General features: G+C 53.1%; 3 protein-coding genes and 2 long non-coding RNA genes across 6 annotated transcripts; 2 read left to right on the top strand and 3 right to left on the bottom strand.

The window, feature by feature from the left end:
- Positions 1 to 17,206: 17,206 nt before the first annotated feature.
- On the top strand, positions 17,207 to 27,861 carry Serpine1 (serpin family E member 1). The gene is made up of 9 exons (XM_005080401.4): positions 17,207 to 17,371; positions 18,379 to 18,650; positions 20,229 to 20,462; positions 22,067 to 22,261; positions 22,976 to 23,174; positions 24,906 to 25,006; positions 25,100 to 25,186; positions 25,954 to 26,037; positions 26,260 to 27,861. Exons 2-9 carry the CDS (start codon positions 18,380 to 18,382, stop codon positions 26,295 to 26,297), a joined length of 1,209 nt encoding a protein of 402 aa, XP_005080458.1. The 5' UTR covers positions 17,207 to 17,371; position 18,379; the 3' UTR covers positions 26,298 to 27,861.
- LOC121133899 lies at positions 17,674 to 26,323 on the bottom strand. Of its 2 annotated transcripts, none has more exons than XR_005870911.1 (5): positions 26,236 to 26,323; positions 22,699 to 22,785; positions 20,221 to 20,522; positions 19,271 to 20,001; positions 17,674 to 19,077 (listed from the first exon to the last, which is right to left on the bottom strand). It is a non-coding gene; the product is annotated as an uncharacterized LOC121133899 (long non-coding RNA). The 2 variants fall into 2 exon arrangements; XR_005870910.1 differs by having other exon boundaries at positions 19,884 to 20,001.
- Positions 27,862 to 33,782: 5,921 nt separating the features above from the next.
- LOC121133898 lies at positions 33,783 to 36,865 on the bottom strand. The gene is made up of 2 exons (XR_005870909.1): positions 35,734 to 36,865; positions 33,783 to 35,228 (listed from the first exon to the last, which is right to left on the bottom strand). It is a non-coding gene; the product is annotated as an uncharacterized LOC121133898 (long non-coding RNA).
- A 6,184-nt stretch (positions 36,866 to 43,049) lies between these two features.
- On the top strand, positions 43,050 to 52,266 carry Ap1s1 (adaptor related protein complex 1 subunit sigma 1). The gene is made up of 5 exons (XM_040731053.1): positions 43,050 to 43,152; positions 45,980 to 46,158; positions 46,725 to 46,833; positions 49,871 to 50,008; positions 51,522 to 52,266. Exons 1-5 carry the CDS (start codon positions 43,150 to 43,152, stop codon positions 51,567 to 51,569), a joined length of 477 nt encoding a protein of 158 aa, XP_040586987.1. The 5' UTR covers positions 43,050 to 43,149; the 3' UTR covers positions 51,570 to 52,266.
- A 1,682-nt stretch (positions 52,267 to 53,948) lies between these two features.
- On the bottom strand, positions 53,949 to 58,872 carry Vgf (VGF nerve growth factor inducible). Its single transcript, XM_040731445.1, is given in 5 exon segments — positions 53,949 to 54,844; positions 54,846 to 56,335; positions 56,836 to 57,733; positions 57,978 to 58,162; positions 58,622 to 58,872. Coding segments are annotated over 2 exon segments (1,854 nt in total). The 5' UTR covers positions 56,316 to 56,335; positions 56,836 to 57,733; positions 57,978 to 58,162; positions 58,622 to 58,872; the 3' UTR covers positions 53,949 to 54,460.
- Positions 58,873 to 69,568: the final 10,696 nt, after the last annotated feature.

The raw sequence follows: 69,568 nt of genomic DNA, 5'->3' as shown, positions 1-69,568 counted from the left end.
TCCTGTTTGGGAGCTGGCAGGCATAGGGAGTGGGGTGGATAGGGAAAACTCAGTAAGATGTGTGAGGGCCTGAGTTCGATTCCCAGTACCAGAGTATATGCGCAGTAGTATATGGAAGCTTGCAACCCCGGCTCTGAGCAGGCAGAGACAAGAGGATCCTGCGACTTGCTAGCCAACACAGCTAAAGCAGTGACTTCAGAGATCATAGCAAAGATTGTGTGTCAAAAAATAAGCTTGGTGACTGGGGAGAGGCCTCAGCCAGTAAAACGGTTTGCTGTACAAATGTGAGGGTTGGGGTTCAGATCCCCGGCACCCACCTGAAGTGTTGGGTGGTTTGGGGACCTGCCCAGAGCTTGGGAGGCAAGGACAGATAATCCCTGGAATGAGCTGGCTAGCTAGATTAGCGAAATTGGCAAGATCTGGGTTCGAATGAGAGCCTCTGTAAGATGGAGAATGATCAAGGGAGACAGCTGATACCAATCTCCAACCTCTAACACACAGGCTTACACACTACACACACACACACACACACACACACACACACACTGAAATTCAGTTTAAAAGCATAAACATACTAAGTATAAATATGCTGAGTAAGGCTAAGGTGTTCCGTGCTAGAGGAAACACCAGGTGTCACCCTCTGGGCTTTACACACTTTTGCACACATGTGCCAAACACACACTAACACAAATATTAAAAAGAAAAAGTAACAAGTTTTAAAAAATAAAAGCAATACATCTAGACGCCCATCCTTTTTCCCTCCACAGATTCAACATTTCTCCATTTTCTCTGGGCCCCAAGGCAAAGGAAGACTTTGCTGATGAAATCGTGTAAATGACCCGTACTGGCCCAGGTCTACTTCCCAGCACGTCTCCAGCTGTGACATTCATTCCGATGAAATAGACTGAATTCTTTCCAGCACCTTGAGGTCTGGACTGAACCTGGCCCCTGGGCCTCCAGTGTGACAGAGGACTCTGACTTCAACACCTGCCTCGGGGCAGCAAGGACCTGGAACATCACACCGTTTGCCGTCATCTCTGTCCTAGGTACGCCTAGACAGCTAGAGAAAAACAAAAACAAAAACCCAAACAACCAGTCCTACAGTTCTGGTGCGAGATGGTTGCTCAGGGCTCCAGATGTCTCCAAAGCTCTTGGAAAAGGTTCTGGGAGACGGCTCAGTCTGTAGAACGCTCACTTGCTATGCACATGAGAAGATCCGTATTTGAGCAGGCGTAGTAGCACCTGAAATCCCACCACTGGGGAGGCAGACAGACAGATCGAAGGCATAAGATGACCGGTCAGCCCAGATGAGTCAGCAAGCTCCAGGTGCAGTGAGACACCTTGCCTCAGGAGCTGGAGGAGGCCGGGGAGATGGTTCAGTGGGTAGGAGGGCTTGCTGTGCAAGCATGAGTGCCCGAGTCTGAATTTCAACCCTCAAGTGGCACAGCCATGTGCACCTGCCAGATCCCGGCAACAGGGGGTGGGGGTCAGCTAGAGAGGTTGTCAAGAAACAGCTATGAATGCCCCAAATAACTCGGCTCTCTGGCTGCAACGTTTTATCTCTTCAAAATCTCCAACTTCCAGTAATTCTGGGGAATCTTTGGGATTCTGGCTTCTCCAGAGAGCTGTGGTCACAGCCAGATATTAACCCCCTGTGTGTCTGTTCCTGTATGCACAGGACAGACAGACAGCCGCACCCGCTTCTGAGCACTGTGAGGAAGAAATAATAATGGGTACGGAGCGGAATTTGCTCAGAGCAGTCGGGCCACATGTTTTAGCCATGGTCGTTATTGAGATGTCGGGGAGGAGACCCCCAAATCTAAAAATGTGTGAGTTTGGAAAATGACCACACTAACCAAGGACTGAACCCCAACACAGATTTTTGGGCACAACTTTCTCACTCTGTGCATCAGTCTTTGCTTCAACCTGCTCTTGCATAGTGGGCCTGATTAATGTTAGACAGGTGCTCTGTCACTGAGTCACACCCTCAGCCCCTCACTGGGGGATTCTAGGCAGGGCTCTACCACTGAGCCACACCCCAGTCCCTCACTTGGGGATTCTAGGCAGGGCTCTACCACTGAGCCACACCCCAGCCCCTCACTGGGGGATTCTAGGCAGGGGCTCTATCACTGAGCCACACCCCAGCCCCTCACTGGGGGATTCTAGGCAGGTGCTCTACCACTGAGCCACACCTCAGTCCCTCACTTGGGGATTCTAGGCAGGGGCTCTACCACTGAGCCACACCCCAGCCCCTCACTGGGGGATTCTAGGCAGGGGCTCTACCACTGAGCCACATCCCAGCCCCTCACTGGGGGATTCTAGGCAGGGGCTCTACTACCGATCCAGGCCCTAAGCTTCTTTTCCAGTCTTGCTGGACAGGGCAAACTGGACACTGTAGGGGACACTGTAGCCTGCAGACCTCTTCTGTTCCTTCCAACATGTGGCTTCTTTAGTTTTGAGGTTTTCCTCCTTCCTGTTCTGCTACACCCTTCCTGAAGGCAAGCTGTGCCTGAACCCCGAAGGAAGAAAGAGTTGGCATGGTGACACACCTGTAACCTTGTAGTGCCATCACCGGGGAGGCTGGGGCGGGACGGTCAGTTCAGGGTCTACCTGGGCTATATGGCTGGGCCCTGACCTACAGAGAGAAGGGGGAGGAGAGGGGAGACGGAGAGTCAGTTGTCCTTTGTAGTTCCCCAACAGGGACTCTGCACTAGCCTCCTCTCTATCTGTCTACCCCCTCTACACATAGAGTTATCTGAATTTCTTTAAAACCTAGAACTGTCTTCCTGGTCCCTAAAAGACACCTGGCCACCGATGTCTATGACTAGCCTGGCTTCCACACTTGGAGCCAGATAGAGGCCCCTTCGGTCTGCCTTGCTCTGATCCTTCCGACCCTAACTCTTTCAAAAAGCATAGTTACTTATTTTATTGTGGGGTGTGGGGGGGATGGGTGCCACAGCATGCATGTAGAACTCACAGAACAGTTTTGGGGAGCTGATTCTCTCCTCATGTGAATTTCAGGGGTCCACCTCAGGTTGGCCGCAAGCTCCTATACCAGCTGAGCCATCTGGTTGGCCTCACTGATCTAAACTCTCCTGCTTAGGACTTCATCTACCGTAATTACAGCCAGAATACAGCGCAAGAGAGAACTTCTCCCCATGGTGTCAAAGCAAAGTCCCCGACCCCCAGCAACCTCCCCGCTGCTCAGACTCCATATGCACACCTGGAGGGTGGCACAGAGCTGCCCCCGCCAGGCTTGTTTATCCTGCCGAGGCAGGAAGGTCCTGCCTGTCTCCTGGCTCTCTACTCCCTGGAAAAATGACTCTCCTCAACTTATTGTTTCCTTTCCGGTGGAATTTCTGCTCTTGAGGACACCGTGTGCCTCCTCATATCTCCATTTCCCCCTGTCCAGACAGGGGCTGGCCACCAGCCAGAGGCTTGACCATCGGCCGGGTAGCCCGGTGCTGAGGACGGTGAAGGATTGAAGCAGGAAATGGGGCTCCCCATCACGGCCTCCTCTTTGCCGTCCACGTTGGGCGGCGTGTTCCCATGGGCAGAAAGCCATCCCCTATGCAGCAGGGAAGTGTGGTGCCGGGGGCGGGCAGGTGAGGAAATGCTCACACACACAAGGCACAGTGGAGGCTTCGTCCTTCCACTGGTTGGGTGGAGAACTCTCCAGCTGAAGGAGATGGCAACATGCTCAGAACCAGCAACCAAGGGCACCATTTGGCAGAAGCTGGACTACCCAACCCCAGCACCAAATTCCCATGGTTTGCCCTGTTCATGCTGTCTCTCTCTCTGTCTCTCTGTCTCTCTCTCTCTCTCTCTCTCTCTGTCTCTCTCTCTCTGTCTCTCTGTCTCTCTCTCCGTCTCTCTGTCTCTCTCTCTCTCTCTCTCTCTCTCTCTCTCTCTCTCTCGATCTTGCTCCCTCCACCCCTCCATCCCTCCTCCTCTTACTTATTTGAGACACAATCTCATGTAGCCCAGGTTGGCCTCTAACTTCCTATGTAGGCAAGGCTGGCCTCTAGCTCCCTACATAACTGACAATGACTTTGAACTCTTTGTCCCCACGCCTCTGCCTCCCAAGCACTAGAATTACAGGCGTCATCACCAAGCGCAGTTTATGTAGTGCTGAAGATCAAATCCAAGGCTTCACCCATGCGGGGCAAGCGTTACCAGCCGGGCTGTATCCCCAGCCTCTTAGCTTCGTGAGACAGGGTCTTGCTTTGTAGCCTAGACTGACCTTGAACTTGAGATCCTGCCTCAGCCCCTGACGTGTTGGGGTTGTGGGTGTAGGCCACCGTGCGGAACCAGCGGGGTCTGTGAAGGTAAGGGATGCCGAGGCCTGGAAGCCCTGTCCTCCCCGTCACTCGCACACTAAACTCGAGTCCCAGTCTGACTCCTGGCACGCAAAACGCACCCCAGATTACCCCACTCCTCCAGCTACTGAGCAGAAGCTGCCTCATAGCTGCCACCTCAGCTCCCCTTGGCCCTGAGGCCCCAGCCCCTCCCCCAGGGCGCCCAGGAAGGCCATGCTTCAAGGTGAACTGATATGAATAACGGTTACTCGCCCTGCCTGCATCAGACCTTACTCATCCTGTCTAGTGGTTCCTGTCCCACATTGGGGAGCACAGCAGGGGTGCAGCAGAGCCACCCCCAGGAAGGGAACACAGTGAGTCTTCACTCTTCAGGAGGTTCTGGGAGTAGGTGAGGCCACAGCGAGTACCAGCCTGAAGGTTCTGCCTCGGGTCCAAGTTCCCTCCATAGTACTGATCTCTCATCTGAGACCTTCTACCAATTGATTAATTAGTGTGTATACATCTTTATTGGTTTGCTTTGGAGACAGTCTCACTATGTAGCCTTACTGTCCCGGGATGGAGCTGGGAGCCAGCTCAGTGGGTAGAGCATCTACTGGGCAAACATGAGGACCAGAGCGGACCCTTGGTGCCCATGTAACAGTCAGGTGCAGTCTGTGTGGATAACGGGGAAGCTGGGGAGGCGGAGACAGGAGGATCCTCAGGCTGGCCAGACGACAGCCAGCCAGCCAGCCAGCCAGACAGACAGACAGACAGCCAGACAGACAGACAGACAGCCAGTGCTCCAAGCTCAAAAAGAGACCATCCATGAGCAGATAGATAGATAGATGATAGATAGGTAGATGATAGATGATAGATAGATAGATAGATAGATAGATAGATAGATGATAGATAGATAGATAGATGATAGATAGATAGATGATAGATAGATGATAGATAGATGATAGATAGATAGATGATAGATGGATGATAGATAGATAGATAGATGGATGATAGATAGATAGATAGATGGATGATAGATAGATGGATAGATGATAGATAGATAGATGATAGATGATAGATAGATAGATGATAGATAGATAGATAGATAGATGATAGATAGATAGATAGATGATAGATAGATGATAGATAGATGATAGATAGATAGATAGATGATAGATGGATGATAGATAGATAGATAGATGGATGATAGATAGATAGATAGATAGATGGATGATAGATAGATGGATAGATGATAGATAGATAGATGATAGATGATAGATAGATGATGGATGAGTAAATAAATAATGAATAAAATAAGGCTGGCAAAATGCCTCAGCGGACAGGGTCTTTGCCACCTGGTGACCTGAGTTCAATCCCTGGGAACCGGCATGGGGAAGGGAGAACTGACCCCTAGGGTTGCCTTCTGACCCCCACACACACTCATGCTGTGAAAGGCACGCACACACAGATGAACACCCCATGCAGCATGGATGACCTTGAACTTCTGACCCTGCCCCCACTCTCAAATGCCGGGGTTACAGGTGTGCACCACCACGCCCAGTTTGGTGACACTGGGGATGGAACCCCGGGTCTCACGTGTGGTAGGCAAAGACTCTACCAACTGAGCTGCATCCCAGCTCTTGGACGCCCTTGTTTCTGAGGCCTGCCTGAGGCCAGGAATCCACTCACCAATGGCAGGACTCTAGTGGGGACGGAGACGGATACAGGACTAGAGATGGGGGTGGAGCCAGGCAAGGAGATAGCAGGAGGGGGGGCTGGGGCGGCCCTTCCTCAGGAGAGGGGCTGGGGCGGCCCTTCCTCAGGAGGGGGGCTGGGACGGCCCTTTCTCAGGAGGGGGGCTGGGGCGGCCCTTCCTCAGGAGGGGGCTGGGGCGGCCCTTCCTCAGGAGGGGGCTGGGGCGGCCCTTCCTCAGGAGAGGGGCTGGGGCGGCCCTTCCTCAGGAGGGGGGGCTGAGGCGGCCCTTCCTCAGGAGGGGGGCTGGGGCGGCCCTTCCTCAGGACGGGGGGGGGGGCTGGGGCGGCCCTTCCTCAGGAGGGGGGCTGGGGCGGCCCTTCCTCAGGACGGGGGGGGGGGCTGGGGCGGCCCTTCCTCAGGAGGGGGGGCTGAGGCGGCCCTTCCTCAGGACGGGGGGGCTGGGACGGCCCTTCCTCAGGAGGGGGGGCTGGGACGGCCCTTCCTCAGGAGGGGGGCTGGGGCAGCCCTTCCACGCCCTCATGCACTGCTCTTCCAGAGGCCCCAAGTCAGTCCCAGCACACGCATGCGGGTGGCTCCCAACTGCCTGTAAGTCCAGCTCTGGAGGATCAGGGTTCCCTACACACCAGACATATTCATTTAATTAAGAGTAAAATGCTCTCTAAATACTGTGTTGGATCCTAAGGACAAGGACCGTACGTGTCATACACATGTGGAGAGGTCACGTAGCCCATTCCATAGAAGGTCATAAGCAGGGGCTGGGGAGATGGCCCATGTGCAAGGGCCTGAGTTCAAGTCCCAGCACCCACGTAAAAAGCCAGCATGGTGAGGCACATCTGTAATCCCGATGCCGGGGCTGCTCTCCAACCAGCATGTCCAAGCAGAGAGCCCCAGTCCCGGTGAGAGACTCTGTTTCCAAAAGCAAAGTGGATAGCTCTGGAAAGATGATCCAAGATTGACCTCTGGCCTTCACATGTAGACGCACACACATACGTAAACTCACAAAAGAGAGCTGGTATTCCCACTCCCCCATCCAGTTGAATGTGTGTGTGAACATGTGTGTGTGAACACATGTGTGTGGACATGCGTGTGGACACACGCGTGAACATTGTGTGAACATGTGTGTGAACACATGTATGTGAACATGTGTGTGAAAACATGTGTGTGTGAACCTGTGGGGGGGGTCGGAAGACAACTTACAGGAGTTGCCTCTCTCCTTCCGTCTGTGGGTCCTGGGGATTGAACTCGGGTCATCAGACTTGACAGCGGGTGCCTTTACCTCCTGAGCCATCTTGTCGACCTCTTTGCTGTGATGGAGGAAGAGGGAGCAACTCAGGGGCTTCCGATGTGGTCCAGGGTCCCCATCCTCTCCCTCTCCTGTCACTGAGCACAGGGCTTTGGGAGGACTTCAGGTGAAGAGCGTGGTAAGCAAAACCATCGCCTGGCTGCTCTGTGGTGGGGACAGCAGAGTCGGTGACTCAGATGAGGACACACACAAGTCTTGATCCCATGCGAAGAAGGGGGGGGGATGGTGACTCGGGGCACCCCGGAGACCCTGTGGTAAATTCCGTTAGAGTTTCATCACCTCGTCTGCTTGGTTTCTGGGACCTCCTCAGCTGCACACAAAACCCCCACCGACCCCAGTCACCATCTCTCTGGGCTTCTGCCCGCTCAGAGGGAATGCAACACAACAGTCAAGCTCAGGGCCTGGGTAGATAGCTCTGTGGCTACAAATCTTGCCTAGCAGCATGAAGCCCTGGGCCCACCCCCAGCGCCACGTAAACCAGGCGCACGCCTGTAATCCCAGGTGGGAGCAGAAGGACCAATTGTCCCGGGTTCTCTCTGGCTGGACCGTGAGTTTGAGGCCAACCTGGGATACAAGAGACTGCCTAAAAACAGAAACAAGACAGTGCGGTGGGAGCCGGAGAGACAGCCCAGTGGTTAAGAGGACCCAGGTTTAATTCCCAGCACCCTATCCAGGGCGTCCCACGCCCTGTTCAGGCCTCTTCGGGCACCTGCCATCCTGTGCACACACACAGACACACAAGGTGCACGTAAGCAAATCATAAAAACAAATCTCTCTTTAAGACTAAATCTCGCCGGGCGTTGGTGGCGCATGCACTCGGGAGGCAGAGGCAGGCGGATCTCTGTGAGTTCGAGGCCAGCCTGGTCTACAGAGTGAGTTCCAGGACAGCCTCCAAAACAATACAGAGAAACCCTGCCTCAAAAACCAAAAAGAAAGAAAGAAAGAAAGAAAGAAAGAAGGAAAGAAAAAGAAAACAATCCAGCCTCATGTTTGCGTGTTTTTTGAGACAGGGTTTCTCTACATAGCCCTAGCTATCCTGAAACTCTCTATGTAGACCAGCCTGGTACAGTCTAGAAATGGCACAGTCTGGGGGTCTTGGTGGGGCTTGTTTTCTCTGTCACTTAAAGAATTAAAAGGCAGGAAAAACACAGAAATGAACCAGTAGCAGCAGAGGCTTCTCAAGTGCCACAGGCAGAACCAGCAGTTACAGAAAGGTGTTTACTGGACATAAAGAAGCGTGCACACGGTGGAACCACAGAGAAAAGGACCCTGTGCATGGCGGGGGTGGGGGGGTGTTGAAGGAGGAGTTTAAAGCCTATGAAGAATCTCCCCCCACTCTAGGATTGGTCAGTTTGAAGACAGGTAGGATAGCTGATTGGTCAGCACCTGCGGTGTGACGTGTCCTGATCAGGCCGTCAGCAGGGGCCCGCTGGTGGGAAACACAAGCTGCCGGGCTTTTGTCTCAAGTGAGGAGGTTGAGGAAGAAGCTGGCAGCCTTGGAAATCTGCCGTCTTAATTACAGTCTGCCGACCAGGGAAGTCCATCCAACTCGTTCTCTTTAAGGCTGGCCGTGAACTCGCAGATACTCACCTGCCTCTGCCCCTGCCTCCCCCCGGTGCACTATCCCTCCCACCATGCCTGTTTCCTTTCTGCCTATTTCAATAGGGCCTTACATAGCCCAGGTTAGCCTTGAACTCACTATGTAGCCGAGGATGACCCTGGACTGATCTGTTTGCTTCTACCTCCTGAGAGCTGGGATTCCAGACATGCAACTACCATGCCTGACTGTATGCAGCGAATTGAAGTCAGGGCTTTGTGCGTGAGGCAAGCGTGCCACACTGCCCACTGAGTCACACTGCCCACTGAGCCACACTGCCCACTGAGCCACACACACTGCCCACTGAGCCACACACACTGCCCACTGAGCCACACACACTGCCCACTGAGCCCCACTGCCCACTGAGCCACACACACGCTCAGGCTCTTAGTGCTGTTCTCTAGTCAGCGGGGCCAGTCTGTCTTTGGCTCCCAGCATGTGTGTGGCATTTCTTCCGGGAAGGGAGCTGCTTCTCTTTCTTGGTGTTATGCCATCGAGCATGAGTGTCGATTAATATTTGGTCATGAGTGTGGATTAGTATTTGGTCGTGCCGGGGAAGCTAAGATTCATCCTTCAGCCAGGGCAGAATGCAAACAGCCTGTGTCCAGAGAAGGAGCTGAAGGGAAATTTAGGAATGTAGAGAATGCAGAAGGAATGTGAGTCAGAGCCAAGCATCCGGACCCTTGGGAAAAGAGAAATGGACAAAGTCTCCTCATTGGCTGACAGAGTCAGTGTGTGTGATCACATCTGCCCAGACACTGTGAGCACCCCCTTCCCGGCCGTCACGCTTCCTCCAGACGGCTCATTCTCCCTCACATGCTTGAGGGTCATTCATGCTTGTTGAACACGGCTCAGGAGAGAGTCTGCAGTAAACACCCCCAGGAAACAGTAGAAACCAGACGTGGCAATTTCTATCTGGGATTCCAGTATTCCACGAGCACAGGCAGGGTTACAAGTTCAAGTTCAAAGAAAGCCATCTTGGGCTAGACCTTATTGGGGGGGGGGTAAAACAGGGTGCTGGGGATGCAGCTCATTTGGTAGAGCCCTCACCTCATCTAGAGGAGGCCCTGGGTTTGATCCCCAGCACCTCATAAAGCAGGGAGCACTCCTGTAATTGCAGTGCTCCAGGGATGGAGGCAGGAGAACCAGAAGAATGTTCAAGGTCAGCCTCAGCTACGGGAAATCTTGGAGGAGCGGATGCCTTTAATCCAGGACTTGGGAGGCAGAGGCAGGCAGGTCCACACAGTGAGACCATGGGGCAGGAGTTGTGGATAGCAAAACTTATGTCCCATAGGGCCCCTGGGAGGAGGGCGCATAGGGAGGCCGGGTGTGATGCTCTAAGGAGGCTGAGACAGGAGGCTTTGGAGCTCAAGGCCAGCTCAAGGTCACAGCTGCATAGCAGGAACCTGTCACAAAACGACAGACATACAAGGATTGTCAGAAGGGTCCAGATAGGATCCCATAGTCCCAAGCAGCAGCAGCAGCCAGTGACGACGGGTCAGGACGGAATGGAAACAAGCCAGAGAGTGGCTGGCAGCTGTGCCCTTGGGAAGCAGCCAGTCCACCATCAAGATATCTGAGGCTAGCTGCTCAACACAGGAAGTCCGAAAGACGGCCTCCAACATTCCTCCTTCAGGGAGCATGCATTCTTTGAGACTTAACAATGTCCGCCTTCTGCCACTCAAAAATAGCTACTACTCACCAGTGTCCAGAGGCACTCAGCACCGAATAAATGCTTGCTCAAACCCTCGTAACAACACCAAACATGGGAGTCCCTACCTCTCTCAGATAAGAGGCTGGGTCAGTGAGATGACTTGAGTTTGGTCCCCAGAACCCACACGGTGAAAGGGGAGAGCTGTCTCTTAATGCTACACACACATACACACACTGACAACCACACACTCAACAAATACATGTAATTTTAACTTTAAAGAGAGAGGGGACAAGGCAGGAGAGATAGCTCAGCAGGTAAAGTGTTTGGCACATAAACATGAGGTCTTGAGTTTGAAACCCCCCACCGGAACCCACATTTTTAAAACCCTGACCGTAGCAGTGCTGTTGACCTACGCTAGAGAGACGGAGGCGGGCATCCCCAGGCTTGCTGGCCAGCTAGTCTGGCGGAATCGTGAGGGCTAGGTTCAGTGGGAGACTCTCTCTAAAGTAAAGAAAGAATGAATGAGTAAATAAATAAGGCAGGGAGCAATCAGGGAATGCACACGTACACGTGCAAGCAGCCCGCCCGCACGCACGCACAATTAATCATTAGGTGGCAAGAGAGTTAACATCTGGCAGAGGGAGTGACTGCCAGGTAAAGCCCTCCGTTCGTTCAGTCCCCCAAAAGCAACAACAACAACAAAGAAACTCACAGGGACCCAGTGAGAGGGCTTAGAAGGTAAACATACAAACATACTTGCCACCAAGTTGTTTGCCCCACACCCAGAAATGAAGAGAAAAGTCACTCCCAATAGGTGTTCTCTGACCTACACACACACACACACACACACACACACACACACACACGCACACACACACACGCACCCACACATGCATGTACACAATCCCCCCATCAATCAATTAATCATTAACCCACGTAAATTAATTTACAAAATTAAAGCTAAGGCTCAAAATGAATAAGTTATTCTGGATGTGGAACCACACATCTGCAATCCCAACACCTGGGAGGCTGAGGAGGGAAGACAGAGAGAGTTCAAGGCCAGCCTGAGCTACCCAGGTCAGCCTGAAGTTCACAGAAAGAGCCTTCCTTAAAACAAATAGACAAACCCAAAAGAACACTGTTAGCTGTTGCCTTCATACACATCCTCATCAAGCCTCAGGTTCCTGCCTGGAGGTCAGGAGTGTCTGGCAGCATTCCCCTTCCCCCTATACATTTATGGACAACAGTTGCTGTGTGACCATAGCTCATCTCTCAACCTCTCAGAATTAAGTAATCCTTATAGCCCTCAGTCAGACAGCGTCAGGTCCCTGCCTAGAGGCAGGCTCTAATTGACCATGACTATCATTCTTCCATTTATAGAACAGTTGCTGTGTGACCAAAATTTGTATCTCAGCCTCTCTGAGTCAATTAACTTATATGGCCCTCAAATTTTGAGACTTCTGTGTGTGTGTGTGTGTCAGAGTTTGCACATGCATACACACGCGCACGCACACACACATGCACACACACACATACACAATTTAAGCATGCACTACAATTTAAGCATGCACTACGTTGCGGGGACCCGGAGCAAGTCTGAAAGTTTAAGGACAATGGCTGGCCATGGGTCAGGGAAGGAAGGAGAGACCGAGGGGCTGGTTCTGTGAAAGTAGGAGACTGAGAACATCAGGTAGGAGCCCCAGATAGGCAGACACCAGAGAGACCATTTCGGGACTGTCCGGAGACATGCTTCCCAATGAACAGAAGCCAAGGCACTGACCACCCTGCCCAGCTCACTCCTAGAAAGGGCAGACACAGCCCAGCCCCAAACACGGGCTATTTTCAGAACTGTGTTGTTTGGAGAGCCACCAGGCCAGAAATAGTGCAGTGAGTTAGAGTCAGTGGGGGCATCTCTTCTCCACCCCCAGCTCTCCCAGTGAAATCACCAGGCATGGGGGGCCGGACCAGCATTCCAGGGAGCCTGTGTAACGGCAGGAGGCAGAACCTGCTTCCCAGAGGGAGAGCCTGGGGTTGACTGTAAAAGGGATTCCAGGAGGCAAAAGAAAAGGAGAGAGGGATTGAGTCAGAGAGGCAGTGGGAGAGAGAGACCGGACGGAGAGGGCAAGAGAGAAACTGGAAGAGGAAGTGAGGGGCAGCTTTGTCCTGAGAGGGAGGGACACGTCTCAGGGGGAGAGCCAGAGATGCAAAGAGGAAGGGCAAAAGGAGAGGGCAAGGGGACAGGAGGGCAGGAGCGGTCCCTGGGAGACAGCTCAGCAAATAAAACCTCGTGCCACCAAGGCCGGCTGACACTGTGAGCTTGATCCCTGTGGGAGAAGAGAACTGACTACTAAGCATTGTCCTGTGACCTGCACACATGCACACACTCTCACACGCACACACGCACACACACACACAAACGCACACACTCTCTCACGCACATGCACGCATACACACTCACACACTCTCTCACATGCACGCATGCACACGCACACACACGCACACACACGCGCACGCACGTTAAAAGCAGGGAGGGGCGGCCGTGGGAGAAGGACCATGACTCCCGAGGCTCCAGTGGGAGCCTCCTGCTCCATGAGAGAGTGCAGGGCAGGAGTAGGGGACAGCCATGGAAAATATGAGTTTGCTCCAGTTACAAACCACCTGCAGAGGGACCAGATGGAGCCATCTCCCTGGCTGGTTGATCCTGGAACTTCCCCAGAAATCCACAGCCCCACGTAATGCACGCTCTTATCTCTGATCCCCAGGAAATCAAGGGCTGAGTGATTTCAACAGCAAGGACTTTTCTCTGTCTATCCATCCCGCCCCTCCCCCACACTGACCAAAGGGTCAAAAGTTAGAGAAGGTGATGAGGTCACAGCGGTTCCGGGGCTCTGGTGGGGAGGGAAAGGGAAAGGACAGCTCAAGCCTGTGACTCGGGTTAGATTCTGAGAAGGCTGTCCCAATAAGACACTGCCCCCTCCTCCAGGAAGTCCTCAGGAAGCTGCATCCTGTGAGTGGAAAACTAGGTCCCCCCTCCATGCCCAAGGATAGACAAGATCATAGGGGATGGAGGGGAGACACAGGGACCATGGCCAAGTCTGGGCTCCAGACCATCCAGGCAGCCCTAATTCATAAAGAAGCAGAGGCCTTCTTCTGCTAGTCTGTGCCTCAGTTTCTACTTTTTTTTTTTTTTTTTTTTTTTGGTTTTACAAGACAGGGTTTCTCTGTATTGTTTTGGAGGCTGTCCTGGAACTCACTCTGTAGACCAGGCTGGCCTCAAACTCACAGAGATCCTCCTGTCTCTGCCTCCCGAGTGCTGGGATTAAAGGTGTGCGCCACCACCGCCCAGCTCAGTTTCTACATTTTTATCTAGTTGTGTGTTTGTGTATCTGTGTGTGTCCGTGTGTAGACACGTGTGTGATGCAGAGTACATGAGAGGCTGGAAGACAGCTTGTTCCTTCCATCATGTGGGCCCCAAGGACTGAACTCATGTAGCCAAACTTACTTCTACCCAGTGAGCCGCCTCACAGGCCCACTGGCTCAGTTGCTAAACCTACCCACCCGACACCCATGGGTCCCCTCTAGTTTAGAGGCTCCTTTAGGATTCTGACCATGGTGGTATGTCTGTCAACATCCCTCATCCCAGCACTTGGAACGCCAAGGCAGGAGGATTGTGAATTCAACGCCAGTCTGGGGATACATAGTAAGATCCTCTCTCTCTCTCTCTCTCTCTCTCTCTCTCTCTCTCTCTCTCTCTCTCTCTCTCTCACACACACACACACACACACACACACACACACACACACACACACGCACGCAGGCAGGCATGCCTATTATTCCAGTACCAGGGAGGCAGAGGCAGGGGGACTGCTGTGAGTTTGTGGCCAGTCTCGTACATACAGTAAGTTCCAGAGAACTAGGGCATAGATAACATGGATCTATCTCTAATGTCTTCCCCACCAAAGAAAAGAAGAGGAAGGGAAAAGAAGGGTCCAAAGCTTTCCATTTCCAAAGAAAAGGGGTGTTCCCCCCATCCTTCCCCACCCCCAGGAAGGATACAGAGCCATTATCCAGCTGCCCTGAGCCCTGGAACAGAGTATCAGACCTCCAAGTCAGGAGGAAACCGCTCGTACCCTGGCAGAGCCAGGCCCTGACACAGAAAAGCGTGGTCTCGGGGTGGGGACCTGGAAAACCCTGAGAATGGCAGTGAGAAGAGGGGGTACCTCAGTCTCCCAGCCAGAGCACCCAAGGAGGCCCACCTCCAGCGGCAATCCCACCCGCCCCTCTTCTGGAACCTTGGGGACACCCCTGGCCACCAAGGATGGCGGGCGTGGCATCTGGAGATGTGTCTACTGGCGAGAGATGAGGATGGGTCTGGGCTGTGTCTTCGTGTTCTGAAATGGCGGAGAACGTCTGCCTTTCCCGCCCAGCCAGGCAGCCTCACTCAGCGCTTCCAAGCCGCGAGGAGAAAAGGGAAGCAGAACAAAAACAAGCAGCCGCCGGGCTGGAGTGCCTCTCTGCGGCCTGTGAGCCCAAGTTTCCAACTGAGGTTTCCCTCCCCCACCTGACTCGGGAGGCAGGGTCGTGGTGAGAAGGCTCTGCAGGGCTGGTTGCCCTGGTATCTGTTTACTGCAAATCCAACACAAACATCCCTGCTTACCACCCACTTAAACTTCCTATGACTCGCCAGCCAGCTGTCGCCATGGATACTGCCAAGCGAACCCCCACCGCCTGTACAAAAGATGACAGCATGTGAACCCTGAGGCCCGGAGTGCCTTCTCCCCAACCCCCACCAGGGACCACCTTGGCTTTTTCTAGCTGTCCCCCCCCTCTCTCTCTCTCTCTCTCTCTCTCTCTCTCTCTCTCTCTCTCTCTCTCTCTCTCTCTCTCTCTCTCTCTCTCTCTCTCTCTCTCTCTCTCTCTCTCTCTCTCTCTCTCTCTCTCTCTCTCTCTCTCTCTCTCTCTCTCTCTCGTCACAGTGTCTAAGGCTACAAAGGGGGCTTGGGCCTGTCCAACCTCGGAAGACCGCAGCCTCGCCCTCTTGTGCGTCGTTAGCGTTCACTCGCTAAAGAGACTGTCAGGCTGGGGGTGAGGTTCTGTTTGCCTAACGAGCCCAAAGTCCCGGGTTCGAGCCCCAGTACCGCACAAACCCTGGTGTGGCGGGCAGGATCATCAGGATCTCCAGGCATCCTCAGCTATATAAAGAGTTTGAGGCCAACCTGGGCTGCATGAGCACGAGGCTGTCATAAACAAATAATCAAACAAATATAATAGTAGATAATAAAGGCTCCTCGGTCATTCCCTCCCCCCATCATGAGGGTTTAAGAACAAAAACCCCACCATAATCTATGCTTTGTTTCTTTCTATCCCTGGTCCTGCGGCTCTAGCTCGACAGTGTGTACACCCAGAGGAGAAGAAAACTCCAAAAACTACTCTCTGGGGTCTGGAGAGATGGCTCAGCCCTGAGGAGCACATAGCGTTCTTGCAGAGGGCCTAAGTGCCGCTCCCAACGCCCACAAGGAACAGTGAACAACTGTCTGTAACTCCCGCTCTGGGAGCCTGACACTCCCCGCCTGTCACACGCACACACGCGCATACACACGCGCGCGCGCACACACACACACGTAACCTAAATGTAACACCCAAACTGGATGCGGTGGAGCACACCTTCAGTGTCAGCTCGAGGGAGGCAGAAGCAGTCTGAGGGCTGTGAGTCGGGAGCCTGACAGAGCTCCAGAATAAATTCCAGCCCAGCCAGGGCTACACAATGAGACTCCATCTCCATAAATAAACAAACAAACGACACGAATAAAATCTTTAGGAAACACCGGCTCCTTTCCCCTCAGTCACCTCAGGGTGCTGCAAGGAGTGAACTTCCATGCTGCTCCCGGCCCCTGGATAAGGCTTTCTGTTGGAAACCCGTTTCCAGCCATGGCAAACCCCAGTCCAATCCAGCCACCAGCGCCCCACCCAGTACACCTCAAAACCCAGCCACACATGGCGACCGACAGTAAGACAGAGCCTGGGGCACCAGGAGAGTCCGGCCCCTGTGCAGAGTCAGCCCTGCTCCAGGGCAGGCCAGGCAGACCCACGGAGGGAGGAAGAAAGGACCTGAAGCTCCCCTTTGGGCTCAAGTCCAAGAGGAACCAGAACCCAGACAACCACAGGGCACATTTCATGCCCTCTGGCCACTGGGCAGAAACCCAAGGGAAGGCCAGGCCGACTTTCCTGGAGGTAGCCCAGGGTGCAATAGGGGCAGACAGCATTGGCAAGGCTCACAGCTTCTGGTGTTGGGTTTCTCCTAACTCGAGTCCTGTTACTGCGGGCTGAGAACCAAGGAACGGAGTCCCTAACACCAGGCATTGCTAAGCTCTGTGGTACCACCGTGGGTCGAGAGGACAGACCAGCCAAAGGCAAACTGGCCGGGAAGTTCCAATCAAGGCAAGCAGTTTGCTCAATTATCCCCATGCCCTCTCACACACGTACACACATGTCCCAGCAAATCCCTGGGAGGGAAGGAGGGAGAGGGGGAGGGGGAGGGCAGGCGGGCAGCCCAGACATTTCCAGAGTTAGAAAGTGGGTGGGGCTGGAACATGAGTTCATCTATTTCCTGCCCACATCTGGTATAAAGGGAGACTGCAGACCCGAGGCAGAGCACAGCTGGATCAGGCTGCTGCAGAGCCCGAGAGCACTGTGAACCGGGAAAGCCGAACACCCGCCTCCCGCAGGACACAGCCAACCACAGCTGAGCAGCAGCCAACAAGCAAGACGAAGAGCCAATCACAAGGCACCTTTGAAAACTCCAGGTATGAGAAAGGCTAGCTCGCCCTGTCACCTAAGGCTTAATTATGGAAGAGAACTTCTCTTCCCAGAAGTCTCTGTCCGTCACCCCCATTTTCCCTCGGTTTTCTTCCACCCTGTTCTGGAACTCTGCAGCCTTGAGTCTGCCCTGGCCCAACCGGGACCACACGTGGTCGAGAAAGATGGACAAACCCCACTTCTAAACCTGGATCCCAGAAGCAAAATATGCTGTCTCTCAGTCCTTCTCCAGCAAGCCTCTCCTTTCTCAAATTTAGCAAACAAACTTTACTTAAAAGAAAGACACACACACTTTAAAATTGCATTTATATGTGCATGCGTGTGTACATATTCATGTGTCACAGTGAGTGTGGAAATCAGAGGACAACTTTAAGGAGTCAGCTTGCTCTCTGCCATGTGGGTCCCAAGACTAGAACTCAGGTCGTCAGGCTTGATGGCAAGTGCCTTTACCCACTGGGCCGTCCTCCTGGCCCCAGAGAAGTTTTTCATACTGCTAACTTGATCGAAGCAGTGGTTGGGGAATTGTGATAAGAGAACAACAAAAAACTTGCAAACCAAAAGCTGTCATTGTCCAAAGGTCCCTCCGCCCCACGGAGGGGAAGAGAGACGCACAGGGTGTTCTTCTAAGATTTCCACAGGTAAAAATTGAGGGTGGTTTATGATAAAAATCAAGCAGGGTCTATGGGCAGTAATGCATGCCTGTGATCCCTGTACTTGGGAGAATTGAAACAGGAGGATCCTGTGTTCAAGACCAACCTGGGTAACATAACAAGACTCTGTCTGGAAAAAATTAAAAGAATTGGTTGGAGGCAGAAGGGATGAGCTCATCATCCAATTGCGTTATGGGATCTGAATGATTGTGAATTTACTGGACTGATCTCTTACAGGCTAAAGGCAAACCCAGGGAGCCTAGTCCTTGCCTGAGGCACCGTGTCCCCCTCCGGGCAGTCTTCCAGAAGCCTCTCCTTATCAGATTCCCTTCCATTTACCGTAGGATGAAGATGGCTTCAGCGCGAGTCTGCCTCACCCTGGGCCTGCTTCTGGTCTTTGGGAAAAGCTCGGCTTTACATCTTCAAGAGTCCCGCACAGCCCATCAGGCCACCGACTTCGGAGTAAAAGTGTTTAAGCATGTGGTCCAGGCCTCCAAGGACCGGAACGTGGTTTTCTCTCCCTATGGGGTGTCCTCGGTGCTGGCCATGCTGCAGCTGACCACGGCAGGGAAAACGCAGCAGCAGATCCAAGATGCTATGGGATTCAAAATCAGCGGTGAGAGCCGGGGGCAGGGTGGGAGGCGGAGAGAGTTAGGAGGTTCTCGAGGACTAGGGGCCAGAGCAAACAGAGGAGGCAGAGAAGGCCAGGCTGCAGCACGGCCAAGTCCAGTCACCTCTAGCTGCAGCCCAGGGACCACCATTCTCTCTCCAGCTTCTGGGTCAGAAGGACTTGACTTGTCCATGATGTACCCAACCAATAGATATAGAACATACAAACTGTGCTTGTATCCCCTTGGCACTGGGGATGCAGCTTGCTTAGCAGGTGCAAAGCCCTGGGTTCTATCCCCAGCACCAAATGAAACTGGAGACGGTGGGGTATAGCTGTAACCACATTCCTAGGGAACTGGAGGCAGGAGGATCAGGAGTTCAGGCTTGTACTTAACTATGTATTAAATTCAGCAACAGCTTGGATTGCATGAGACCTAAAAAAAAAAGAAACAAAAAAAACCTGTGACGTTAACTCCTGTAAACTCTGTTTTATAATCTATAAAATGAGGAACAATTGAAAAATGCCTACCACACAGGGCTGAGTAAATATGGAAAGGATTATGAGCATAAATCACTTGACAACACCATTATTGTACAAACAACCTAGCTAGGTATGGTGGTACATACCTGTAATCCCAGCCCTTGGGAGCCTGAGGGAGGAAGATGATGAATTGGGGCCAGCCTGGGCTACATAGCAAGCGCCACTCCAGGCTGGGATAGAGAGCAAGGCCCTGTCACAAAATCAAACAAAAGAGCAAGCCAAGCAGGGCGGCCATACCTGTAATCCCAGCACTAGTGAAGGGTAAGGGACAGGGGGGGAAGCAAACTAATGTTTACAATTTAAGAATTGAGGGGCTGGAGAGCTCAGTGACTGCTCTTCCAGAGGTCCTGAGTTCAATTCCCAGCACCCACATTGTGGTCCACAACCATCTGTAATGAGATCTGGTGCCCTCTTCTGGCCTGCACTCTAAATAATAAATAAATCTTTAGCTGAGACTCTTTGGGACAGGATGCACAAAAGGGTTAAAATATGAGAGCTGAGTATAGCAGTGTATGCCTCTAATCGCAGCACAGGGGAGGTAAAGGCAGGGGGATTTCTGTTAGCTCCCAAGACATCTAGGACTATATAGTGAGTGGCAAACCAGTTTATGCAGTCTGTGTTAAAGTGTGAAATCCTTCCCAGAGAGGAATGGGGAGAGGAGAGAAGAAAGAGAGAGGGAGACAGCATGGGGGCACACACCTTTAGTCCCAGGACTCAGGAGGTAGAGGCGGGCAGTTCTCTGTGAGTTCAAAGTCAGCCTGAACTAAACAGTAGTGTCCAGCCACCCTGATGTGCCCGGTGAGACCTGTTCAAAAAACTGAACAAGAAAAAAAAGAGAGAGAGAGAGAGAAAGAAAGAGGAGGGAGGGTGGTGAGAAAAAGAAAAAAAGTTACAGTTTGGAGCGACTGCCCTCCACTGACCCCTGGAGGAATGGAAAAACCTCATCCACCTGGACAGGGGTAAGGCCCTCCTTGGGAACCCTGGTCCAGACGAGAGCCCTTGGCTTAGCATGAGCCTAATGGGCCCTGTCCTGTACCTCTGCAGAGAAGACCACAGCTCCTGCCCTCCGTCAGCTGTCCAAGGAGCTCATGGGGCCGTGGAACCAGAACGAGATTAGCACCGCCGACGCCATCTTCGTCCAGAGAGACCTGGAGCTGGTCCAGGGCTTCATGCCCCACTTCTTCAAGCTCTTCCGGACCACAGTGAAGCAGGTGGACTTCTCGGAGGTGGAGAGAGCCAGATTCATCATCAATGACTGGGTGGAGAGGCACACCAGAGGTAAGGGGTGGGGGACGGAATTCAGTGTCCATTCACCCATCTTCAGCTCTCCCTTCAGCTCTGTCTTTGTGGATAGAAGGCAAATGCCTCAAGAACCAGAGTATGATAGCTAACGTTTGCCCTTTACCCTTCTTCCTGTGGTGCTGAGGATGGGAGCCAGGGCCTCATGCATGCTGGGTAATCACTCTGCCACTGAGTCACACCCCAGCCCCTCACTGAGGGATTCTAGGCAGGGGCTCTACCACTGAGCCACACCCCAGCCCCTCACTGGGGGATTCTAGGCAGGGGCTCTACCACTGAGCTGTAACCCAAAACTGTGTTTGTCTTGGTTATGCTTTTTCATACACCACTCAGAGCTCGGGACAATGGCTCATCCTGTAGGAAGATCATTGAGTTTGGGGTTAGCCTAAACTACATAGCAAGATCTTGTGGGGGGAAAAAACCTACTAGAGAGAAGAACCAATTCCAGAGAGGTGTAGAGCAGTATACCTGAATTCCTACCTACTCCACGACCCCCTCAAAAAAAAAAAGAATCCACCAGGACAAGCAAGTTGGCTCCACGGGTAAAGACTCTTGTTGTGCAGCCTGGTGACCTGAGTTTGATTCCTGGAAGCCACAGGAATGTGGAAGGAATGAACCAGCTCTGCATGCGTTGCCCTCTGACCTCCACTTGGCATGCATGTGCACACACCTCATAGTCCCCCCTACAATAATAATACTTTTTTAAAAAATGGACAAAAGCAAAAGCCAGCATGAAAGCGGTGCCTATTACAGGCGCGTGCACAGGCCTCCGAGAGCACAGCCTGTTACAGGCGCGTGCACAGGCCTCCGAGAGCACAGCCTGTTGCAGGCGCGTGCACAGGCCTCCGAGAGCACAGCCTGTTACAGGCGCGCGCACAGGCCTCCCTCCGAGAGCACAGCCTGTTACAGGCGCGCGCACAGGCCTCCCTCCGAGAGCACAGCCTGTTACAGGCGCGCGCACAGGCCTCCCTCCGAGAGAGCACAGCCTGTTGCAGGCGCGCGCACAGGCCTCCCTCCGAGAGCACAGCCTGTTACAGGCGCGTGCACAGGCTTCCGAGAGCACAGCCTGTTGCAGGCGCGCGCACAGGCCTCCGAGAGCACAGCCTGTTACAGGCGCGTGCACAGGCCTCCCTCCGAGAGCACAGCCTGTTGCAGGCGCGCGCACAGCTTCGGGGCTACAGGGAGAAGTGTAACCAGAGGAGGGTTTAGTTCTGATGCGGAGCTGGATCCCAGAGCCAAGAAAAATGGGGTGAAGCCAGGGGTGTGACTCACTCCTATCATCCCAGCTCTCGGGAAGCTGAGGCAGGAGGATTACCATGAATTCAAGGCCAGCTTAGGCTTCTGAGTGAATTCTGTACTAGGCTGTACCATTAAAAGGGGGGGGGGGAGGAAGACAGATGGGAGGGAAGGAAAGGAATGGGGGTTGGAGAATATTGAGCTGGACGCTATCCGGAGATTCACAGCAAATTGATCCATTTAACCCCCGGCTCTTTGTATCCCTCACTTGAGGACAGGGAGCAGAAGGAGAGCGTCTGCCATGCTTAGAAGCCACCTTCCTTCCTGACCACCTCGCTCTCCCTTAGGTATGATCAGTGACTTGCTTGCCAAAGGGGCTGTGGACCAGCTGACACGCCTCATTCTGGTGAACGCCCTCTACTTCAACGGCCAGTGGAAGACCCCCTTCTCAGAGTCCAGCACCCACCAGCGCCTCTTCCACAAGTCTGATGGCAGCACTGTCTCTGTGCCCATGATGGCTCAGACCAACAAGTTCAACTACAGTGAGTCCAGTGTCCACAGTCCCCACACCTCACAGCTGCAGACCCCGGGGGCAGCATTCAGCGTCGCACTGGGGGGCCGGAGGGTGGCGGAGGTGGACACACCCGAGTTATCACAGTGACTTCCCAAGCAGGAGATACTGAGATAATTCGGGAAGAGGGGAAAATATCAGTTTCTTTCACGCCAGATGAATCGGAAATGGAGATAGGCTCCCTGACCCACATCTGCCCGGCTGTTAAGCCCATCTCTCCTCTTCAGAGGTTTCTAGTGTGGTTACCTGGGGCCAACAAGCCCAGTGAGCAGGAAAGCTGTATGCAAGTCGACATTTAGAGGATGAGAATGGGGGAGATTAGTGGCTGGGGTCAGACAGAAAATCATTAAGGCCAAGAGGGAGAAAATAGATATGAAGGGTGGGATATCGCTTTGGGAGAATGCTCACCCAGTCTCAGTGAGTCCTGGCTTGCACGCTCAGCTCATCAGCCAGGTGTGCTGAAGAGTAAGTCCAGGGCCATCCTTGGCTATATAGCTAGATAAAAAGAAAGAAAAAGGAAAGGGAAACATTCGGATGGATGCAGAGTGGGTAAAGGACTCCCAAAATTAGAATAGAGAGCTTGGCCTCCTACAAGGAGAGGAGACAAGAGAAGCCAGAGGAAGGCTAGGAAGGAATCCATGTGAGCTGGAGCCTTTTCCAAGACGCCATCTTGGTATCTCCCCAGCTGAATTCACCACTCCCGATGGCCACTACTACGACATCCTGGAACTGCCCTACCATGGGGAGACCCTCAGCATGCTCATCGCTGCGCCCTTCGATAAGAAAGTGCCTCTCTCCGCCCTCACCAACATCTTGGATGCTGAACTCATCAAACAATGGAAAGGGAACATGACCAGACTGCCCCGACTCCTTGTCCTGCCTAAGTAAGCCATCCCTCCTTCCAACACCCTAACCCCAACATCCGCCATCTCTCCTAAAGCCACTGTCTCCATGTGGAATTTCCCAGATGGCTAATATCCACAGGGAACAGACTTGGGTGGGAGGCTGATGGGAAATCTTCTAGCCTGGCTTTGATTCTGGTGGAGCGTAGTGCCACAAGCCTGCAGCCCCAGTGCTTCAGAGATTGAGACAGGAGAGTGAGTTCAAGACCAGCCTTGGCTATGGAGGCTGAAGATGTAGCTTAGTTTGTAGAGTGCTCAACTACCACGCATGAAACCCCAGGTTTGAATCCAATACCACAGAGACCAGACACAGAGGCACAAATCTGTAATCCTAACACTTGAAAGGCTAGCACGGAGGATAAGGCCAACCTGTGCTATATCAGTAAGACCCTGTCTCATAAGGGGGGAGGGTGCAGGGAAGGGCTAGAGACATAACTCAGTTGGCAGGATGCTTACCTCACATGCATGCAGCCCTGGATTGGATCCCTAGCACTGGTAGAGCCAGGCATGGGGGGGTGCACACCTACAATCCCAGCACAAGGATGAGGGTTAGGGGGCTGGAAAGAGGAGGCTCAGGAGTTCAAGGCCATCCTCATTCTGTTCCTGGATTCTATGAGACCATATCAAAAAAAACAAAAAACAAAAACAAAACAGCCAAAACAGAAGCTAGAGGAGTATGAGAGGCTTCTCAATCATTCTATGCCCATCTGTAAATGTCTCCCGTTTCCCCTCCTCATCCAATAATGATTGATTCCAAGATCAGGCAGGCAGAGGAGAAGCCACAGCTTCTGACACTGCCCCCCCCAAAAAAAACAGTTTCTTTTCCTTTTTCCTTACTCCTTCTGCAGAATCAGAAGGGATGGAGAGAGCTTGTCTGGGTAATTCCAGAATTACAGGGGTGCTCCCAGCCCAGGCTTCCCCTAAACTCCCAGATGCTCCATTGCCAGGCTTGGAGAAAGGGGGGTGATTAAGTTACTTTAGCTACTGAACTTGGACTGCCTTTCTTTCTCATCAAGATGGAGACAATGAGTCATGCCTAGGTGGGAAGCAGAAGGGGGGCCTCCAAAGTCTCACTGTGTGAGCTGTTCAAAATCAGCCCGAGACCACAGTTACCTGCAGCACCCTCGCAGGAGAATGTGAACCTGCTCCTCTCCTGCAGTCAAACGGAAGACAATTATGTTCAAACTGCTGTCTTATTTGGGGAAAGCCATTAGTCACGCATCTGAGGGGGTGGAAAGACTGAACAATGTTCATTAATATTAGAAGTTTCTGGCAAGGAGGAAAAAAAGGCCAGACCCCCAATACCTAGCCCGATGAGATTCCAAAGACTTCTAATCCCACCCTGGGGAGGTGAGGTAGGAGGGTCAAAAGTTCAAGGTCAGGGCTGGGGAGCAGCTGAGTTGGGGGAATGCTTGCCCAACTGTTTGAAGCCCTGGCTTCAAACCCCAGCGCTACATAAACCACCTGCAAATCCTAGCACCCAGGAAGTAGAAGCAGGGAAACCATGAGTTCAAGATCATCTCTGGCTACATAATGAGTTTGGGCCAGCCTGGGCTACATGAGATCCTGTGTCAAGGCAAACAAAAACCAGACCTCTTCTTCCTGCTCCTGGCAGTGTCTACCCTGTCCCACTGTCCTAGAGGAGGCCTGGTAGGTCCTGGGAGACGCCGCATTTGAGGGCCACACTAACGCTGTCCCCACTCCCGTCCACAGGTTCTCTCTGGAGACCGAAGTGGACCTCAGAGGGCCTCTGCAGAAACTGGGCATGACGGACATGTTCAGCATAGCCCAGGCCGACTTCACAAGTCTTTCTGGTGAGCTATGATCCCTCGGGTCAGGGTCCGCCCACCCCGGGGGATAGAGTGGCGACTAATCCGAGCTGTGTGCGCCTCCCCCCTCCATTGCAGACCAAGAGCAGCTCTCTGTAGCTCAGGCCCTGCAAAAAGTCAAGATCGAGGTGAACGAGAGCGGCACAGTGGCGTCTTCCTCCACAGGTGAGCGTGGCTCTGCCAGTGTCACCCCACCTAGGACAGCAATCGCCCTACAGGAAGTGTAGAGCAAACCCAGCCACCACCCTTCCCCAGACCTCAGGTGCTGCCATCGTGCAAAGTGAGCAGAAAGAATTTGCTTAGCAGCAAGCCCCGTACATGCTTGTGACCAAATCCTACAGCAAACTGGGGCCCAGAGGAAGTCTTGAAACTTTTAAGGGCAATAATCAGAGAACAAAGAAACAACCTGAAGCCAGGTAGTGCTGCATGCTTTGGGAGGCTGAGGCAGAGGGATGAAAGAAGCAAGACCCTGTCCTGAAAAACCAAGGATAGTAGAGCCCCTGCCTAGAATCCCCCAGTGAGGGGCTGGGGTGTGGCTCAGTGGTAGAGCACCTGCCTAGAATCCCCCAGTGAGGGGCTGGGGTGTGGCTCAGTGGTAGAGTCCCTGCCTAGAATCCCCCAGTGAGGGGCTGGGGGTGTGGCTCAGTGGTAGAGCCCCTGCCTAGAATCCCCCAGTGAGGGGCTGGGGTGTGGCTCAGTGGTAGATCACCTGCCTAGAATCCCCCAGTGAGGGGCTGGGGTGTGGCTCAGTCATAGCACTCTTTCCCTAGCATGCCCAAGGAGCTGGGTTTCATACCTACTGCTAGTTTCTTTTAAATCACCTGAAAATCATCTCCCAGGGCTGCTACCAGATAGACTGGTGCCATTGGATCTCTTGGGATCACACCAGTGACAACATCCCCAGCCCTGACACATTGTCCCTTGTCTTTCAGCCATTCTAGTCTCAGCCCGCATGGCCCCTCAGGAGGTGGTTATGGACCGACCCTTCCTCTTTGTGGTTCGGCACAATCCGACAGGTGAGCAGAACCCCATCGCATGCTCCTCTCCTCCCACTAGTTCTTAAAATCGTTGTTTACCTGCCCACCACGTAGATGTCCCCGAGCCTTTAGGGACGCAGCAAAGATTCTGGAACTCAGTCCCACCCCATTCCAGCGCCCTGTCACAGCCCGGCCAGTGCCCCCAGTCCTAACCTGGCCACCTCTGTAGATCCTGACCTGTTGTGACTCTTGTGTCCACAGAGACAATCCTCTTCATGGGCCAGCTGATGGAGCCTTGACAGCGAGGAGAGAGGCCTTCACTCGGGACAAAACTGGAGAAACTCTGAAGAAAAGACTTGTTTCAAGCACTCTTTCTGGAGGAGAAGGCATTTCCCTTACTCCCACAGTGGCAAATCTTCCAACCAGCCTCCCAGACCTCGGACTCTCGAAGGGCAGAGTCTCACTCCCGCACTGGCGTTAGACTCCCCTGTCTAACCCAGACTGTAGCGCTCACAGAGCCATCGTCCGCTCCCACCAATGCCCCACGGGGCGGGGCCACCAGGCCCTCACTCAGCATACCTGGGCAAAAGTCACTCGTGTTCCAGTCACACCGCGGCCACCTCTTGCACCTTCCGCCGTCGCTGGGGCGGGTGCCACGGGCTAAAGGAAGAAACGCTGCCTTATCTCAGGCTGCACCGTGGGACGACCACCTTGCCCAGCTCCCAAGGGCGGCAGGCGACAGACCAAGTGTTTGCCCAGTATGGAGCCGGCTCCCAGCTCCTCTTGTGCCCTCCCGCCCGACACATGCGCATGCACAGGCTATTTCAGAGTGTAGGTGACTTGTTTACATAGCTTTTTTCAACCCACAAACTTTTTTTCTTTTGGGAACAGTGAAAGGTCAGATGTGTGTGTGTGCGCCTGGCTCTTCATCCTCCGTTGCCCCACTGGGGTGCAGGGGAGACGCCAGGGGTGTGTTTGAATATTTATCACATCCTTCTTCTTGTATGCTTGTTGCAGAAAAAAAAATACCGTTAAGGAAAACGCATTTTATTTAAGCCGTGGCACACGGTGTCCCGTTTGGGGTCTATATCCCTGTATCTCAGGGGTACCGCACTCCACGCGCCTGCCCCTCCGGGTGGCCCCAGTGACGGGGGCTCACACTGCCGCCTAGCGGCAGCCTAACACACCCTTACCCCAATGCTCCCCCTCTCCGGTTCCCCCTCCCGCGCCCTTCCCCTCCCGTGGCTTTTTTCCTTAGGGACCTTGCCAAGGTGATGCTTGGCAGCCCACGTTAAAGGAAGAAGAAGAAGAAAAACATTGGGTGGGAGAGAGAGGTTTGAGGGAGGGCAAAGTGGTTTCAAATTTTTCCAATGCATTCAGGAGCAGAATGGCACTAGGGGCTGTGTGACCTAACAGGACAGAACTTTCTCCAATTACTGGGTGACTCAGAGCCGCACTGGTGAGTCACTTCAATGTGTCATTTCCGGCTGCTGTATGTGAGCAGTGGACACGTGGGGGGGGGGAATGGAAGAGACAGCCAGCTCCCAGTCAACCACCTTAGTTAGATAATCATTTTGAAAGTCTCCAATTTACTGAAAAATTGCGCAAGAGGTAGCGTGAATGTAATCTCATAGCAGGCCACTCTGCAGCATTACGTCTCCACCGGAAGAAGAAAACAAAACTCATTCTCTCTCTTCCTCTCCCCCTCTCCTCTTCCTATTCATTATGCACTGGACAGCCACATGCCATGTACCCACAGAGGCCCCAGATGTGGGGTCGAATGTTCTTGAATTTTGTTGGTAACATGCTTTTTTTTTTCCACTTTTGGTATATAAACAATAAAAACAATATGCAATATGCAAACCAAATGGCTTGCTTTTTGCCTTCCCTGTCTTACTCAGCACACGGAGTCAAGGCCGTACTGGTGAAACGGCTCAGTGGGTAAAACACTTGCCCCACAAGACTGATGGCCTGAGTTCAAAGCCTGGATCCCACGAGATCTGCCCTCTGACCTCTGCACAGACAGGGCACAGCACCCACACTCACCCACACAGATGATGAGAAAGACCTGAGTTCAATTCCCAGGACCCTCAGGGAGGAAGGACTCACTCTTACAAGTTGTCCTCTGGTTTCAACACATGCATGTTGAACACACACTTGTGTGTTCACACACACACACACACACACACAAATAAATGTAAGTAAAAACAATCCATTCCTGATCACAAGCCTGTAGTCTAGCACATGGGAGGCAGAGGCAGGAAGATCTCCAGTTCTAAGCTAGCTCAGCCTCAGGTATAAACTGGAATCAAAACAACAAAAAAAACCATAGCAGACCCCCAGAGTAGGGACTTTGGTGAACCGCACACCACACAGGTATAAGACCATGGGACAATCCTTGAGAAAGTCACCGCAGCCGTGTGTCCTACCTCAAGGACAAGTTGTGCAGGGTTCGATTCTCCCCCAGGAGCCATCTTTAAAGCGGGGGAAGGGATGCAGCTTGGTCCACACATGCCCAGCATGCACAGAGCTCTAGGTTTGCTCCTTGGCACTTCATCAAACCAGGCATGGTGACACAAACCTCTAATTCCAGTGCTTGGGGGTGGAGCAGGGGGATTTCAGAAATATATGATCATCTTAGGCCATGTAGTGAATTTGTAGCCAACCTGGGCTATGTGAGACCTTGTCTCCAGAAAAACAGAAGTTGAAAAAAAGAAGAGAGACAGAGGGGCGTGGGGAGAAGGAAAAGTAAGCTGGGTTTGGTGGCGCACAACTTTAATCCCAGCACTTGAGAAGCAGATGGCAGGCAGAACTCTGTGAGTTCGAAACCAGCCTGGTCTATGCAAATTCCAGGCTGGCCAGGGTTATGGAAAGTCATGGACCCTGGCAAGAATGGAGGGGGATTAATTGAAAGAAAGAAGGGAGGGAGGGAGGGAGGGAGGGAGGGCGGAAGAGTCAGTGGGGCGTGCCTGTAACCCCAGCACTTGTTGAAGGTTCAGAGTTGGATATCACAATGGGCTTTACAGTGAGACTGTCTCTCAAAAGCAGAAGAGCCAGGCTTGGTGGCGCAGGCCTATGAGCCCAGCATTTGGGAGGTAGAGGTAGGAAGATCAAGAGTTCAGAGTCATTCTCTGCTACATAGTGAGTTCAGGATCAGCCTGGGATGTGTGAAAACAAGGAGAAGGAGGAGGAGGAGGAGGAGGGGGGAGGAGGAGGGGAAGGGGGAGGAGGAAGGGGAGGAGGAGGAGGGGAAGAAAAGGGGTGGGGAGAAAGAGGAAGAGAGGTCGAGACAGAGATCCAGATCCAGCAAACCCTTCCCACCCACACCCAAAGGTCTAATCGCTATCATCTCTGAACTCTTGAATGGATTCCTCTGTCATTCTTTCCATCACGGACCCCCCACTCCCACCCCTTTCTACCCCGTTCCACCCTGCTCTCCACTTCCAGCCCCGGATCAGGTTGTACTTCCTTCTGGGATGGTCCTGTAAAGCCAGCCAGTGGGATAACCTTCAATGTGAGCCCAATCAGGTTTAGCTTTCCAGGCTATAACAATGCTTGAACTCACGTGCCCAGCCCCATTTAGACATCAAGTTCCCAGGAACCAAGACTCTTCTGTCACATTGTACACTCTCCATGGCCACTTGTATTTAATTAATTAACTAACTATTGGTTTTTTTCAAGACAGGGTTTCTCCGTGTAATAGTCCTGACTGTCCTGGAACTCACTCTGTAGACCAGGCTGGCCTGGAACTCACAGAGATCCGCCTGCCTCTGCCTCCCGAGTGCTGGAATTAAAGGAGTGCGCCACCACCACCTAGCTCCATAGCCACTTTTAAAGACCTTCCTAGAAACTTCCTCTCTCTCTCTGACTCCAGTTTAGGGCTTGAGGGCTTATTTATTTCTGGTGTGCGCGTGTGCAGGGCTGGGATTCCAAGTCAGAGCTTCCAGCATTCCAGGCAAGAGTCCTCTAGGCTGGGTAGAATTGGTCAGTGAGGGGCTGGGGACTTGGCTCCGTGGTAGGGTACGGACATGACATGTGTCCCTAGCACACAACAGGAAAATGACAACATTGAAAGGACAAAGGGAAAAAGCATCAAAACCCCTGGATTAGCTTAGCCTAGAGAGTCAAACAAGGCAGTTTCACACTGAGAGCGCCACCCAAAGTTGAGCTGAGGGCAGGCAGGAAGACTCTGAGTAGAGGCGTTCGCTGCCAAGCATGGGTGTGAGTTCCACTCCCAGGACTGACATGGTGGAGAGGAAACATGTATCATCTTCTGACCTCCATATGTACATAACTGTGCTCACGAACACACACACACACACACACACACATACACACACACGCACATACACACACATACACACATACACACACATACACATACACACACACATACACACACACATACACACACACGCACATATACACACATACACACACATACACACACACATACACATATACACACATACACATACACACACATACACATACACACATACACACACACAAATGTAAAAGAAGGAAGAAAACACCGTCATCTGACACTAGTTTCCATCCCCCTGCCTCCCTTTGGCTCACTGGTGGGTAGCTAGGGTCGGGAAGACAAATGTCTAGGAATTCAAGGACACTGGGACCCAGATACAATCTCTTTATCGCTCGGGCTGAAGGCTGGATAGTGACCCATTTATAATAAGAGATTTTCTTTTAAAAACTTAGAAGGAACTCTACACAAAAGAAAGAAAGGAAGAAAGGAAGGAAGGAAGAAAGAAAAAAGCAGGACTCGTGAGTCCTAATTCTCCGATACACAGCTCAAAAATGGCCTCCCCTGCTGAGAAGGCTCGAGAGAAAAAGGATTCTTCAAAGGTCCCCTCACGGCAGAGGAGTCCAGCGAGGCGCTGCCCCACTTAACGGGCTCTGGGTTATTCTCAGCTATGGTCGAGATAAAGACCGTGAGGGACCTCAGCGAGCAGCGGCAGCCTCGCAGCGTGCGGCGGCCCACCCTCCTTGGCTTCTGCGTGGCCTCCTTTCCTTGGCCTCCCAAACTTTTTCTTCTTTTCTCTGTTTCTTTAGAGATGAAAAGCTAACAAGGTCTGTCCGCAGCCACCCCTCCCAGTCTTATTATTTTTTTATGACTCTCACGCAGTGGGGTTGTTTATGGGACAGGCAGTGGACACGAATGTGGAAACCCTCCACATAAAAATATCCTATAAAGATCACACCTGTCACGGAGACAAGACCCGTTTCCAAACTTTTTCTTTTCTTCTTTCATTATTCTTCCTTCCTTCCCTCCCTCCTTCCTTCCTTCCCTCCCTCCCCCCTTCCTTCCTTCTCTCCCTCCTTCCTTCCTTTTTTAAATGGGATACCATTAAATGGCCGAGGCTATACTGGAATCCACAATCCCCCTGCCTCACACTTCTGAGTGCTGGGATTGTGTGACACCATGCCAATCTACTCATTATGGGATTTTGGCTGTGCCTGTTTTGAGACAGGGTCCCACTATGTAGCCCAGGCTAGCCCCGAGCTCATAGAAATCCATCTGCTTCTGCCTTACGAGTGCTAGAGTTGAAGGACTCACTAATCATTGGAAGGTTTGTTTTGTTTTAAGACGGGGTATTAATATGTAGCCCAGGCTAGCCTGGAACTTGCCATCATCCTGAGAGCTGGAACAACAGTTATGAAGATCAGACCCAGCTCAGTTAAATCTTTTTTAAGTATTATTTGTATATTTATTTGTTTTGTCTGCGTACCACATCCGTGCAGTGCCTGAGGAGGCAGAAGAGGACTTTGGGTTCCCTGAAACTGGAATTATTAGTTACAGGTGGTTATTAGCTGCTGTGTGGGTACTAGGAATTGAGCTAAGGTCCTCAGAAAAGCAGTCAGTGCTTTTAGCTGCTGAGCCACCTCTCCAGACCCTAAACCATTTTTTCCAGTGGTCCATCAAGTAAGATCCTTTGTAGTAACAGTGGCAAACATGTTTGCAGAGATGCTTTGGAGGCTGTCCTGAAACTTGCTCTGTAGACCAGGCTGGCCTTGAACTCACAAAGATCCGCCTGCCTCTGCCTCCCGAGTGCTGGGACTAAAGGCGTGCGCCACCACCGCCCAGCTGAGAGCCTACTCTTGCAAGCTGCCCTCTGCCCTCCACACACAGGGCATATGCATGCCCACAAATAAATAAATAAATGCAAAAAAACTTTTTAAAGAAGTCTGTATTGACTTAAAGAAAAACAGAAATTGAGAAACTGGATGGTTCTAATAACAATAGTATTTTTGAGATAGTGTCTTGTTATATTGCCCAGGATGGCTTCGATCGCCTGGGCTTAAGCAACCCTCTTGCCTCAGCTTGCTAAGTAGTTGGGACTATAGATGGCAACTAGTGTACCCTAATTCCTACTAATATTGTCATAATTACCTAACAGCACCACAGAGTACAACATCTGTACTTCTGTCGCTACGTGTCTTGACTCTCTGTGGCATTTATGAAGGAGAGAAAGTCTCTCCAGACACCGAAAGTGCTTAGAAGTGCCCGTGTGATAGCTCAGTGAGCTGGCTCAGTGGGTGGAAACGCTTGCCGCCAGGCCTGAGGAGCCAAGTTCAACGTCTGGGTCCCACACAATAGAAGGGGGGAACTGATTCCTGGAAGCTGTCCTCTGATCTCCACATACATGACATGGTATGTGCACTGCCCCCACCACCGCAATCAGCCAACCAGTCAATCAACCATTTTGTTGTTGTTACAGTGTGTGTGTGTGTGTGTGTGTGTGTGTGTGTGTGTGTGTGTGTGTGTGTATTTTAAGAGCTTATATACAGCCAGGCAAACCATTTTGGTCTCATGTTCCAGTCTCCAGCACCTAAATTCGCATATGTCACTCTGTAGCCTAAACAGAATCTTCCTTGGTGAAGCGAATGTGTCATCGCTGCACTCCGCCCCCGCCCCTCCCCCACCAGTCGTCACACTGACTCCAGCGGAATGCTCTTTTCTGGGTGGAAACAGCTGTGTCTTCAAACAAAATCTTGCCCAGATTTTGGCCTCTGTGGTTTCACTTAGAAGACAAACAAGGGGCTGGGGTGTAGTTCAGCTGGAAGAGTGCTTGCCCAGTACGTACAAAGCAGGCATAGCGGCACAGGCCTGCGATCCCAGCACTCCTGTAACGGAGGCAGGAGGATCAGAAGCTGCAGGCCATCCTTGGCTCCATGGCAAGTTTGAGACCAAGTTCCCCCCCCCCAAAAAAAAACAAAAACCAGTATTAGTGGTCCATTGAGACAGCTCAGTGGGCAAAGGCACTCGTCACCAAGTCTGACGACATGAGTTCAAGCCCAGCCAGGACCCAGGACCCATATGGGATGGGAAGAACCAACTTGAGCAGGGTCCTCTGATCTCCACATGTGTACCACTGCGCGCGCGCGCGCGCTCACACACACACACACACACACACACACACACACAGGCACATGCACGCACACGGGTCTTGTTTTATCGTTCTGTCTTTTAGGGTTGTTTTGTTTTAGGAGACTAGGCCTCACTTCTTAGGCCAGGATAGCCTTGAACTTGTCATTCGCCTGCCTCAGTCTCTCAAATGAGGGGATGGCAGGTGTGTACCATCACTCCCAGCTAGGACTCAGCAATTCATATAGAGTAGAGGGTCTTGACGGCCGTGGCCCTGGAGGCTGACACGGGCAGGAGCACAGTGCCGGCGTCTATTCAGCGGGGGTCTGCTGTGGCTTCCAGCTGGGGGGGCGGTGGAGAGGAAGGGCAAATGGATGCATGCAGAGGAGAGAAAACGGGGAGGGTGGATTCCATTTATAACAATGCACTTCCAATGACTAATCCGGCTCAAAGGAGCGAGAAAGTCATCATCATTCCCCTAATGGCTGCGTTACTTACTTTTGTGTTGCTGTGATAAAAGACCTGACAAGTCAGCCCCAAGCTCAGGCTGTGGCCACAATAGACTGGAGGGGCACAGGCCATCACGGTGGGGAGGGGCACAGGCCATCATCACGGTGGGGAGGGGTACAGGCCATCACGGTGGGGAGGGGTACAGGCCATCACGGTGGGGAGGGGCACAGGCCATCACGGTGGGGAGGGGTACAGGCCATCATCACGGTGGGGAGGGGCACAGGCCATCATCACGGTGGGGAGGGGTACAGGGCCATCACGGTGGGGAGGGGCACAGGCCATCACGGTGGGGAGGGGTACAGGGCCATCATCACAGTGGGGAGGGGCACAGGCCATCACGGTGGGGAGGGGTACAGGCCATCATCACGGTGGGGAGGGGTACAGGACATCATCACGGTGGGGAGGGGCACAGGCCATCACGGTGGGGAGGGGCACAGGCCATCACGGTGGGGAGGGGCACAGGCCATCACGGTGGGGAGGGGCACAGGCCATCACGGTGGGGAGCGGCACAGGCCATCACGGTGGGGAGCGGATGTCAACAGAAGGGTGAGGCGGCTCACATGGCATCTGAAGTCAGGAAGCAGAGAGAGAAGGATGCTGTGCTCGGCTTCCGGCTTCCGGTCTATTCAGTCTGGAGTCCCGGTGGGTGAGATGACGTCACCGGCATCCGGGTGCGCCTTCCTGTCTCAGTTAAACTCTGAAAATGCCTCCCAGTCACACACAAAGGTTCGTGTCCTGGCTGACAATGGAGACTAGCCATCATAGATGGTTCCCGCGGGTTGCGGTCCAGCACCCCGGGGAGACACGGTGGAATGGCTCCCCCCAAGGTGGTGGGAGCATGACGCAGCGGCTCCTCTCATGGTGAGACACCAGGAGCCTGAAAGCTGGAGGGGACCAGGGGCGGGTGTCGCCCCTGAAGACCTGGAGGTGTACTCCTGTCAGCCCCGCTGCTCTGGTCAAATACGCCGCCGACAGAGGCATTTGTAAGGCAGGGTTGACTTTTTAGCTCATAGTTCAAGTCCACCGCGATGAGGACGGCTAGGCAGCTGGAGCAGGAAGCAGCTGGTCACGTGACACCCACAACCAGGAAGAGTGAGGAACGCTAGCGCTTACCTCCTGTCTACTTACAGGGTCCAGGACCCCAGCTAGGGAATGGTGCCGCCCACAGTGGAAGGGTCTCTCCACTCCATTTCATCACCAGTTGAAGATAATTCTCCCCATGCTTGACCTGGAGGCACTCTCGACTGTGTCCAGCTGTCAATCAGCACTAACCACCACACCACACTTCCTCACAGGCTCCACAGCTTGGGGACAGAGTGCTTAAAACACAACCCTGTAGGAGACATTTCAGCTTCAAACCACAGCTACCCCCAACCACCTCTTTTTTTTTCTATGAGTATTTTGTCTGCCTGTCTGTCTGTATGTGTACCACAGGTATGTCTGCTTTCTGTTGATTTCAGAAAAGAGCATCAAATCCCCTGGAACTGGAGTTACAGAAGGTTGTGAGGCACCATGCAGTGTTAGGAATCAAACCGGGGTCCTCTGCAGGCACAACAAGTTCTTAACCACTGAGCCATCCATCTCTCCAGCCCTGACCCTAATCTCCCATCTTAAAGGCCCTGCTTCCCAATGCTGTCACATTGGGAAAGTAAGGCAGGAATTTTAGGGTACCCACTCTTAATCTATACCAAAACTCCTCTATGTGGGTCGCAAATGGAGGTAGTCAAAAAACACTGTTCTGAGAGCTCAGCCTACTGACAAGTACTTGCTGGGCAAATGGGAGGACTTGATTCCGGTCCCCACAGACCGTGTGTAAAGCTGGGTGCAGCAGTGTTTACCTGTAATCCCTGTGCTGGAGAGGCAGACACAGGCAGGTCCCCGGGAGTTCGCTGGCCGGCCTAGACAGCGGGTGAGTTCCAGGTTCAGTGAGACCCTCCCTGTCTCAAAGCTGAGGTGGAGAATCAGACAGGTACTCGCCAGCAAGCCTGGGGATCCAGGTTCAATCCCTGAGGCCCACGTGATGGAAGGAGAGAACCCTCTAACCTCCACATGTGAAAAGCACGAACACGCATGCATGTGAGCGGGCATGTCCACACACAAAATGTAATAAAAAATTAATAAACAAGGCGGAGATCAGGGGAGGAAGACACCCATGTTTGTCCTCCACATGCATGTGTGCACATGGACACGCAGACAGCTCACACGCACCCACCCGTGTAAACATGCACACAGACCACACATGCACACTTACATGTGTGTACACACACACATATACACAGACAAGCACCCCCTTCTGGGTGATGGGAGGAAAGGAAAAGGCATGTGACAGCATCCCACAGGGGCCTGCAGCCCAGCTGAATCAATGAGGCTGACTCATATACAGTCAGTGGAGAACGCGCGGTGAGGAAATTTACCAGGCAGCTCTCTGTGACATGGAGAGAAAACAGCACTGACTAACTGAAGCACAGCAGGGAAACAGGACGCTTAGAGAATTTCCAGGACATGTGAAGTACACCTGTGCCTCCCTGCCCGACCCATGTCCTTGCTGAACTCGGGACGCTGTCACCAGCACCACCACACACCCTCTGACTCTTTGAGAGTCTAACCTAGCTTGCGCTGATTGCCTCACTGGCTTTTAGACCAAAGTCCAGGCAGGAAGCACAGAGCTGGGCGGAAAGGGTCGTGCTGGGCAGGGTGTGGTGGCAGGTACCTGGAATCCCAGTATCAAGACTAAGATTTCAAGATCCAGCCTGACTATGTAGCCACTTGGAAGACAGCCTTGGGATGGCTTTTTACCAACAAAACCATCTTTTCTCAAACGGCAAATGATGCCATCGGAGGGCTGGGGATGTGCCCTGTGGTGGAGTGCTTGCCTAGCATGCATGAAGGCCCCGAGCTCCATCTCTAGCACCGCATAAACCAGATGAGGTGGTGGCGTACACCTCTAATACCAGGACTCGGGAGGCAGAGGCAGGCAGATCTCTGAGTTCAAGGCCAGCCTCATTTAAAGATTGAGTTCCAGGACAGCCAGGGCTACAAAGAGAAACCTCGTCTAGAAACAACAACAACAACCAAAACCAATGTGGTGGCTCATACAAATAACCCCAGCACTGGGGAAGTAGGGGCAGGAGGGTCAGGAGTTCAAGGTCAGGCTTGGCTACATAACAAGTTTGAGATAAGCCTGGGCTACATGAGACCCTGCTTCGAAAAAATGAAAAATCCCATCATCAGAGGCTCCTGACTGCTGCTGCTCTGGTTGGGATAGTGGTACCCTGCTATGCTGTCTTTTGTAGTCTCCATCTATACAAAAGGAGTCGTAGGTGCTCCTCCGTCTCCTCTTTGAGTCACCTTGTAGATCATTTATCAACTTGGGCTGACTAGCTCATCATAGTCATCTCTGATTGTCTCTCTCCAGTTCCCCCTTGTGCCCGGATACCCCTAACCCGCCTCCTCCATCATCTTCTAGGCCGCCATCAATGCTTTCCAATTATCCCACATATTACCATATGACTAACACTTTTAACTGCTGAGTTGTCTCACAGCTTCTTACCACGATTTCCCTTAGGTAGTTCACCAACTCCAGCTCCATAATTACTCCCAGCTGCTCACTGCATCAAACCCTAACCTCCCCAGGCACCAGCAGTAAGGAACTTCTCTGTAGTCTCAACTTTCATTATTCACAAACAATTAAGAAACCCAGCCCATCACCTTTCTGTCATTCTACATAAGCAAAACGCTTGCTTGTTTGCTTGTTTTTAAGCTTTAGTGTGTGTTTCTGTGTCTGTGCGAGAGTGTGTGCGTGTATGCGCAGGTGCCCAAGGATGTAAAAAGTGCGTGGTGGATCCCAGGAGCTGTGGTTACCGGCAGGGTTGTGAGCTGCCCTACGTGGGTGCTGGGAATCAAACTCAGGTCCTCTGGAAGTGCAGCAAATGCTCTCTGGCCCTGGTTTCTTCTTGTTGTTTGCTTTGTTTTCTGGTTGTTTGTTTTGTTTTGGATACAAAATCGCACATAGCCCAAGCTGATCTTGAATTCACTATGTAGCTGTTAAATACCTTGAATTCCTGAACCTCCTGCCCCTACCTCCCAAGTTCTGGGATTACAAGTGTGTTCCACCACAGACAGCTGGGGAGAAAACCCAGAGTTTCAATCATATTAACCAAGCAATGTACTGAGCCACCGGCCTGGTGCAGCAGGGAACAGTCAGTAGGGCTGTCAGCAGGGAACAGTCAGTAGGGCTGTCAGCAGGGAACAGTCAGTAGGGCTGTCAGCAGGGAACAGTCAGTAGGGCTGTCAGCAGGGAACAGTCAGTAGGGCTGTCAGCCCACCTCCTTATCTGTTTCAGCATCTTGCTGCTCTCTCCCATTTGGGAAGTACGAAGTTGAGACAGGCAACCACGCAGGGACAATGCCCATCCCCCACCCCCACCCCAGCAAGCCGTGTCTGCAAAACTCATCTCCCCGACAGTTCTCTGGTGAATTGCCTCTTTTCTGCAGTTACGCAGGCTGCATGCGATGAGGAGTTCTAGAAATTCTCAGATTTCCAGGGAGTGTAGGGGCTCCCATCTCTGAAGTTTCCAAACTTAGCAGGCTGCTGGCTAGCTCTCTGACTCTCTTTTCTTTTTCATGTTTATTTGTGTGTGTGTGTGTGTGAGAGACAGACAGACAGACAGACAGACAGACAGAGACAGACCACGCACCGCACTTGCCGTAATACAAGTGGAGTTCAGGGAACAACTCATGGGAACTACATGTGAGAACTGTGTGTGGTCATACCTCTACTACATGTGAGAACTGTGTGTGGTCATACCTCTACTACATGTGAGAACTGTGTGTGGTCATACCTCTACTACAGAGAGGGGAGAGCAGGGCGCCACCAACGCCCGGCCCAACCCTTCATTTTTTTAAAAAATCTATTTATTTATTTTGTGTGTGTGTGTTCCTGCATGAGTTTATGTGTAGCGTGTGCATACATGGTGCCCAAAGAGGTCAGAGGGCGTCGGATCCTGTAGAGCTGGAGTTACAAGTGGGTTGTGAGCTGCCCAGTGGGGGTGCTGACAACGGAATCTGGATCTTCTGAAATAGCAGTAAGCACTCTTAACCACTGAGCCAGCTCTCCAGCCCAACTCATTATTTTTGGGAGGAATGGGGGAGGCACTGGAGAGATGGCTCTGCAGTTAAGAGCACCGACCACTCTTCCAGAAGACCCAGGTTCAATTCCCGGCATCCACAAGTGTCTGTAACTCCAAGATCTGACACCCTAGTACAGACATACATGCAGGCAAAACACCAATGCAAATAAAATAAAAATAACTTAATTAAAACTAAAGAGACAGTGAGCTAAATGGCTCACCTACAACTAGGCAGTAAGAGATAAAGTTAGTAAGAGTTAAAGACAAGATTCCATGCCACGGGTTTTGGGTTACCTTCCAACCAATCCAGGATATTACATCCACACCAAAGAACAAGGAATAATGACAACACCTAAGACTCTACTAGCAATTTCTTCAAGAGAAAACAAAAATAATAGCATTTGTATGGCCCAGGATCAAGAAACAAAGCTGTCACTGGGTGGGGGTGAGGCTGGGTTGGCGTGGAGCATGGCCCACACCTTTAATCCCAGCACTCGGGAGGCAGAGGCAGGTGGATCTCTGTGAGTTCAAGACCAGCCTGGTCTACAGAACGAGTTCCAGGCCAGCCAGAGCTACATAATGAGATTCTGTCTAAAACTTACAATAAAATGAATGATAACAATAAAAGACAGGGCTGGAGAGAAGGCTTTGCTATTGAGAGATCCGAGTTCAGTTCCCAGCACCCACATCAGGAAACTCACTGCTGTCTCTGACCCAGCTCCAGGGGATCCCAGAGTCTCTTCTGGCCTCTAAGGGTACCCAGACTCATTTGAGTATACCCACATACATACATACATAGACACACACATGTGCGCACATACACACACACAATTTAAAATAAAAACAAGCCGGGCGTTGGTGGCACACGCCTTTAATCCCAGCACTCGGGAGGCAGAGGCAGGCGGATCTCTGTGAGTTCGAGGCCAGCCTGGTCTACAGAGCGAGTTCCAGGACAGCCTCCAAAACAATACAGAGAAACCCTGTCTCGAAAAACCAAAAAAAAAAAAAACCAAATGTTTAAAAATAATAAAAATATAATATAATAATAAAAATATGAGATAGATAGATAGATAGATTTGTTCCTTGCCCACTACTGTATTTAGCTGTGGTCGCTGTAGTTTCAGTTCCCTAAAGTCAATTGTATCCCAAAAATATCTCATGGAAAATACCCAGAAGTAAACAACTCACAAGCTTCCCATTTATTTATATTCACATGCATTATTTTAGTGTGTGTGTGTGTGTGTGTGTGTGTGTGTGCACACGTGCCATGACATGGGTGACAGACATTTTGTGGGCATCAGTTTTTCCTTCCACTCTATTACTCCCAGGAATCAAACTCGGGTCAGGGTCGGTCTGGGGACCAGTGCCTTTACCTGCTAAGCCATCTCACTGGCCTTTTGTTGTCTCATGTGCCCAAGGCTGGCCTGGACCTAGCTATGTAGAGGGAGATGCTTTTCAGCCCCTGATTCTCCTGCCTCCTCCACCTAAAGGCTGGGATTACAGGTGTTCACCATCACCACATCCCAGTTATGCTGTGCTGGGAGCAGAACCCACGGTTTCACACAGGGGAGGCAAGCACTCCATCAACCGAGCCACACCCCAGCCCCAGTTCATGAGCTTTAAATCAAATGCCATTCCTATGGGGTCCCCCCCACCCGTCCCAAATCATCACACTGTCTGTACTCACACATTAATCACTTAGCGGCCATCTTGGTTGTCAGGTTGAGCACAGTGCTCGTGCTCAAATACCCCATATATTTTTTTTTGTTTTGGTTTTTTGAGACAGGGTTTCTCTGAGGCTTTGGAGGCTGTCCTGGAACTAGCTCTTGTAGACCAGGCTGGCCTCAAACTCACAGAGATCCGCCTGCCTCTGCCTCCCGAGTGCTGGGATTAAAGGCGTGCGCCACCAACGCCCGGCCAAATACCCCATATTTTGCAGAATGACTTTTTTCTATAATTTATTTATTCTTTTAGATTTCGTTTTACATTCCAACCACAGTTCTCCCTCCCACCCCTCTTACTGTCTCCCCTCATCCTTCCGCCCAGCCCACTCCTCCTCAAGGGTAGGGGTTCCCATGAGGAGTCAACAAAATTTGGCAAGCTCCTCTCTTGTGCATTAAGGCTGAGCATGGCATCCCACCATAGGGAATGGGCTCCAAGAAGCCAGCTCATGTACTCGGATTGTATCATGGTCCTACCGCCAGGGGCGCCCTCAGCTTCACAACTGTCTCCTAACAACAGTGGAGAGGATGCCCAAACTGACCTTCCCCTGTAATCAACGTGGTGAACGTCCCAACTATCATCATAGAGCCCTCTTCCAGTAATTGATGCAACCAGACGCAGAGATCCACAACCAAGCGCCAGGCCGGGCTCCGGGAATGCAATCAAAGAGAGGGAGGAGGGAAACGCGTGAGCGAGGGAGGTCAGGCTCATGATGGAGAAATCTACAGAGACGGCTGAGCCAAGCTGGCGGAGCTCGTGAGCGCTAGACCGACAGCTGTGGAGACTCCAGGCGACCAAACCAGGCCCTCCTTATGTGGGAGACAGTTGCCGAGTGATTTTTAAAGCGCAAAAGCGGGGATGGCACTAACGCCATTGAGACACGTTGTCACCGTCATTCTAGGTCATCCTTTGGATTTTTTTTATCTTTATTTTTATCCATGTGCGCATGTGTATGGGCACACGCCTGCAGACGTGCCTGCAGACGTGCGGATGCCCCTGAAGGTGCTGGATCCCTGCAGCTAGAATTACAGGCACTCGTGAGTCACCCAGTGGGGACGTTGGGAACTGAACTAGAGTCCCCTCCAAGGGTAGCACCCGCTCTTCTCCGCTAATCACCGCTAATCTCGTATTATTAGGTTTGGTCCTTAGGTTCACTCTGTGCATAATTTGTAAATTAAACTTTATTATAGGTATAGGGAAACTTCAGTACACGATTTCACACAGTCTGAGGCTTCAGGAGAGAAACAGGATTTCTCTGTGTATCCCTGGCTGTCCTGGAACTCACTCTGTAGACCAGCCTGGCCTCGAACTCACAGAGATCTGCCTGCCTCTGCCTCCCAAGTGCTGGGATTAACGGCGTGTGCCACCAACTCCCGGCTAATTTTTTTTTTTTTTTTTTTGGTTTTTCGAGACAGGGTTTCTCTGTGGCTTTGGAGGCTGTCCTGGAACTAGCTCTTGTAGACCAGGCTGGCCTCGAACTCACAGAGATCCGCCTGCCTCTGCCTCCCGAGTGCTGGGATTAAAGGCGTGCGCCACCAACGCCCGGCATCCGGCTAATTTTTTTAAGGTTACATTTCACATGTTATTTTGTCTTGCTCGGGAGCGTGCTGCGTGGTGGCGCGTACAAACCGGGGTACTTGACTGTGTGATGTCAGAGTGTCGACAGCTTGCAGGATTTGGGGGGCTCTGTGGCTGGAGCCGTCACGTTGCTTAAGACAGGCTCTCTCGAGCACGCCACTTAGCTGAGGCTGCGCTGGAACCACAAGCTGCTCCTGTCTCTGCCTTCCAAGTGTTGGAACCACAGGTGTGCGGCACCACACCCGCCTTGTCTGCTTTGGGGACAGGATGTGGGAGCTGCTCGTGGACTCTGTCCCCCCAGCCGCCCTACTTACTCTGTTTCCCCCCATCACCACCCTTTGGCCGGTGATTCCTCCTTCTCTACGTACCTTTCCCACCGGGTTCAGCCCCCCGAGTCATCCCTCGCTTCTTCATCAACCCTGAGGATCGTGCATCCACCTCTCACCCTTCTCCCGCCTTCCCCCCACAAATGCTCCAAAGCTCGAGGCCCTTCCCGTCCCATCCTCCAATCAGCCCACCCAGACAGCCTTGTCACCATGACAACCGAGCTTCTGCAAAGCTGAAGTCCAGGACCTGGTTGCCATGGTTTCCGCTTCTCCGCCTTCAGCCCCTCCCGCGTGCCGGGTGGGATGGATGGAGGGGGGCCGGGGAGAGGACGAGCGCTGCAGCGTCGGCGCCTGCGCAATGCGGCCGCGCCGGGAGGCGGCGAGGCCGGGAGGGGGCGGGGCTTCAAGCGGAGAGGGAGGGAAAAGAAAAGAATCCGACGGGGAGCGGAGCTGGCTTCTACGGTGGCCGGAGAGGGACGCGCCGGGCCGGAGGCTGCAGGATGGTAGGCAGCTCCGAGAGGGAGGGGGACGGGGGACCCGAGGGGCGTGGGCTGTGCCTGCGGGGGTCCGCAGGGGCAGCGTTTGGTAGGAGTCGCCCTGTCTTCCCTGGGGTCCGCTGGGGATCCTCTTCCCGGGGCGGCTGGGCGAGCCGACCTCGGGAGCTGGAAATGGCCCTCGGGACGTGGGGAGGAGTCTCGTTGGCTGCGAGAGAGGGGACCGGGCTGAGGGTGGCGGGACCGTCCTGAGCAGGCTGCAGCGCTCGGGACTCGCGGTTCGGGCCTCGAGACGCCCCCGGTCAGGGCTGCAGGGAGCCGCCCGCGGAACGGGGCACCGGGGTCACCGGGAGGGTCGCGGGTCGCCGAGTCCCCTCCCCGGGAGGCCCGCACGGGACCGCGGTGTGGGAGGGGCAGTTTCCGGGTCTCCGGAGTTAACCTCCTGCCTCGGTTCCTGGGCTGTGCTCGCTCGGAGTTCCGGCCCAGGTGGGGAACCTAGGCTCGGGAAGACTCCCTGACTTTGGTGCTCCCAGCTTTCCACCCTCCCCAGTCCATTTTCTTTTCCGGAACCCAGGCCTTCCGTCTTCCTGCCGCCGTTGTCACCTTGTCTTAGCTGCACCCCGCTTCCTCAGTTCTTCACATTCCCGCCCCCCCAACCACCGCCCCTAGTTTCTGGGGGGGTCTTTGTTCCTTTTAATTTATAACCTAGAAGCTGGAAGTGCCGCACACACCCAGAGATTCCAGCCCGGCCCATGCCTACAGATCTGTTTGCTGGAAATTGAGTTCCGGAGATGGAATCAGGAGCCCCTGCAACTGGGGAGAAACTAATCCAGGAAGCAACGAGGACTCTGCTTGCTCTTACCCCACAGACCTAACCTAGGAGAGCCATCCTGGGTGACTGCACTCTGAGGAGCTGGGAAGAAAGGCCATCCCTTTTAGGGCACACCTGTAACCCCGGCACTCAGGAGGATCAGAAAGTCAAGGGCAGCCTTGGCTACATAGGAAATATAGGTCAGCCTGAGCTACTTGAAACGCTGCCTCAAGAAGAGAAAGAAAAGAGGGCCAGAGAGATGACTCAGCTTGTAAAGGCACCTGACAACCTGAATTCAATCCCTGGACCCTCACAGCGGAAGGAGAGAAGTGATTCCACAGAGTTATCCTCTGACTTCCATGAATGCCCCCCCCGTAAAGTAACATTTTAAAAAACCGGAAAGAAAGCCAGCACTAGGAACCATGTGCGGATGACAGAGGAAGGCAAGAGCTGACGATCTCGGTACCAAGTGCAGTTGGGAGATATGTACAGTATACAGAGGAGATGATCTACAAGTGTGGCACAGAGAGCCGCATGTCAGGGGGCATCTGAGGGCTAGTCAGGATCGGGTGGAGACCGGCTGTCTCTGAGACATGGGTCTAGAAGAACGTGAGCAGAACTGTAGTCTGTTGACATCAGCTTATCATGACTCTGGGCATCTTATTCCTCATGGAAAACAAGGTTAGGAAACAGGAGGTCAAGGGATAATAGCAGCACCTAGCATGTTACAGGGCCTACTGTGCACCAGGCAGACCCATAAATTAACTCCTTTAAGAATCCCTTAAGGTGGCCGGGCGTTGGTGGCGCACGCCTTTAATCCCAGCACTTGGGAGGCAGAGGCAGGTGGATCTCTGTGAGTTCGAGGCCAGCCTGGTCTACAAGAGCAAGTTCCAGGACAGCTTCCAAAGCCACAGAGAATCCCTGTCTCGAAAAAAAAAAGAAAGAAAAGAATCCCCTAAGGTGGCTCGGCCATTGAGAGTGCTTGCTGCTCTTCCAGAAGACCCAGTTCAGTTCCCAGCACCCAGGTCAGGCAGCTCACAGCCCTCTGTAGCTCCAGATCGGATGCCTCTGGCCTGCATGGGCACCGGCACTCATGTGCACATACCCAGTATATAGACACACAACACATGCTACATATGCTTAAACATAATAACGGGCTAGAGAGATGGCTCGGTGCTTAAGAGCATGTGTTGCTCTTGCAGAGGACCTGGGTTTGATTCCTGTCACCCACATGGTGACTCATAACCATCTATAACCCTGGTTCTCGGGGTCCAGCAGGCATGTGTGTGGCACACATACATGTATACATGTGAATATTTCATACACATAAAGTAAAATAAATCTTTGAAAAATAAGAAAAGCAAATCTTAAAAGAATTCTATAAGGAAGGTAGCTTTATTGTTTCTATCTTGCAAGTAAAGAAGCTGAGGTTCAAAGACAATTTTTTGCAAAGCCAGTAAGATAGATCAGTGGGCAAAGGCACTTGCTGTCAAGGCTTTGGTATCTAAATTTGATTCCTGGAGCAGGAATCCAGCTCCAAAAAGCCATCCTCTCTCTCTCTCTCTCTCTCTCTCTCTCTCTCTCTCTCACACACACAAACACACACACACACACGTGTAATAAAGTGTTCTTGTGTTTACTTATCATTATTGGTGTGGACGGGTGCTTGCCATGGCAGGAGTGTAGAGATCAGGGGACAGCTCATGGGAGTCGGTTCTCTTCTGTAATGAGGGTCACGGGTATTGACCTCAGGTCATCAGTCTCCATAGCAAGCACCAATTTAGCTCTCTTGCAGACCCAGCATTAATTTTCCTGAAGTTGTACTCAGCTAGAAGGGCCAGGATTCGAACCCAAACAAAGGTTTAAAAATCTTTGGCTTTCCCTCAGGAAGAACTTTCTTCTTCTCTACCCAGTGTTGCCAGCTGGGTCAGAGTTTTGAAGAAGGCAGTGATGAATACTGCTGAGCTGGGTCTTTGCCTTCATGCAAAGCTCTGCCCCTCAGCTCTGGTCCTCCCTCCCTTCCAGATGCGATTTATGCTGCTGTTCAGCCGGCAGGGGAAACTTCGGCTGCAAAAATGGTACCTGGCCACCTCAGACAAGGAGAGGAAGAAGATGGTCCGGGAGCTCATGCAGGTTGTGCTGGCTCGGAAGCCCAAGATGTGCAGCTTCCTGGAGTGGAGGGACCTCAAAGTTGTCTACAAAAGGTGACACGCCAGCCAGCCACTTATTTACTAAGTGTACATGAATTGTGCTGGAGTTCACATTGGGTTAAAATGACTGAGAAATAACTCTGTCTCTGAAGTCGGAGAGAGAATCCACAGGGTGGTCATGAATGCCTTCTTCCTCTTTCTAAGTTCATCTGAACTATTGTTTCCCACTTGGTTTTCTGACACGGCCTCTCACACATCCCCTGGAGGTTTTCCCACCCACATACAGGTCCCTCCCGGTCTCATTGGCCATACGGAGGCCTCACCCCATCTTTCCCAATACACGTGCCCACACTCCCACACAGATCCTTTCCAGCCCCTTCTGCTCTGAGCACGTAAACTGGCCAGGTTTATGCTGAGTCCAGCCAGGCGGGGCAGAGGGCAAGAAGGAGAGGAAATGGGTCTACTGTATTTCTGAAGCTCACTGGGAAGATGTTAGTCTTTGTACGGCTGGGACCACCATGTCTAGGACAGTTGGAGGACCTCAGCCTGGTGGGCAGGCTGAGTCTGGAACCCCGGGGCCCTGAAGCCCACTCCTCACTGCGTCCCGGCTTCCTCCCCAGGTACGCCAGTCTCTATTTCTGCTGTGCCATCGAGGGTCAGGACAATGAGCTGATCACACTGGAGCTGATCCACCGATACGTAGAGCTCTTGGACAAGTATTTTGGCAGTGTAAGTCTCCCCATGAACCCCTGTGCCCATGCCGAGCCGTCCCATCGTCCTGCCAAGCACTCATCTGGGCCCTGCCCTGGAAGTCTCAGTTGGGAGGTGGTGTTGGGGCACAGAACCTGTAATTAATCTCCCCTTTAAGCTCTAAGCCTATTAGCTGTGGCCCTTAATCAGCTTGGGGGTGTACCTCAGTGGGTGGAGAGGTGGCAGCAGAGGGAGACTGGCATTGAGTATAGGCAGGGACCAGGGTCTCATCTTACAGGGTTTCCTGACCGTGGCATGTCAGGAAACATGTCAGGGATATTCTGGAGAGAGAGAGAGAGAATGTATGTCAGTATATGCATGTGTACATGGAGAGGTAGGTAGGGGGGGTGTGTGTATGTCAGTGTGTGTGTGCATGCATGGAGAAGGTGTGTGTGTGTGTGCGCACGTGCGCGTGTTCACAACACAAATTCGTGTTCCTCAGGTGACCTTCACTCTGTCTTTTTTTTTCGTTATTTATTTATTTTGGTTTTTGGAGACAGGATTTCTCTGTGTAGCTGGAACCAGCTCTGTATACCAGGCTGCCCTAGAACTCACAGAGATCCACCTGCCTCTGCCTCCTGTGTGCTGGGATTAAAGGTGTGCGTCACCACAGTCAGTTGGATTTTATTGATGTGTATGCGTGTCCGTCTAGGTGCATGTCTGTCTAGGTATGTCATGTGAGTGCAGATGCCTACAGAGGTCAAAAAAGAAGAGGACATCAGATTCCCTGGGGCCGGAGTCATGGGTGGTGGTGAGCCCCGGCACATGCTCGTAGGGAAGTGAGCTCATGTCCTCTGCAAGGACAGTGTGTCCTCTTAACCACTGAGCCATCTCTTCAGCTCCCTCCTTGGTTTGGTTCACTTGTTTGTTTTGTGAGCCTTTTGTTTGTTTGTTTGTTTGGGTGTTTTCTGATTGTTGAGGCAGGGTCTCTCACTGACCCGGAAGTCCTTGATTCAGCTCAGCTTGGGGACCCGCCTGTCTCCACATCCCCCAGCATGGGATTACATTATATCCAGCACCGTTTTACCCAGCTTTGTTGACATGGGTCTTGGGGACCCAACTCCTCGGACTTGAGGCAAGCAGGTGGTACATATACATGCATGCAGGCAAAACACTCATGCACATAAAAATAAATACATCTAAAGTACTAAAAATATATATATACCCCATGACCGGGCTTGTTAGTACACGCCTTTAATCACTGCCTGGGTTTTGTTTGGTTTTTTTGGTTTTTCAAGACAGGGTTTCTCTCTGTAGCTTTGTAGGCCAGGCTGGCCTTGAACTCACAAAGGTCCACCTGCCTCTGCTGGGATTAAAGGTGTGTGCCACCACCACCCACTTCCTTTTTTTGTTTCTAAGACCGAGTAGCACGTGTGTATTATCCTCGGTTGGTCTGCATCTCACTGCAGCTGAGGGCGGCCTTGAACTCCCAGTTCTCTCCCCTCCACCTCCCAGGTCCTGGGGGTCACAGTTATGGCCACCGTACCCAGTTTACGTGGTTCTGGGAACTGACCCATGCTAAGCAGGTGTCTTAGTCACTGTTGTATGGCTGTGAAAAGACATTATGGCCAAGGCAGCTATTGTAAGAGAAAGCGTCTAATTGGGAGCCTGCTTACAGCTCCATTATCATCGTGGGTGTGGGGAGTGGTGGCGTGCAGGCAGGTGCTGAATCAAGAGCAAAGCCCACCGCAGTGACACAGCTCTCTATCCTTCTCATGCTCTCTGACAGTTCTAGTCCCTGGTGAGTAAGCATTCAGATAAACGAGCCTGTGGGGGCCGTTCTTACTCACGCCACCACAGCCAGCATTCAGCCACCAGGCTGAGTTGATTTTGTGACATTAGATGTTGCACCTTGACCTCACACATCAAGTTAGTTTGTGCTCTACCGCCGACCCATGTCCTCAGCCCCTTTTTTGTTTTTTATTTTGAGACAGGATCTCACTAAATTGCCCAAGCTGACCTTGAACTCACTCCATAGCCCAGGAGGCCACCCTCTGCCTTAGCTTCCTGAATGTCTGAGATAAGAGACCTACACCACCCCCACATCCTTTTGAGGTTCTCTGGTTGGTTCTTCATCTTTCCAAGGAGTCACGATTGCCATCTCCATTTTTGGGGAAACCGAGGCTCATAGATATTCTATGATGTGCATAGTTAATTTCATACTCACAGAGATCACCGTGGGTCTTCTAAAGCAAAGACCATTGATATTCTCCTCCGTCCCAAGATGCTTAGGCTAGAAGCTAGCCCAGGGTCTGGCAGAGCCATGTTGGAGATTTTAAGAGAAAGGCAACAGCAACCACAGACTTTTATTTCCTGGTCCAGAATAGGAGGCAGGCTATAAAAGGACGAGGAGGCAAGCTGGGAGGAAATGAAACAGTCTCCTTCCTGAAGGGGTTACTCACTCTCTCTGCTACTCCATAAAAGAAATTACTCATTTATACTTACCATGATGCTCGTTTCAACTGAAAGTGAGAGAAGCCTGGGTCACTGGCTTTTACCAATGCTCTCTTGATACATGAGCAAGGTAAGGTGCATTTCATACTGGTCGTTTCTCTAGAGAAACTCCATTTTGTATTTCAAACTGAAATTTAAAGTTAGGTTTAATGAGCAGTGTTCCCAATTTTCATGTGTACTGTGCTGTATTAAGTCCTATGAACAAATGTGTATAGGTTTGTGTAAAAAAAAAAAAAAGGATGAGAAGGCATGGCGCTGAGGCGGGAAGATTAGGGGCTGAGAGAGAGCCGCCGAGAGGACGGAGGGGAGGATCTAAGACACTAAGACTCGGGAGAAGCTCTCTGTGGGCTCAGCCTGCAGCTCAGCCGTGCTTGCCGGACGCGCCCCACGTGGTGCGGTGTGGAGCCGCGTGCTTATAATCTCAGGAGAGCCAGCTCTAGGATAGCTTCAGCTATATAGTGAATTCAGGGATAGCCTGGACTACATGGCTAGGGACCTAAAGCAGAAGGAGGAAGGCTGGGGGACACCTTGATGCTCAGTTCTGCCCTCTCCCCATCTCCAGGTGTGTGAGCTGGACATCATCTTCAACTTTGAGAAAGCCTACTTCATCCTGGATGAGTTTTTGATGGGTGGGGACGTCCAGGACACCTCCAAGAAGAGTGTGCTTAAGGCCATTGAGCAGGCTGACCTGCTGCAGGAGGTACGAGCCAGGGACAGTGAGGAGGAGGAGGAGGAGGAACGCTGTGGCCGAGGGGACTCCCCCTCCCCTGGACACCGTGCCCGTCGACGAGTGGGCCCCCCTCCTTGTGGCGTCTGGCCCCCATCACGCCCTGCTGTCTAACTTGTCCTGGGTCCTGAACCCTGGAGCAGGAGGTGGGTGGGCCCGTCCCCCACTCCTGCCAGTTAGTCCTCTTTCATTCCGAGCTGTGTCCCCTTCCCAAGATGTCTGTCTTATCCTGGCCCAGTCTCCTTTGGTTTAATGGTTCTCTTGATGGTAAGGGTTATTCAGAGAATCCGAGAATGGTTCATGGTAGATAAGCCTCTGTCTGTCTGTCTGTCTGTCTGTCGTTCTCTCCCCCCCCCTCGCCGGGCCTTGATCCCTACTTTGCCTGTCTGTATGTTCCTGTGTGTAACGTGAAGGGTATATGTGCACAGGTATGTATGTAGAGGCCAAAGGTTGAAATTGGGTATCTTCCACAATCATTGTCTTTACTTTTTCAGACAGTCTCACCTTGAGCCTGGAGTTCACCCATCCAGCCTGGCTGGTTAGCCACTGAGCTCCAGGCATCTGCCTGGCTCAACTCCCATACTACAGGCCCATACCTCCATGCCAGGCTTTTACAAGGTTGCTGGGGATCTGAACTCAGGTCCTTATGCTTACACGACAGATGCATTAATGACTGAGCAGTCTTCCCAGCTCTGCCTAATCCTCCCTTTTAACATGTGCACACACACCCCTCTGTTGCTCAGGGACAAACGGCCGTGGGAACTTGGGGCCGGCTTGGAGGGCATCTGTTCGTTCTCCCTGCTACCTGGCACACCCCCAGCCCTCTACCCATCGCTGCTTGTCCCCTCTCTGCTATGCTGCTGCTGAGCCCTGGTGCAGGGAGATGAGTCACCAGGACTCTGCAGGGACGAGCAAGCTGGCTTGAGCTGGCTCTGAGGAGGGGGAGAAAGGGGGGCGATGAGGGAGGCCGGCTCTGTAGGGGGAGAAATGGTGGAATGAAATTTGAGGTCAGCCCACTAGTATAGGTTCCCTTCACTCCCTTACACACACACACACACACACACACAGATGCATGTGTGTCCCCTAGTTACTAGACCCTAGTGACTCATCACTCTGAAGTCTGCCTTCACTTCCCCGGGCAGGCTGCTACCCATGTCTCCCTGCCTTCGCCACTCTGAAAGGCGTGGACCAAGCATCCACACTACCTCCCTCCTGGGGATTAGGGTTCCTCTGCACCCTCCGGCTCCGTGCTCCTTGCCCGTGGGTTCTGAGGCTGCACACCTGCTCCCCAGTTCAGAGCCGTAGATTACGGGTGGTGATGAACTTGGTCTGTACCTGTCCTTGCCACTGTGGGTGTTGGGAGTGACATCATGAGGCCTGTGGTGCCCCCTCAACTGACTGTTTCCTCTGACTCTGACCCCTTCTTCTCACCCACCCTGTCTGCCCTTCCTGGTGTCTCTCTCTGCGTCACCCTTGTCTGTCTCAGGAGGATGAGTCGCCACGCAGTGTCCTGGAGGAGATGGGCCTGGCATAGCCCCGTCAGCCAGCCGGGGGACCCTGTGGAACTGGGGAAGCCAAGAGACAGCACTTGTGGACTGTTTCCCCCGCCTCCCCCGACCCCTTCTCTTGGTGGGAGCCGGCTGCTTTTCTTCGGCCACCTCACCTTTGGAAGGAGCTGTGGCTCCGGCCCTTGATTCCAACATTCCCTCCCTCCATCCTCTGCCTTTCCCAGTGGAGGCTTTAGGACCAGAAGGCAGTAAAATGTGACCTGGATGGGATCCTGAGTGGCTCTCATTCCCCTCTTTGGGGGAACCAATGTTACCCCAGCCATCCTCCACCCTTCCCTTGTCCTCCATTGCTGTAAATATATAAATACGTCAGGTTAAAGGGAAAAGGTTTCCAGGGCTCTTTTCTCCCCTCTGCCCCAAAACCTACCTCCACCCCTCCCCATAGCCAGCCAGGGCAGCTTCTCTGCCTGGGAGGGGGTTTCCCTCTCCTGCCCCCACTTCCTCCTGGGCTCCAGTGTCCAGCCAGAGCCAGGGGAGGAACCACTAGTTAATGTTTTTGTAACCTTGCCACCTGGAGGGAAGGGACAAGTTGGGGGAAGGGCTGCTTTGTGGGACACTGGCCCTATCCCCCACCCCCACTCCGCTTTGTGGATGTGGTGGAGTTGGCCAAGCGGCTGCCTTTATTTCCTTTCTTCTGAAATAAAAGGAAAAAGTGTTTCTGGATTTGTCTTGCCTCTGTCTTTGTTGAAGCAGACTTGGTGTCCACCCTGAGGTCAAGGACAGCTTCCTGCTAGTGTCTTCCTGGGACCTGGGTCCTCGTAGTCAGGAAGAAAAGCTAAAAATAGAATGTCAGCTACACAACAGGTTTTACTGTTTGGTTGTGTTCTGCGTCCTAGGATAGTCAAACCCTGCCTTGTGCGTGAGGCAGACGCTGCCCTCTGAGCTCTGAGCCCTCCCTCGTCTTGTATTTTGAGACAGGGTTTGCTGCAGAGTGACCTGGGTCCCAGGGATGACTCTGCTGCCTGTACCTTCTGGATGCTGGGGTTGTGATGTGCCAACCACATCCCACCCAGCAGATGCGTTTGGAATTTCGTTATATTTTGAAACAGGGTCTCACATAGTCTAGGCTGGCCCACACTCAATATGGATGGGAGGATAGATAAACATGAAGTTTCTGATCCTCCTGCCTCTACCGCTAGAGATGCTGGGGTTATAAGTGTTGAACATCGTACCTGTTTTATGAAGTGCTTCATATATGCCGGGAAAGCACTGGACCAACCAAGCCACGTGCGCAGCCATAGGAGTTGATTTTGTGTTTTGCAGTACTAGGGATCAGAACCCTGGGCCTCTTGCATTCGAGGTCAATGCTCTATCACAGACCCAGCCCCATCAGAGTAATTAGTGTGTCCCGTGCACACTAAGAGGGTATTGGGGATGGGGAGCTATTGCTTATCTGGAATTGAAGTTTCAGTGAGTGCCCTTTGTGCTTCTGGTAGCCCTGCCCCCCAAAATTTCCCGCACTGCCTGTGACTGCACATACCTGGGAAGGAGAAGTCTGAAAGTCTTAGCTTCTCTATGCTGAGATGTCCGTGTGGAGGATTTCCTTTTGCCTCTTTTGTTTTGTTTGGGGAGGTAATTGAGGAATAGTTAAAAGCAAAGTGTGTGGGGGTCAGCTCCTCCCCAAATTTCTGGGAATTCAGGGGGCCATGAAGGGAAGGATGGATGACGGGGGTGGGGGAGCCGTCCAGGTACCCAATAAGGAACATCTCTCATGTGGTACCGTTTTTCTTTTGAGTTCTAGATACTTGCTTATCCCAGACTCTTGGCTCTTTTCTTATTTCTTTTTTGTTTGTCCTTTTTTTCCCCCTGACCCTGAATTCACTTTATGGGACTAGACCTAGGGACCAAGTGCATAGTAGGCAGCATCATACCAACTAAGCCATGCCACCAACCAAACCATGCCGCCTGTTGGCTTCCACTCTTACCTGGCCCAAACACTGGGAACTATGGCTCGACCTCTGACACAAGATGGTCGTGGAAGGTAGAGTTCTGTTTTGTTTTTTTCTACATTTGTTTGTTTTGCGAGTGGGTGGGTATACAGCGGTGCACATGTCAACCCTCCCCTTCCATCCTGTGGGAAGATCCCTAGTGTCACACTCATGTCACGCTTGGCAACATGTGCCTTTACCCACTGAACCGTCTCACCGGCCCCAAAGTAGGGTTCTGTCATAGGTATTTCCAGAACATTCCCTTCCCAGGAAGAGGTTCACACCTTTCTCCTACCCAGTTCTGGCTGTGGTCAGAGAGTTGGAAACCAGGTGGTGACTGGCGCTTCCCTCACCGCCCCTTGGAGAGGACCAAGCAGGCCCAAGGGGACGGGTGAATAACGGAAAACAAAGTCCTAATAAAATAGTCACTTTTATTTCTTAGCAAAACTATTTCCTCCGTGAGGGGTATTTACAACAGAGAAGGGCAAGGAGTGGGTGGGTTCACAGCGATTTGGAGAAGGGGGAGGCTCCGGGGGCCCCGAGGCTGGGAGACAGACACTTCACAAGATTAATGAGACCAGACATCCCCGTTTGGGACCTGGGAGTCTCAAGAGGAACTAAGTGGGGACGAGGCCCCTGGAGGAAGCGGGGGCGTAAGGGGACTCGCACAGAAACACCCACCCGCCTGGGACGGCCCCGGGGTCGCCCGTGAGTTTGGGGAGTTCTGGACCGCAGACCCGGAGGAAGTCTGACAGGTCCGGTCCCGACAGAGCTCGGGGCGGGGTCACGTGGGGCGGGGCCGGGCGGCAGCCGAGGGGCGGAGCCGGGGCGCATGCAAACACCGGGAGGGAGGAGGAGCGACACGGAGGGGGGGGGCGTGGCGGCGCGCCCCGCTCGGGGCGGGCGCGCGGGGCCGGGGCCGGGGCCAGTCACGGGCGGCGCAGCAGCACGTGCTCGATGTAATTCTCCAGCTCCTCCTGCTCCTGCATCCGGCGCTCCTCCGCGTCCGCCTCCTCCTGCGCGCGCCTGGCCTGGGCCTCCAGGTCGGGGTGGTGGCGCGCAGGTGGCAGCGCGTGGTGGAAGTGGCGGCGGCGGGAGGATGCGGGTGGCTGCAGTGTCCGCGGCCGAATGTAGTTGGGAAAGGGGTGGTAGGGCCCTGGGGGAAACACCTCATCCTCCTCCCGATCCCAGGGTGGGAGCACTTCGTTCCAGTCCGGCAACTCATCCCGGGCCGGGGCGGGAGGTGGGGGCTGCGGGGAGCGGACGTGAGTGGGGGCTGGGGCGGCCCGGGGGGGCGGCACGGGCTCCGGGGGGGGCGTTCTTCTTCCGCTTCCGTTTCTCCTCCACCTCTTCGATGATGCTGACCACGTCGTCGGCTGGCAGGTGGAGTTTGGTGGACAGTTCGATGAGACTGTCGATCGCCTGCGGATCCATCTCCTCGTCGTCGTCGTCTTCCTCCCCGCCCTCCTCTGCCCCCTCCGCATCCTTCCGCCGATGGCCTGGCGCCTCCTCCTGGGAGCGCTTGTCCTCGGCCCCGGCTTCCCCGTCCTCCTCCTCGGCGAACAGGAGCGCGTTCTGCCGCGCCCTCTCCGCCTCCTCCGCCTCCTCCTCCGCCTCCGCCGCCTCCTCGTCCTCTTCCCCCATCTCGTCCTCCCCACCACCGCGTCGCTCCTGCTCCGCCTCCTCCTCCCTCTCGCTCTCCCGCTCTTGCTGCGTCTCCTGCAGCCCGCGACCCCCGAGATCGCGCTGCCGGGCTCCGCCCTGCAGCAGATACTGGAGCAGCAGGTCGGAGGCGAGATCGGCCAGCCGCTCTTCTTGCGCCGCGGCCTGCCGGGTGGCCTCCGCCTGTCTCCTCCCTGCCTCCACCTGAGCCAGCCCTTGCTGAAGCAGGCGCTCTCCAGCCTCGGAGCCGCCCAGGAGCGAACCCTCGAGCCGGCGCACCTTGGGGAAGGGGCCACCTAGGCTTTGGTACGCCTTGGATAAGGGTGTCAAAGTCTCACCTAGATGTGTTTTAGGGGAGGCCACTCCTTCCCCGAACTGATGGGTTTCGGGAAGGGGAGCGCTTTCGGGTATTCGAGCCTGGAATTGCGAAGGGACCGGGGGTGGCAGAGGAGCGCGCTCCGGGACACGCGCCTGGAACTCTCCCCAGGAAGCGCGCCACACGCGCTCTGGCCCGGGGCTCTCCAGATTGACTCGGGTCAGCGTGTGCGTGCGGGTTTCCGTCTCTGCTGCGGCCGTCTCTTGCTGGCGCTTAGCGTTGCTCGGACTGAAATCTCGAAGTTCTTGGAGCAAGGATGCTAGCGCCTCCAGCTCTTCTGAGCGGTCCTCAGCCTCGGGATCGTTGTCCTGAGTCTGAGGGCGAGGGGGGGCCGCAGCGGGCGCTTGGATCTCTGGTGCCGGGAGGCTATGGGTCTGACTGCGCACGGACTCGGTCAACAGAGCTTCTGCGGCTTCTTCGGGTGTCCCCTGCTGGGAGCCTCCTGGGACCGCCGGGGGCGAGGCCGGACGGTCCAGTGCCTGCAACAGTACCGCGGCCAGCGCCCGGGGATCCACGCCCTGGAAGAGCTCTCCCTGGTCCTGAGGCTCGGAATTCCGAGCGGCTCGGACCTCTGGGACGCTGTCATCCTTTGGCCGGGACACTGCGTCCTCAGCTACCTGCTCTTTATGCTCAGAGCTGAGGGGGGGAGGATAGGCATCGGAGCGCCCGGGGGGCGCTGCTCCCAACCCCTGGATCAGTAGAAGGAAACAGAAGAGGACGGATGCCGGGAACGTGAGGGTTTTCATGACCAACGGGCTGCCAGAGACTGAAAAATAGAAGAAACCAAAGAAATAGAGGATTCCTGTAAGAATCCCCGCTTTCTATTTCTGCATTCCCTTCCCCCACCTTTAAGCAGGAAATCCGGGGTTTCCCTCATTTCTCTAACCTTACCCGAAGAGAAAACGTTTAGCAGAGAACCAGAAAGATGTGGCGATCTCTGGAGTCGTGCAAATGGAAAATAACGCCCGCCCGCAGTGCTCGTTCTGGGCACCCAGTGCCTCCTGCCGCCCCCTTCCCTAAGTCATCTCTCAGCCAGCGCCCGCGTACAAGGATAAGCGGGAGGGGGGAATCTGTCCCTCCCCACAGGACTCCCCGGATGGTGCGTGGGCGACTTCATCAGCGGCAGAAAAGCAGAGTCTCCCCAATTTGCCAAAGACCCTTCTCGGGGGCACCCCGCTGTGCTCTCAACACCCCGTTGGGAACGAAAACCCTCCCTTCACGCCCACGACTGGAGAGGGTTGGAGGAATGGACATCGGAGTATTTACCAGCCGGTGTCACGACGGCGGAAGCTGGAGAGGAGGGTCGGGGCAGGGGGGAGATGGGGACCCGTCCGCCCGGGCTCCGTCCGGTGCCTGGAGTACGAGCGATGGTCGCGGGCTGGCGTCCTGGGAGCTGGGCTCAGCTGGGTCGGCAGCAGCGCTCTCGCTCCGGCTTCAGCACGCTGGACAGCGCCCGCGCCGCCGCCTTATAAAGGGGAGCGCGCGGGGTCACGTGGGCTCGCCCCGCCCCGTTGACGTCAGTGTTCATTCATGGGGAAGCGGGCGGGTGCCCGGTGGATGGTGGGTGTCCGGCGATTGGAGGGTGAGCGTCGCTCCCGGCCTGCGCCTGCGCAGTGAGGCCCTCGGCTGGAGGGGCGTGCGCCAGCCGAGCTCCGGGAAATGAATGAATGAATGAATGAATGAAATGTGGATGCGGGCGGGGCGGGGGGGCTTTGAATGAATGAAGGGGGGACGAGGAGAAAAGGATGAATGAATGAATGGAAGAATGAATGGAAGGGTGGGTACAGAGGAGCCAGAAGGCGGGAGGGTGGGTTACAAAGCAACTTGCGGCGCAGAGCCCGCGTTGCTGAGCAGGATAGGATGGGAAGAGGGCCCCGCCAGCATCGCACTGGGCGCCAGTAAGAAAGAGATCGATACTGGATGGGGGGGACGGCAAGGGTTTGAAGGCCGGGGAGGGGGCGGGCCCCCTGCTCAGCCACAGCCCAAGGACGACGCGAACCTGAGGGGGGGTCTGCGGTGCGGGACGCCCGCCCAGGGCTAGGGCAGATGGGTGGCTAATGCGGTTTGGGTAGTCACCTTGGAAAGGGTCCTAGTCGGAAGAGAAAAGGGAAAGATTGATGATGTGTGTGCCTCTGGGCCGTGTCTGCTCACGACCGGTTCGTGTCTGGAGAGGACGGAAAAAAAAATAAAAAAGGTGTGTCTGTCCTTCCGGCCAGCGGACTCTGCTGTGCGTGTTAGGGGTCCGTGTTGTGCCCCCTTCCGATCCACCTCTCCCACACCCATCTGCTTATTTCCCTCTCCCCCACAGCCCCCACCCAAGGACATTTGGAGGGCGAGACCAGACCAGGTGGGGAGGGGGTTGAGCAGGTGGAGAGGGTGACTCAACTCCATTTCTCTCTACGGCTTACAGGGGAGGGAGGTCTGAACGCGACCGGAGGCGGGGTGCACTGCAACGTCAGAGATGGACCCTCTCAGCCATCAGACCCTTCAACCGTATCTCCTGCCCAGAGGGGTTGGGGCTGGGGGCTCGGACAGCTAGAGGTTCCGGGAGTGGGGGGCGATGACGCAGAGATTGCGCAGAAAATCTATCAGCCTGCCGGGTCCGGTGAAGGGAGACCAAACGTGGGCGGGGGTGGGAGGGGAGGGCGGAAATGGGGAGGGGGTAGAGGAGAGGGAAAGGTGGCCCCGGGAGCAGCTACTGCAGGAATGAGAGGGAGGGAGGGAGGGGGGAGGCAGGAGGGGGCTGCGGTGCAGGCGGAGAGCAGTGCGGGGGCGTGGGCAGGGAAAGGGGGGGACAGTGACACACACCAGATACACACGAACTGCGGACACAGGGGTGCTTGCAGGCACACGCAAAGCCCCCTGCCCGCACCCCGACACTCTGCAAACCAGGGTGTGTGGGGGGGTCTCAGGGTCTCTTGAAGGAGTTATCCCTACCGTCATCCCATCATGATACTGACCCCCATTTTAAGCCCCTAGCTTGTGCACTAGTGGGGGCGCTGGCACACTCGCACGCGCGCGCACACACACGCACACACACACTCATACTCACGTGCTTTCTCTCTATAACCAGCGGTGGCTTCTCCCTTCCATCAGTGGCTTGACTTTACCAGAAGAAAAGCCATCAGCTCTGCGGAGAAAAAGGTGGGGTTCCAGAGGAAAGAGAAGAGATGGGGGCAGGGGAGAGGAAGGGAAAGGACCTGAAGCAGGTTGAAGGAGCAGGCTGAAGGAGAGAGAAAAACCAAACTTGAGAGCCAAGGTGACAGCAGACATCTCAAAGAAAGCAGGGAGAGGGGCCTAGGGATCCCCCAGCGTCACCTGACATCCCCCCCCCACAACTCCCTAGAGCCTATGGCTAGAACCCCCTCCTCGCCTCTCCCCTCCCCAACTCCCTTCATCTCAGCCTGGCTCCCAGGAGCAGTGGACTGAGGAGGGGGTCACATTACCTTCCTTAAGAAAGATCAATCAGATGGTTCCCACATCTGAAGGGGGGGGAGCCTTCGCAGAGAGGAGGGAGAGGAGAGGGATGGAGAGAGCTCACCAAAGAGGGGTGACTGGTGGGATTGGGAGTCTAAATTTGAGATCCCGGGAAAGGAGACAGACACTGAGGGGAACCCCATACCTGTGGGCTTGTAGGCGTATGCAAGCACCTTTGTGTGCCTGTGAATGTGTGTGCTCTGTGCTCCTTTCTCTGGACAGAGATTGAAGAGACCCAAATCAGAGAGGAAAGGAGGGGAAGAAGCGAGGGATCAGGTTGGGACTGGATGGATGTGGTTCCAGTTTAAATGAGTTGGGGAGGGGCTTCTCTAAGCACCTGTGTGACTGTTGGTGGATCAGTGGTGATTCTCAGCCCTTGGGACTGTGCTCTTTGGGGTCTTTGAATGCACCCAGGTCTGGTGTCTGGCTTAGTGCGTGTGCGTGTGTCTTTGCACCTTTCTGGGGATCCTCTCGTGCTTATGTCTCTGTTCCCTTCTTGTCCCTGTCTCTTCTCTCTTCGCCTTACAAATCTCAGGGCAATAAAGCCTGGTAACTGAAGCCACTCATCTGCGGGCCCCACCCCAAATCCTCATCCCAGGCTGCTAGGGGCATTCCCCACCTCTCTGACACCCCCAATCCCTCATCCTTACTTACTCTGAGCCCCAAGAGCCTGCTCGAAAACTCACATCTCAAGACCCCAGCCATCATGGGGCGGAGCTGGGCATGGTGGGCTCAGTCACCAGTTTGGTGACTTCCTAGGTCCCTCCTGCCTTCGTGCACTTGGGACTCTGTGTCTCTGCCTCGCCCCCAGCTCAGCCACTCACATATGTACACACCTCCCCTCCCAGGGGTGATGGATGCCCTCCATTATTTCTCCCTTTGTTGTTATTGTTTTGTTTCTGAGGCGGGGTCTTCAGTAACTCAGGCTGACCACCAACTCACCATTTAACTAACTGAAGATGACCTTGAGTGTCTAACCCTGCCTCCCACTCCTAAGAGCTAGGATTACAAATATGCTCCTCAGTGCCCCATGTATGCAGTGTTGGGGATTGAACCCAGGGCTACATGTGTGCTGGGCAAGCACTTACTAACTGGCTGAGTCCTGGCAACCACCCCTTAAGCCTGCTGCCTCTACACAAGAAAAGACCTAGACAAGGGGCCGGTTCCTAGGATAGGGGAGAAGAGGAAGGTGGCAAGACAGGTAACGACATGGAGAGACATCTGTAAAAGGCTAAGAAGAGGACAGGGAGGGGACACCCAACATTTGCCCTGACTTGTGTGTATGGACCTGTCTACCGTGGCATCTGAACCTCTCGTGCATTCCAGGGGTAGGAGAAGGTGAGGTTCTCCAGAATCATGATCATGGAGGGGAAGGCTTGGAAACCCAGGAATGAGGGCTGGGGGAGGGCTTTAGGAGGGGTGGGAAAGAAAGAGCAGGGGCTTCGTTGCCCCGCCCCCACCCCTGCAGCTCACCCAACCCTCCTTTTCCTGCTCCCCCCTCCCCCAACCGGTGACTCACCTCTGCAGCCGTCCATTTCGTCAGCCATGGGAGGGTGGAGATGAGCAATGAGAGGGGCCCTTTTTTAGGAGACAAGGGTCTCTGCTTTGAACTAGAATTTTATAAAAGGTATTAAAGACCCTTGGTCCGATTTAGAAACCATTCATGTTTTACCCGCCAAGCCAACCCAAAGCTGGGGAAGTCTGGGAAGGAACTTGGAGAGAGAGTCAGGGAGGGGGCCAGCAGAGGGTTCCAAATGATGCATGGTAGGAAGGGGGATTCTCACTCTAATTTTTAATCCCAAGGTCCCATTCCATTAGACCCCCCCACCCACCACTTCTGAGTGGGGGAGGGGAGACCCAGCAAGCGGGGGGGAGGCCATTGCCGCAAAGATGAGTCACCAAGCAAAGAGAAAAGAGACAGAGATGGGAGAGACAGAGAGAGACTGCCATTTGAGACACCTAGAAAGGGAAACACACCACACACACGTTTAGCCTCACACACACAATGAAGGTGATATTCACAACTAACAGGAGACATTGATTGCTTCCATAATCTTGCTCCAACCCCCTTCAAAATCCACCTGTCACAGGAGACGACCCGCTCTTACCGAGTTACACTCAGACTCTCAGACACACCCACTTAACAAACACAATGTCACACTTCACTTAGCACAGTCACCCAGACTTAATGCTGAGGGTGTGCCCGGGGTGATAGCAATTTGCATGGACAGCCCTTAGTCCCTTTTTTCAGGATGGTGGGGGAGAGGGTTAAAAAAAAGAAAAGAAAAACCCATCATGAAACGTGACTTCAAAAATCTAGACGCAGTTTCGGGGACTCACAGCCTGCACTGTGCACACGCGACAATACACATAAGTCGCCTGCCTCCCCAAGCACACATAAGCGGTGACACTAAGCATCCTCATAAAAAGAAAAAACACTTGGAGTACCTGTTTCAGAGGATACATCAGGTTTGTTGCCCCCGAATACATCCCACCCAGACACCCCTTGACTCGTACACATATGTACAGAAACGCAGACACACAAAGACACCCTTGGGCGCACTCACACGGACGAGAACCACCTTGCGCTGCCTCGCCTGCGTCCGCACTTGTCCTGGCGCCCCCGTGTGGTAGGATTGAGGATCGCAGTCTCCGCCGCTCTTGAAGCAAGAGGGGGTGGGGGGCGGTGCCCAGGTTCTTTCCACCTCCTCCTCTCCCCTGTCACGCGCTGCCCACCCAGAAACGGGGAAAGGCAGAACGTCTGGAAAGCACGGTCCAAAAAGGTGGGAGTTAGATGCCTGGACCCTGGGTTTGAGAGAGACTACTGTTGGATGACAATGTGAACTCAGGAGACGAAACCAAGAATTTAGGTAGCAAATCATTCCTATATCCGGGGCCGGGGCGGCGGCGGCGGCGGGAACGGAGGCTCTGGGTTCGTCTGGGCACAACCTGGATTCATGGAAGTAAAGGAGTGCAATGGACAGCCACCCTCCCCCAGGAAGTCAACCAGGCTTGGAGATCTTGAATTCAGGCTGATAGGGGGGCCATCCTTTCACCATTGACGAGAAATGAAACACACACATACAGACGAGGACCAAAGATCCTTTCTTGCCATATGGCCATAGTGGAAATGACCAGAAAGGTGTCATGACCAGGCTGAGACAGAGCAGAATGGCTGCAATGGCTGACCTGGGAAGAATCGAACAGCAATGGCTGTCCCCTTTTGCACGCATTGAAACCTCCTGGAGCCCTCCACAGCCCACACCTTGGATTCCGTCTCCAGCAAACTCTGTACTGGAGGTAACATTTCCCTAGCAACTGTTCCCATGTCCAACAAGAAGTTCAAGCCAATAGCATTACCCAGAGAGAGGCTCTGCACATGCTCAGGGCTTGAAACACTTAGGCTGTAGACTCTAATGAGGCTTCTGGCAACTGACAGTGACTTAGAAACTACTTGGCTGGGGTGCAGCTCAGTTGGTAGAGTGCTTGCCTAGAATGCCGGAACCAACCCCCCTGACTTCTGTCCCCAGCTCCTGTTGCATAAACTGGGACTCACCAGGCATGCCTGCAATCCTGGCACTTGAGAATAGAAGCAGGAGGATCAGGAGTTCAAAGCCACCCTCAGCTACATGTCAAATTCAGGCCTGCCTGGGATCCAGGAGAGGTTGTTTGGGGTGGGGCACACATTATTTAGAGGAATGGAGGGAGACAGATCAGGAAATATCATGGGATAGCCCTCTACTACCCTAAGGTTTCCAGTCAGAACCACTGATGAGTTGAAGGCTTATGGATGGAGCCTTGGAAAGTGAAGCTGTGGTTGGACAAATTTTTAGGAGCACCCCACCCTCCCCCTTGGGAGGACAGGTTCGGAAAATGCCTCATCAGAGATAAACACGGGAGCCAAAATGGGGAGCATTATAAGATGTTTCCTTCAGAGTCTCATTCACACTGGGCAGAGGGTGAGTCTTCCAGAGGAAAGTTCAGGGAGGAGGAGAGAAGGAGACAGTGTCTACGGGTTAACAGAAGGTGAGGTGGGCACACACACACACACACACACACACACACACACACACACACGCTCACACACGCACACACTCACACCCGGAGGGCAGCTCTGGGGCTTCAGGGAAGATGAGGAGAAGCACAGACAGAAGCATCTCCCAGCAGCCAGGGCCTGAGTGCTGTGCACATTTGTCCACCAGGGGGTGTAGGAGAGAAGCCAGGAAAGGCATGCTTCGTTTTGAGACAGGAAAGGACTCTGGAGGGGCCTGCTCTTAGAAAAGCACAGAGTGGGTAATGGTCACACAAGGGATTCCCCCAAATCAGGCATTTATGAGGGCAAGGGAACTTTGGGGTGCTTTTAGCAAGATAGGAAAAGTTAGGGGATTAGGAATCAGAACCCAGGGGCTGAAGAGATGGTTCATTGCTTAAGAGCACTGGCTGCTCTTCCAGAGGACCTGGGTCTGGTTCCTAACACCGATATGGTAGCTCACAACCACGTGTAACTCCAGTCCCAAAGAATCCAATGCCCTCTTCTGGCCTCCTGGAGCACTGCACCAAGTTGCATACGAACATAAATGGGGAGAAAATACCCAAGCACATGAAATAAAAATACATGTTTTAATTAAAAGTAAACTTTTAAGAGGAGGGGAGCTGGGGGGCCGGCTCAGCAGTTAAGAATGCTTGCTGCTCTTGCAGAGGACCCAGGTTCAGTTCCCGGCACCCACACGGTGGATCACAGCTATCTGTAACTCCAGTTTCTTTCTTTTTTTTTTTTTTTCGAGACAGGGTTTCTCTGTGTAGTTTTGGAGGCTGTCCTGGCACTCGCTCTGTAGACCAGGCTGGCCTCGAACTCACAGAGATCCGCCTGCCTCTGCCTCCCGAGTGCTGGGATTAAAGGCATGCGCCACCAACGCCTGGCGTAACTCCAGTTTCAAAGGGCCCAATGTCTTCTTCTGGCCTCTTCAGACGCCAGGCACACATATGGTATGTGCAGACAAAACATTCATACACATGAAATTTATTTTTGGTTTTTCAAGACAGGGTTTCCTCTGTGTAACAGCCCTGGCTGTCCTGGAACTCGCCTTGTAGATCAGGCTGGCCTAGAGCTCACAGAGATCCACCTGCCTCTGCCTCCCCAGTGCTGGGATTAAAGGCGCACGCTACCTCTGCCCAGGACAACTTGAATGCGATTCTCTGGATCATTATGGGGGAAGGAAAGAACTTCCCCCAAATTTCCCTCTGACCTTCGCAGTGATGCTATGATGCTCCCATACATACACAAAATAATTAAATGTAAAACAAAAGGTTGGTTTTGTTTGTTTTAGAATCAGCCTACTTCTGAGGGGGCGGAGCTTGGGGATGGCAGAGGTGGGGCTGGTTTAGGCTCTGCAGGAGAGGCGGGGTCTACAGAGCTTCTTGCTCCTCTCTGGAGGCCTTAAATGCCCATCCCTCCAGCAGGTACTGTGCAGCATAACCCTTGGCCAACAAGTCCACCAGCTGTGAGCACAGCTAGAATGCCAAGTAGAGCTAGTGCAGCCTAGGCAAGTGGCTAGTCGCTGCAGGTGCCACAGCTGCTGGCTCTGCGCTTGCGCGTAGGAGCTGCGGGAAGCCACACTGGCCTTCTCCACCACGCAGAATCGGGGAGGGGTCACCTCCTGTGACTCCAGGGTTCTGACCTTGAAGAGTCGCTGTTGGTCACACCAACAGCCGTTACTGGTGGTGGTCGTCCTGCAGAGAGAGTGACAGCAGCAGGAGGGCCGTGTCTTAGCTTGCCCTGGTATGAAGATGGTGGGCAGCCATGTTGATCATAGGTTCGGCTAGGCCGGCGGGATCCTCCACTCAGTGAATGGGGCCAAAAGGGCGTATGTCCTAAGGGGACCACTGACCGGAAGCCAGAAGGCTGGTCCTGCTCAACATCAATCACTCCCAAAGCCTCCTCACACTGGCCGATGCTCAGGAGGTTTGGTTTAAGGGATGAATGTGGATGAAAGCCCGGGTCCCCCAAAGTAGCAGGGCTGGACTGGAGTCAGAAGGACCCCACTACCTGGAGTCCCACAGAAAGATGGATGAGTTTGGAGTAAGCCAGCAAAGAGTCTGTTTGGACCCCTGGACCTCCAAGGTGGAAGGAAACCGAGAAGACAGAGCGGAAGAGGGAAAGGGGGAGGGGAGGGCTCAAATTAGGATACTTTGGGCTCTTTTTGTTTGCTTGTTTGTTGTTGTTTTTTCGAGACAGGGTTTCTCTGTATTGTTTTGGAGGCTGTCCTGGAACTCACTCGATAGACCAGGCTGGCTTCGAACTCACAGAGATCCACCTGCCTCTGCCTCCCGAGTGCTGGGATTAAAGACATGCACCACCAACTCCTGGCTGATATTTTAGGTTCTTAAAGAACTGATGGGGTCTGGCCTGGAGGGAGGGAGGGAGGGAGGGAGGGAGGAAGGGAGAGAGGGAGGGAGGGAGGAAGGAAGGAAGGAACGGAGGGAGGAAGGAGGAAGGAAGGAAGGAAGGAAGGAAGGAAGGAAGGAAGGAAGGGAGGGAGGGAGGGAGGCTGAAATAATTGGCAGGGTGGTCTGGCCATGGAGACGAGATGCCAGGCCATCTGAGCATCCTTTGTCCTCGCCAGCTCGCTGCTTAAGAAGTGTTTCTTCCCCTGGGCTTGGAAGGCAGAAGGTTATTCTGTGGAGTCACACCAGCTTGGCCCTCGAAGACTTCACTGCCAGTGCGCAGAAACTGTGCAGGAGCCTAGGCCACGCCCTGGGGTACCACACACAGATTGTGCTGCCAGCAGGGTCTCCTGGCTGGGAGTGGCTCCTGCTGTAGACTCCAGCACGAACTGCGGTTCTAGGCAGCTGGGGCGCCCCTCCCAGCCTCCACCCCAGCCGTCACTGTGGGTTCACTTGGCCAGCAAGCCACAGACCACACCACTCAGGTGACAGGCCAGATTCCAGGAGGGCGGTATGGCGGGGACTATACCGCTTCTCGAGCATCCAGGCACAGACCATTCGTTGCGTCCCGTATCTCTGGCTCCAGCCCCAAGACTTACCCACAGGCCCAGCTTGCTACCTGCTTGCTTCCTCTATTAAGTTATTATAGAAGTACAATAAATGGATGAATTAGAACAGCGTTTCTCAACCTGTGGATCCCGACTGCCTTAGGGGTTCTCAAGGGCCCTTTCACAGGGGCTGCCTAAGATCATCAGAAAACACGGATGTTTACATCACTATTCATAACGCTGCAGTTATGGAGTAGCAATGAAAATAATGCTATGGTTGGGTCTCCACAGCGTGAGGAACTGTGTTAAAGATTGAGAGCCGCTGCTCTGGGGCCTAGCGTCTAGGCCAGCTCTGCGTTCTGGCTCTCAGCTTCTCAGTGCCACAGTTCAGTCTTCTCCAGGGATCTGAAGCCTCCTTCCGAGTCCCTCTCTAGGAACCCGCGTGCTCTTGGTGGCCAGTTCTTCTGCTTGTTCTGCCCAGAGACAAGACCAAAGAGAAAGGAGCTCCCTCCCCAAGTCCTGATAAACTCCCGTTCCAGACCTGTTTCCTCTATGAACCACACAACCCATCGAATCCCCCATGCTCTGTCAGACAGTTACAGCCTTCAGCTCATACTACCTGATTAAAGCCCCTTAGTCAGACCGCAGGGACACAGGCCCCAGCTCTGCAGGGGTCGGGTTGATATTAGCTTGCCTGGCTTAGAGAAGGGCCAGCTGTGGCACCGAGCGGTGTTTGGGGTAAATACCGTTCTTTCTTATTTTTTCGAGTGGGTTTCTCTGCGTGTATGTTTGTAGAGGTGCACGCCTGGAGTGCCAGAGGACACGGGGCACTGGATTCCCTGCGGTTGGGGTTACAGAAAGTTGTGAGCTGCCGAAATGTGTGCTGGGAGCCGAACAAGTCCTCCGTAAGAGCAGTGAGCACTTGTAACTGCTTAAGCCAGTGGTTCTCAACCTGTGGGCCCAGACCCCTTGGGGGGTCAAATGACCTTTCACAGGGGTCGATTATCCGATGTCCTGCATATCAGATTACAACTGACCACTGTAGCAAGATCACAGCTACGAAGTAGCAACAAAGTAACAAGATGAAGAGCTGTATTAAAGGGTCACAGTGGAGACCTATGGGCTTAAGTCATCTCTCCAGCCCCTAAAAAGTATTTTTAAAAAGAGTTCCAGCTCTCTTTCTGGTCTGAGTCTTTGTCATCGGCTTCCAGTCGCCCAGCCTAGGTGAGGTGAAGCCGCAGCATCTAAGAAAAACCAAGACACTAGGCTTAAAGTATGTCCGAGCTCCTCTGGGGTTACTAAGGACTACAGGGCTTGACCTGTACATGATCAACACAAAACTCAGCCCATGGACATCCTGTCATGGAGGGGGGAGGGATTCATAAGGCCCTGCCCCTCGAGGACGGATGGGAGTTCATTGTTGCTAGGGGAGAATGGGACAGTTTCTTCCCTGATAAAGCTACCTTCCTGTTACCCATTTCCTGTAAATAACCTTTCAGTTATCTTCTGTAATGAGCCCTGATGAAGCACATACACACTCACTACACTATACAATATATACTATACACACACCATACACTATACCCACACACTGCACTATACAATATATACTATACACACACCACCACACACTATACACACACACCACACTATACAGTATATACTATACACACACTACCATACACTATACACACACACCACACTATACAGTATATACTATACACACACCACCATACACTATACACACACACCACACTATACAGTATGTACTATACACACACCATACACACACCACCACACACTATACACACACACCACACTATATAATATATACTATACACACACCATACACACACCACCATACACTATACACACACACACACCACCATAGGTTATACATACACATGCCATAAACTATACACATAGACACCATACACTCACAGTACACTATACAATATACACTATACACACATACCACCATACACTATACACACACATCATACACGCACACCATACACACACACATACCATTCACACACACACACACTCAGCCATGAAAATAGGACTGAGAAGAAGAAGGGGGTCGGGGGCATGAGAGCTAGTTTCATTTGTCCACTTGTCACAATCGAAAAGGTATCAAGGACTGTCTACATCAGGTTTTTAGCCTGTGGATATGTCTGCATGGTATTGTCTTGATCCTGCATTCATAGATAGGGGAGGATCCAGTCCACTGTGGGCAGCATCATTCCCCAGGCAGGGGACCCTGGACTGTATAAAAAGTGGAGAAATCAAGCTGAGTGCGGAATGTGCATGCATTCATTGCTCTGCGCTCCTGGCTGTGTGGGGTGATGTGAGCTGTCCCCGACACCTTGATGTCTCTGTTGGGATGGGCTGTCACCTGGAATTGTGGGCTGAAACAAACCCTACCTCTCTTAGATTGTTTTTTGTCAAGCCAGGCCAGCTAGAACTACACTGTAAGACCATCTCAAATAATTAACAAAACTTAACGACCACAAGGTTCCATTCTCCCTCCCATAGGAGACTGGCCTTTGGGAAGGTTACAAACCTGCCTCAAGGTGCTATCATGGGCAGAACCAAGTCAAATGTTATAGTCCCTGACTTCCGGGTTACGGGAAGAAGCCTCTCTTTGCTTTACCTGGGTCTCTAAACCCAGCCTGAAGAGAGATGACAGAACTACGGGGCCAAGAATCTGGCCAAGCCACACTGGACAAGCCAAGTGACATTCTTAGGGAACCCATCCTGCCCCAACTTCTCCATACTGACAGGCAGACCTGCATGTCTACAAGTCCCCTACCCCCTTCATTCAGAAAAATGGAGCAAATTTTTGACTCCAATTTGTATCTTCAGGGATGGGCAAGATGGCTCAGGGGATAAGGGTGCTTGCTGCCAAGTCTGACGATGTGAGTTTGATCCCTGTGAGCCGTGCGGTGGGAAAAGAAAACCACTTGCATTTTTGGATAACCTGAACCAGCTGTGCCCTGTTCCCGGAGAAAACACAAGCTGGCACGGTGACTGCAGCCAGTAATAGCCCGGTGTCCCGTGGGGCAAAGCATGAGTGCCAGGAATTGGCTAATCGAAGCCATTAGGTTCATGTTCCCCTCCATTGCTTCCAGATGGGGACACTACTCCAAAGGCTGCTTCTCGGATAAGATTGTTTGGGGTGTCGGTGGGAGAAGTCAGGGAGGGAAGTTCCCAGAGTATCAAAGGAGGAAGAACTTCTCAACTTATCCCTCGCCCTACCCCCAACAATCCCTCTACTTCTGTGGAGTTACTTCAATTGGTTACTACATGAAAAAAAAACCTCATTTTGTGTCTGTGTGTGTGTATGTTTATATGTGTGGGTGTAAATGTGCCACAGAGGGCCGGGCATTGGTGGTGCACGCCTTTAATCCCAGCACTCGGGAGGCAGAGGCAGGCGGATCTCTGTAAGTTCGAGACCAGCCTGGACTACCAAGCGAGTTCCAGGACAGCCACAGAGAAACCCTGTCTCGAAAAAAAAAAAAAATGTG

The sequence above is a fragment of the Mesocricetus auratus genome, unplaced genomic scaffold (genome assembly GCF_017639785.1).
Source record: "Mesocricetus auratus isolate SY011 unplaced genomic scaffold, BCM_Maur_2.0 Super-Scaffold_100025, whole genome shotgun sequence".
Lineage (NCBI taxonomy): Eukaryota > Metazoa > Chordata > Mammalia > Rodentia > Cricetidae > Mesocricetus > Mesocricetus auratus.
The sequence above is the reverse complement of the archived record's forward strand: the minus strand, read 5'-3'. Positions and strand labels throughout refer to the sequence as shown.

What these genes read in the sequence shown, in the direction of transcription:
- Serpine1 (XM_005080401.4), top strand. Translation starts at nt 18,380, where the DNA reads ATGAAGATGGCTTCAGCGCGAGTCTGCCTCACCCTGGGCCTGCTTCTG. An exon ending in GGTGGAGAGGCACACCAGAG is followed by an intron (nt 20,463 to 22,066) that starts GTAAGGGGTGGG and finishes GCTCTCCCTTAG; the next exon opens with GTATGATCAGTGACTTGCTT. An exon ending in AGTGGCGTCTTCCTCCACAG is followed by an intron (nt 25,187 to 25,953) that starts GTGAGCGTGGCT and finishes CTTGTCTTTCAG; the next exon opens with CCATTCTAGTCTCAGCCCGC.
- Ap1s1 (XM_040731053.1), top strand. An exon ending in TGGACAAGTATTTTGGCAGT is followed by an intron (nt 46,834 to 49,870) that starts GTAAGTCTCCCC and finishes CCCCATCTCCAG; the next exon opens with GTGTGTGAGCTGGACATCAT. An exon ending in AGGCTGACCTGCTGCAGGAG is followed by an intron (nt 50,009 to 51,521) that starts GTACGAGCCAGG and finishes TGTCTGTCTCAG; the next exon opens with GAGGATGAGTCGCCACGCAG.